At 34.9% G+C, this 72,089-nt stretch overlaps 3 protein-coding genes across 3 annotated transcripts; all 3 read left to right on the forward strand.

Annotated features, from left to right (window-relative positions):
* The first annotated feature begins 9,428 nt into the window (after positions 1 to 9,428).
* On the forward strand, positions 9,429 to 31,634 carry LOC141724378 (uncharacterized). The gene is made up of 14 exons (XM_074526503.1): positions 9,429 to 9,788; positions 12,169 to 12,330; positions 12,597 to 12,662; positions 12,757 to 12,900; positions 13,076 to 13,189; positions 23,983 to 24,084; positions 24,182 to 24,367; positions 26,037 to 26,126; positions 26,203 to 26,337; positions 27,197 to 27,319; positions 27,607 to 27,692; positions 28,870 to 29,482; positions 29,587 to 29,664; positions 30,213 to 31,634. Exons 1-14 carry the CDS (start codon positions 9,522 to 9,524, stop codon positions 31,251 to 31,253), a joined length of 3,207 nt encoding a protein of 1,068 aa, XP_074382604.1. The 5' UTR covers positions 9,429 to 9,521; the 3' UTR covers positions 31,254 to 31,634.
* A 1,480-nt stretch (positions 31,635 to 33,114) lies between these two features.
* Positions 33,115 to 35,063, forward strand: LOC141724380 (uncharacterized). Its single transcript, XM_074526504.1, has 3 exons — positions 33,115 to 33,368; positions 33,694 to 34,109; positions 34,450 to 35,063. The coding sequence occupies exons 1-3, from the start codon at positions 33,204 to 33,206 to the stop codon at positions 34,883 to 34,885; spliced, it is 1,017 nt and encodes a 338-aa protein (XP_074382605.1). The 5' UTR covers positions 33,115 to 33,203; the 3' UTR covers positions 34,886 to 35,063.
* A 10,140-nt stretch (positions 35,064 to 45,203) lies between these two features.
* On the forward strand, positions 45,204 to 50,744 carry LOC141724381 (uncharacterized). Its single transcript, XM_074526505.1, has 8 exons — positions 45,204 to 45,359; positions 45,571 to 45,594; positions 46,678 to 46,783; positions 46,952 to 47,020; positions 47,195 to 47,688; positions 48,163 to 48,424; positions 49,304 to 49,512; positions 50,402 to 50,744. The coding sequence occupies exons 1-8, from the start codon at positions 45,355 to 45,357 to the stop codon at positions 50,466 to 50,468; spliced, it is 1,236 nt and encodes a 411-aa protein (XP_074382606.1). The 5' UTR covers positions 45,204 to 45,354; the 3' UTR covers positions 50,469 to 50,744.
* The last annotated feature ends 21,345 nt before the right edge of the window (positions 50,745 to 72,089 follow it).

The raw sequence follows: 72,089 nt of genomic DNA on the forward strand, positions 1-72,089 counted from the left end.
AAGTAATGGTTGGAAAGCTAATTTCGAGATTCACATTTTAAAATTATCATTTGTATCAAATTCATCTTTTCCGAGAGAGATATTTGCAAATCGAAATTGTCTCATTTTAAGAATAAAGAGTGAATTGGAAATAAGATAACCTAATTACTATACTACCCCTCCCTTGGTAGTATATAACCTCACCTCACCCCCTCTTTCTTTATTTTCACCCGAGCATCTCTCTTCTCTTTCATTTTCTCTCATTTTCTTTCTCCCTCTCGGGACTTCTCTCTCTCTCTCACTCTCGAGGTACTCTCTTTCTTCAAACTCTCTCTTGTTCTTCATCCTCTTTCGAGTATAAGACTATGATTGTGTGAGATTTTGTTTTATCTATCCATATATATACATGCATGTCACTATCTTCAAGGTTTTTGAGAAAAATCCAAAGTTGAATTTGGTGGTTTGATTCAGTTTTCATGAAAACAAAGATTGTAGATTCGGAACGTGAGGGCATTCAGGCTAGGAAAGGGAAAGGTATACTAGGTGGCAGTAGTTCAACCTTCGTGAAACAGGAAAGCGAATTCAGGCAAGTAACTCTAATTAATTGTGTAAATGGTTATAGAGAGGATATTGTTCATGCCATGTAGAGTATTGAACTGTTAAAGTAATGAACCCCTGTTATTGATTTGAGATACCCTGTCTTTGATTTTGTGAAATTGTTACTGATAAGCCTATTGATTCAACCCTTTGGTAACCCATTTTCCCTATTCTAATTGTTTATTATACCATGAACTGCTATAAACCCTATAAGTACCTTTACGAACCCCTTGTAATGATGTTTCAATCCTTGATTGCTTATTTCCCTATTGATCCTTGAAACATTTATGATTCTTCTAACTTGAGTACCTTGTTATCATTAATTCAAAATCCTTATAATTGAGCCTTGCATATCCTTGAATTCATTTCCTTAACTTTGGCTTCTTGAAATTGAATTTAAGAATGAGTTTCGACTTGAAAGAGTCCGAATGATTTCATATTCTTGGTAATGATAAAATGAATTTAGAAAACCTACTTTTTCCAACTCAAGGTTTTCCAAACGAATTCCTGATGGATTAGATTGGGACGTAAGAGGCTAGTGGGACTAGTCCAGTCATAGTAAGAGGCTAGCGGGGCTAGTCCAGTTTAAGGCTGAAATTATGCCATTTGGTACCTTAAAGACCGGATGGAGGTCGGTACGGGCTGATCACCCGTATTATAATAAAATGAAAGATAAAGTGGTCCAATCAAGGGTTCCATATCGATTTTTAAAAAGGGAATTGAAATTTCCTACTTAGTAATTGATTCTTTGAAAATGAATATGGTATATCTTGCTTTGAAAAGAGTTGATTGTGATATGGTGCAGCTTATAACTCGTGAACCCTGATTTTTATTCTGTTGATCATATAATTGATTCCATATAATAAAAAGATTTTCGCTTTCCATTCGAAAGATCATTTGCGATCCTTTAATGATTTGTGATGAATGTCGGCTTTCACCCTGCTTTGAGCCTTGTTCCTTAAAAGCCCCAAATTTTTCCTTCATAACCCTTTCATAACCCGAAAGATAAAAATCTGCCACCTAGAACTGATAAAGTAGAATGCCCTGAGATTGGTAAAGTATATTGTGGATTTTATATCGTAGAACTGTTTTATAGTTACTTGCTGAGTTTTATACTCATATGTTTTATTTTAATCTAACCATGGCAGTTAAGCAAGAAGATGGTCAGGCTTAGGCGCACTGCTCGTAAGAGCGTACCTGGTGGTCCCTATCGTGTTGAGGGCTTCCGGTTGCCAGAGCAGGTAGTGATGTTTTTGAGTGAGCAAGCGCTTATCCAGAGAGTTGTAAAGATACAATGGGTTATCTCTCGGTTCCAAGCCGGGATCGACTATGTATATTTAATATTATTTTGGGGTTGTAAGTTATATTTTATGATTGGTAGTTTTAATCTTGTCTCATACTTTATCCTGTTTGATCCTGTTAGTAGTTAATCGGGGTTTATGCTTATTTAATTATTAGATTAAAGGTGTGTGGATCCTCATTTCCTAACCCCGAGATTGAGGGCGTCACAAGTTGGTATCAGAGCTACAAGATCTAGTCCCTGAGACAAGTTAGGATTAAAAAGGGTATTTTGGGTATATATTTATATCACGAGAGAGTTCGACTCATATAGAGTTGAGTTAGACTATTAGGTATAGTCTAAGGAAAAGTGTGTATTAGCTAAGGTGGAAACTAGAGTTAGGGTGTGAGTTAGCTGGAAGCTTTATTTAACCCTAACGTTGTTTCTTGGTTGCTGTTTTGTGTTTTCTCTCAGGATCCCAGTAGTGGTAGTGATTCAGATTCCGAGATTAGTTTGACCGGTACCCCAGTGGACCCCATTCCACCCTCTCCGGAGGAGCCTGTGTATGTTAGTTCAGATCTGGAGGAGGATCATTCTGAGAGTAGTGAGATCCCTATGCAGATTTCACCCTTGAGGCCAAATTCAGAGACCCCTGCCCCTGAGCCAGAGTCTGAGATGCCTAAGACTTTACATGTCAGTGTTGGTGGCAAGTTAGCCCAGGACCGAGACTTTGTTTACTCCCGTATTCCTGAGTTGGGAGCTTTGGTGGATAGGCTAGCTCGAGAGTCTAGGCAGACACTTCAGTTATGGATGATGAGTGGCGAGTTCGGGTTAAGATGGTGGAGCAGGTTGCCTGGAGGAGATTAGATGAGGGACCATCCACTAGTGATGCTGATGCTGAGGCCCGGAGGCTACATAAGATCATTCACTGGATGTTGGTTGTGTTGAGAGAGATTCTAGATGATTAGTTGTTAGGCGGGACTGTTGGTTGAGCCCGTAGTTGTTTTCAGCGCCGGTAGGCTTTGGGATACTTGGTCAGATATCAGGATCCATTTTTCATTTGTTGTATTGTATTTCGGAACTTTGTAGTAGTTATTAGAAGTTAGGGGTAGATAGGGGGATATTTTCCAGTTTTTCCTCTATTTAACCCTGTTATCGTACCTAATTCCTGAACTTGTGATAACCATACTTTTATTTATGTACCCCTTTGTTTGATAAATCCATTATATATCTTGTTTTCTATCGTGCACCCTAAAGATTTGCATAAACTGTTCTGAATACCATGTTTTCATACAACCATGTTTAAAATTTCGTAATACCCTATCCTGTGCCATGAGAAAAATACTGATATGAGAATTATGTAGTAATAGGATTGCATGTGCAAAATTGGGTATAGCTTAAAACCCGCAAAAGAGATTCCATAATAAAATGTTGTTATATATGCCATGCTATCGTATTGCTAAATAATTGCTCAATCAGGTTTGTAAGAAATGGCCAACTCATCAGATCACCAAGAAGAAGAAATTCCAACCTAAGACCCAGAAGTAAACCCAGAAACCACTATGATGAGAAGACTTGCTCAGCTTTTGCAACAACCTGTGGCCCCTAAAGTTGGAAACTTCAAACACTTTCAATCTGTTCATCCCCAGAATTTTTAGGTTTGCCAATTGTAGATTCAAGCTTCTTTTTGAATGATGCCTTAATTTGTTTTCCTTTCTGACAGGCATCACACAGTCCATCCTTTGAGAACTCAACTTGAGGAATGCCTCTTACAAGATCTTTCCTGACTAATTCATTCATACTCTTGAAGTTCAGATGAGACAATTCCTTGTGCCATAACCAACTTTCATCTTGACTTGCTTTGCTGAATATACAAGTAACAGAATTTGCACTTGATGAGTTGAAGTCAGCTAGATACACATTTCCTTTTCTCACTCCAGTGAGAACCACTTTGTTGTTCTTTTTGTTTGTAACAACACAGACTTCTGAGTTGAATGTTGCTGAGTTTCCCTTGTCACATAGCTGATTAACGCTTAAAAGATTGTGTTTGAGTCCATCCACTAGAGCAAACTTCTTTAATGATGACATTTTCTTTGGAAATCAAGCCATATCCCACAATATATCCTTTGACATCATCTCCAAAAGTAAGACTCGGTCCAGGTCCCTCCTTAAACTCAGTGAGCAGGGTAGAATCTCCATTCATGTGCCTTGAGCAACCACTATCCAAATACCAAAGATACTTTTTATTTCCCCGCACAAATCAAAATCAAATCAAGTCGATTTTGGTACCCAAATTTCCTTGGGTCCCTCCTTGTTAGCCTTCTTTTTAGGTTTCTTAGGCTTGTCCTCATTTGAGTTAGGTGATTGAGATTCAACCTTGGTCATTAGAGTAGGGCTTTGAAAACCATTCATTATTGCATGATTATCATGCACATGTTGGTTAACATGAAATGACATATTATGTGCAAACATGTTATTCTAGTATGACATGCTAAATGGCATTTGAGGCATGCTGAATGCAGCATAGTAAGGATTTTATGCAAATGACATATTAGAAAATTGTGCATTCAAATTTTGTGCAGGCATAACATTCATAGGCATTGTGGGTATGTTGGGAAATGAGGGAGGTGCATACATGGGTGCATGTATATCAGATTTGCAATTAACAGACAAATGATTAACACTACCACACTTAACATAGATTTTTCTAGTTGCATATTTATCAGGTGTGTAGTTGTTATATTTGTTAATTCCCACTTTCCCATTTCTGTTATTTTTCCTTTTGGAGTCTGCCTTAACCTCAATTTTCTCCAATCTATCATTCAGTTGCTTCATTGACAGATGTCCCACACTAACTCTTTTGTTCTTCTTGACTTGACTTGATTCTCATGTAACAAAGTTTTAGGAAACTGATCCATATTTCTCATATAGTTTAGCTAGCTTGGCTTTGCTAATTAGTTTCTTTTCAATCGACGGATGTGGTTCCTTGTCTTTCGACGGATAATTTCTTTTGTCTTTCGACGAATAATCTTCATTATTCGTTGAATTCACATCCGTTGAAAATCCTTCTACCAAAATATGATCCAGTTTCTCCTTACTCTTTTTTCCAGGCTTCTTCACAGAATGATTCTATACCTTAAACCTTAGCAATTTGGGTATGAACATCTCTTGATGACTTCCAAGCCTTGATTACCTCTTGCTCTCGTTCAAGCCGCTTTCTTAAAATCTACTTTTTCTTTAAGGATTCAGTCAGTTACTCTTTAGCATATCTACATTCTATCTTCAGTTTCTCAAACTCAACAAATTGAGTTTCTAATACAATATTCCTCTCACATAAAAATATATTATTTTCCTTAATTTTTGTGTTTTCTTTAGTGAGTGATTAAGTGTAACACACAAGTGATATAATTCTGTTGACATATCATTTATAACATCATTACACTCATCTTCAGAAAGGTGTGCTAGATTAGTAGTGATTACTTGATTGCTTGAAGAACTGACTTCTGCTTCATCTGATTTTTCCATTAGAGCTAGATTGACATAACTTGTTTCTTCATCTTCATCTACCCCATCAGTTACCCAATCATTTTCTTGAGTCAGGATAGCCCTTTCCTTTTGTTTGAGCAATTCAAAGTACTTATTTTTGTAATCCACAGACTCAAACTTCTTTTTCTCAGAATCAGGCTTTCTACATTCACTTGCAAAATGACCACTCAAGCCACATTTAAAACATTTGAATTTGGATTTATCCACCATGTTTCTATTTGGATTGGCTGCTCCAAAATTCTTTTTGAAATTGAGCTTGGCAAACCTTCTTGATAGGAAAGCTAGATGTTCATCTATGTCCTCCATTTCATCCTAATTGAGATAATCTTCATGCTCAGCTACTAGTCTTTTTCCTTTGCCTTCACAAACCCTAGAGTTTGGTGAAGATTCCACAATTTTAACCTTCATCTCTTTAACTCTCTCTTGTTCGGCTACCAGTGCTATAGATCCTCCCTTCTTCCTTCCTTTCTCTATCTGCTCATCTTGTTCCAACTCAAGCTCATAAATTTTTAGAATTCCATACAGTCTCTCCAAAGTAAACTCCTTTTAATCTTGAGAATTTCTTAGAGAGACAGACATAAGCTTCCATTTCTTTGGTAGAGATCTAAGAAATTTCAGGTTTGAATCTTTTGTCTGATAGACTCTTCCATGCATCTTCAGTACATTTAGTAGTTTTTGGAACCTACTAAAAATATCACTTAAGGATTCATTGTCATCACAATGAAAGTGTTCATACTACTGAATTAAAAGTTGCATCTTATTTTCCCTCACTTATTCAGTTCCATCACATATGATCTGAATTGTATCCCAAATATCTTTAGCAGTTTTACAGTTGATGACATTGTCAAACATATCTCCATCAGGACCATTGGACAGAATGTTCATAGCCTTTTTATCTTTGTGTACTTGCTCAATATCTTTATATGTCCATTCTGATTGTGACTTTGGAATGTTTTTCTCATTGTCTGCAGCTCCATCAACATCTGTAGCAGCTCTTCGAGGAACATGGGGATATTTCTCAATGCAATCAACATACCTTTCATCTTGAGAGAGGAGATGCAGGTGCATTATCACCTTCCAGTAGTGATAATTGTCTTTATCCAGAAAAGGGATCTTCACTCCAACATCGTTCGTACTCATGTTGTTAGTTGTTTAGATCTTTAAAATCTTAGTGTGTCAAGAGCTTGTTCTGATACCAATTGTTATTCCCAAACAATCTAACTACAGAATTACAGAAGGGGGGTTTAATGGAATTCTGGCTTCTTTTTTATTTTAAAACTTCTTAAAAATATAAATATAACAAAGTTTGAATAGGTTGCGGTTAAGAAATACCCGAGTATTCAAATATAAAGTAAAAAAACAAGGATGTTTAAGACTTCTTGGTGGATTGTTATTTCCACCAGAGATATATATAGATGTAGAAGATCTCTATGATGCAAAAGCAAACAGCTGCTTACAAGAGTTCTCACAAACTAAAACTTGAGAAATCTAAAAGATACAACTTACAAATGCTCTCTTGTTCTTGCTTCTTTTTGACTGCGTCAATTAATTATTAACTCTTTGCTACGCTTGGTTTATATATCACCAATTTACATGTGTAGTAAAATAAAATATAAGTCTATTATCTAGGTCTAGTCACATGCTCCTTCATTTCTCTGTCCAATAAAATCCAAATAGATATGACATCTTTGAACGTCCCTGTTTTGCATGAAAATGGAAATGCTTCTTGATATTCATAATCCTAATTACAGGCTGCCATATTCATTTTGTATTCAATCAACCCATGTGACTGTCAAGTCACTATCAACTCCTATTTTAATTTGTTATCCGTCGAGACTCTGTTGATTATCCGTCGAGACTCTTCTAGATCATCCTTTGATTGGAACTTGGGTCATCCGTTGAAGCCTTGTAGAAACATCCGTTGAAAGTATTTTCATATCAATTGACTTAATTTCATTTATGCAAGATTACAAGACATCTAATATTTACAATTAGCCAACCTATTTTGCATATCATTCTAGTAGCCAGCATGATTTAGAATATCCTACAACTTCTAATCCTTCAAGACATTACAGTATACAGGATTGTGCTACAAAAACTTATTTAAACATAAGCTAATCTTTCAACTGATGATAGAGTAAGATTATCCGTTGAAAGCTACAATTTCACTTAATTAAATCTACTAAGGTGTTTTGGTAGAATATCATCAAGCCTACAACATATTCCTAACATTATGTTTTAGAGGATTCATGTGTGCTCTAAATTTTTTAAAATACAATCCGTAATTTTCTCTTTTTACAAAATGAAACAAAACAATGTAATATGTATACCTAAATATAATCTAAATGTTGTTGTTACAAATGAAAATTATCTATTCAAAAATATTTTAAATCAAACTTACCCACTCCAATATTTTTAAGAAAAATGATACAACTTTAACCCGATTATAAATGATTTGTTAACTATTACTTATATTTATTTTTATTAAGATTATATATATAATATATAGAGTTAGGTTTTATGGAGTCCCCTATTTACTTGGAGTTCTTGAAGTCCATATATATGTTCTGCAAGTAAATTATAGCTTAAATTGTTGCAAAACGTATTATTTTTCGAATGATATTCTACAAATATCACAATTTTATTAGAAATCTTGCAGATTGCATAGATTTTACAAGTAGAATGTTGCAAAATATATTATTCTACAAAACATGCTTAGTTTGCAGAACATAAATGTTCATGTTACAGAACATACATATTGTACTTATAAATATATGAGATTTGCATGATTTTATTGAACTAATGATATTTGTGAAACATGTTTTGCAAGATAACACGTTTTAAAAGATATTTTATTTGCAGAACATAGATGGACTTCGAGGACTCCAATTAAAAGGTGGACTCCATAGAATTTTACTCATATAATATAATATTTTTAATATTATTTTATATCATTTAAGAATATATAATTATATTTCAATTTTTTAAATAATTGTCTATTGTATTTGTTATGCAAATTATTAGATATTATAGTAAAATAATAGAATATATGAAATAAATATAATCTATATTATAGTTTTAATTTAGCATGTGCAACCCACATGCGTGACGACCAAATCGTACCACCAAAACTCCCTTACTCCAGTTATATATAGGATATAATTCATACTTGAAAGTTTGATAAATTGGCCCACTCGCTCTTGGGGTACAGCATTTCAGTTTTTCTTTTTAAAAATATTAACGAATCGAAACTCCGATACGTGATCTGTGATCCTAACGGATCCGGATATGGACCGAACTATAAAAAATTTGACTAAAATCCGATTCGGATCCGAATCCAGTAAAATTAAATGGATCAAGATATGAATTAAGACATATTCAATCCATTTACAGCCCTGCGCTACGCGCATAACACTGCTTCCCAGCTTTGTTTTTTTTCAAAATAAATTACTACTTTACCGTGACGTCCAAATTATATCACCAAAATTCACTTACTTGAATTATATATAGAATATAATTGGTCCAACGTCATTTAACAAGGTACATGGACATTTACTATGTGCGAGGATATATTAGTAATAACTCGTTACTGCATGAAATAAAAATTTACTACATAGCAACACCCAACTTTTAAGGGGTCGTTTGATTCGCCAAATTCTGAAATCAGGTATGTATTTCAGTCATTTCAACACAGCTGGTGTTTGGTTTAGAAAAAAAATTTAATACTCATTCCTCAAATCCCAAAATATAGGTTTTTCATATGCAAGGGGAGGTGGGGAGATAGATTTGAGAGATCGATATGAGAATCAACTTTATAATTATTATTTTAATTTATATATAAGTATTTAAATATAATTATTTAATTTCAAATTAAATATATGAATAAAAAATATATTAAAATAATAATAAAATTATATATTTAATTAAATTTAAATTATTAATTTAAAATATTTTAAATTAAAGATATTCATCACACCATATACCCCTAATTTCTTTAAATTTAAACGGCTGTCCGCTCTTCTTTTTTAATCACAAACACTCCCTGCAAAAGCCAACTCGCACGTCTTTTTTCTCCTGCTTTAAACCCCTCTGAACACACACACAACATACACTAAAAAAAATGAGAAGGTTCTTTAGCAGAGGCTCAGGCGAGGAATCACCGGCGGCGACTCCTTCGCCGGAGCCAGCGCCTTACTCACCTTACACTGCCACACCGCCTGTTCCGTCGGGTCCTCCGAGAGCGATCCGTCTGGTTTACTGTGACGAGAATGGCAAGTTCAAGATGGATCCGGAGGCTGTTGCTGTGCTTCAGCTTCTCAAGGAGCCTGTTGGCGTTGTTTCTGTTTGCGGTCGGGCTCGTCAGGGCAAGAGCTTCATTCTCAATCAGGTTCATTGCCCCTTTCCATTACTCGGTTTCGTGTTTTTTATTGTTTGTTTAATCGGAATTAGGGTTTAGGTTTTGAAATTGGTCAAGCTGAGTTACAGAAATTTGAATTTTAGACTCGTGTACGCGACTTTGAGACTTGAAGTTGGTAGGATCAGTGTTTGAATTGAGGTGTGTTAGGGTAGGGTTTTGGAATTAGAATTGGTGAAGTTGAATTGCGAGCTCTCTGACTTTGTTGTTATGTACCAATATATTAACATGTAGGATCTATGTTAGGTTTGCGGTGTGTTTAAATTTTTGGTCTGGATACTGATTTAGTTTTAGGGTTTTGCGGATTACAAATTTAATTAATTAGGTTTTGAAAGTTCTGTTTTGTAAGTATTATTGATCAGCTTCTTTGAAAACAATATGTGGTGTTATGGAGACATTGTGACTTTTCTATTTATAGTTCCAGTTTTTGTTGTACTATTCTTCTCTATTAGGAACAGTTTAACTCGTTGAGAGCAAGGCGATAAAGAATACATATTTGTTATGATGATGATGCTGTATGAAGATAGGAGTAAGTCCATGTGTACACTGATTGGTTGAGAGACAAATAACCTTTAGAGGTTTTAACCGTTTTTAACTCATAAAACTTAAACTGTGATAATTATATGACAATTACATGTCTTTTTATAGTAGTAAAAGTGTAAAACCATAATTTTGATACTAAGAAAGAGGACAAATATCAAAATCATCACGCGTTTCATCCAAATGTATCAAATTTATATCAAGAAGATCATCTGCTGATGATTGAATAGATGCAATATTTCAACTTTAGTGACTAATTTGAAACAAAATTTCAATATAGTTACTAAGTTGAGTCATTTTTGGAATGAATGATGAATTTGATATATTTTGATGAAACGAGGGAACTTTGATATTTATCCCAATAAGAAAGTGACATAATTTCGATAATCACTGTGTCTTGATCATGGTTGTCAAGTCGACGACTAGTCAACGACTAGTCGACGAGTAGTCGACGAGTCGACATACAAAATGAAGTCGGGCCTCGACTTGTCCAATCTGTCGTCCATGGGTTTTACCCGGGTCCGACCCGGTACCCGGCCCAAAACCCAATTAAATACCCGACCCGAATCATAAAAATTAGGCATTTTTTTTAATAAAACTTACGTCTTTTTTAATCGAAACCTAAAGCCTCATCAATCATCTCATAACATCGCGACTTCATCTCTATTTGATTTATCTCCGGCGGCTCCGATCTATCTCCGGCGTCTCTCCGGCGGCTCTGGTTTCTCAGGTATGTTCTTTATCTCTTCTTCTTCTCTCTTCTTCTTCATCTAACCTCTCTTCTTTTTTCTCCAATCTCCTTTTTCATCTCTCACTTTTTCGTTCTCTTTTTGTTCTGTTTGTTCCCCACGTTGACTATATATACACACAATCAGTGTATATATACATACGTTACTTTTACTTTCTATTTCAAAAGTTTTATTATTTTTGTTTTAAAATTATTATTCTTATGTATTTTTACAATCAGGGTATATGGCTCTGGTTTCCCTTTTTATTTTATTCTTATTTATTTCTTTATTTTAAAATTTATTTCTTTATTTTAAAAATTTTACAGTTTCAAATTTATTTCTTCATTTTAAAATTTTACCTCAAAATCTTAAAAAAAACAACTCCCATTTGTAGCTTGAATTCATAATTGTGTTGTTTAGTTTATTTACCTCAAATTTATTTTATCTCAAATATATTTCTTTATTTCTTTCTGAGATGGATCATTATTGATGCATAATTGTCTTTGTTTAGTTTATTTCACTCTTTGATGCATTATTGTGTTTTTAGTTGTTTTGACTTTGGGTACTAAAACTTATTATCTATTAGTTTTATTTAAATTATGAAGTTGATATGTGTTTGTTTATGTCATATATTATAGTTGCTCTAAATATATGTATGTCGACTATTTATCGATTATTTATCGACTTTTTACGACTAGTCGGGCGACTTGTCGACTAGTGAGTTTGAAGGTACTCGAGCGCCTAGGCTCGACTTATCGACTTGACAAGCATGGTCTTGATGTAAAGGCGAGTTAACATAAAGGGTGCGAGTAACAGAGATGTTATCTACAGTATTCTTTTGTTTGCTTGTTATAGTTTGGGTGTTTTATGATACAATGCATGGCCACTTCAGGAGCTATTACTGTTTTATGTTTATGTATATACAGAGTTTAATGATACAGGTAATATTTTCAGATATGTCATTACTCTTAAGAACATTTAATAATGAACAACAAAAGCATATATGCATACATATTTTTTGAATCTTGGAAAATTTTAATTGTATTCCGATTACCAACGGTGCTCATGCAATTTATGTGTTGTAGCTTCTTGGAAGGAGTAGTGGGTTCCAGGTGGCGTCAACTCACCGACCATGTACGAAAGGCCTTTGGCTGTGGAGCACTCCTCTTAGAAGGACTGCTCTTGATGGCACCGTATACAACCTGATGCTTTTAGATAGTGAAGGGATTGATGCGTACGATCAAACGGTTAGCTTTTACAATATTTGGCTGTGATTACCATATTATCATTATTTTTGTTTGTTTTCGTTTCCAGGCTTTCTTTTATCCCAAATAAGTTATTTGGTTGTTGCCAGTTCTCTATTAGTATGTGGCTGTGTATTCCCATAGTGGTTGCAACTACCTAGCTTGATCTCTGTTTCACCCTGTTTAATTACTTACTGAAGTTTCCTTTTCTTTTACAATTCTTTTATATAATTGTGTTTCTTTCTTTTTTCCCTTGGATTCTGTTGCAGGGAACTTACAGCACACAAATTTTTTCACTAGCTGTCCTATTATCGAGCATGTTCATATACAACCAGGTTGGAAAAAGTTACAGGCATTTGTATTATTTGTATTCTAAATTTTGGGATCTATCTTTTGTTCATGTGCTAATACAAAGTTTATCTTTCCCAGATCGGTGGAATTGATGAAGCTTCTCTTGATCGTCTTTCCCTCGTGACTGAAATGAGTAAACGTATACGTGTTAGAGCCTCTGGGGAAAAAAGTACTGCTTCTGAGATTGGCCAGTTCTCTCCTATATTTGTCTGGCTTCTAAGGGTAATGCTGTTTGTATATATGTACATCATATACAAACACACCCATCCCCCCCAACACCACTTTTGTTAGTTTTTTTGTTTATCTAAATTGATGGTCGTCATGACTCATTTTGCATTTTAATTACTGAGTTGATCCCTCTTACTATTTTTTAATCTATTTACATATATAATTGCAGGACTTCTATCTAGATTTGGTGGAGGATAATAGGAGAATAACACCTCGTGACTATTTGGAGATTGCATTGAGGCCAGTTCAAGGTAGCAAGAGAGATGTGGCTGCTAAAAATGAGGTTGGTCATTAGGCTATATTATAGATTTAATAAACATACATGCTTGTGGTAATATGCCTGTTGTAGTGAAAGAAATAATTTTATTCAGATAAATGTCTAAGAGCAAATCTAGTGTAATGGAGTTCTAAAAGCAGTTTTGTGAACATTGGAAGTACTTGGTAAGTAATTGGAAATCACATGACAACCTAGGAAGCAGGGATACTTAGGCTACCCAACCTATCCTTGTGTCTGGGACACTTGTATATTGTATTTGATATGGAGATACTTGCACTTTTGCACATTCCAAAAGTTCAAATTTCCTTTTCACAAATTTTAACTGAAATTAGTTTTAAGTAAATACTTACAGAAAAGTAAATCCTTGATATCAGTTAGTGTTAACTAACTAATCAGTAAGAAATTCAGTTTTGCTACAAATTGGTTTTTGAAATGGTTATGTTTTTTTTAATATCTAAATGGTCTTAACAAAGCCCAAACTGAGTATAATCACGTTTATAATTTATTGCTGATTGTGATATCAAACTCCGTTACTCGAAATCTCCATTTTTGTCCTTTTACCCGTGTCCACAAGACATGACTTGGGTGGTGGGTATGGGATCTGATTGGATCCTTCTTACTAAAATTGGACACTTCACCTTGTAGCATCCTAGTTTAAAATGAAAATTAAGTCTCGTTGCAACTTATAGAGAACGGTCTATGAGTGACTTGTGACTTGTTTCCATGTTATTCTTTTGATATTATACTACAGTTTAACATACATAATTAAGTGTATATGTTTTATGTTTTATGGTAGTAACACTATTTTTAAGAATGTATGACAATCCATATAAAGTTTTACTTGTCCTAAGCTTAACAAGCCGAGTCCGCGCATCCGTGTCCAACTTTGGATCCCCATACACGAATCCTAATTATGGTGAAACTACGAATCCGACTCTTAGTTTCGCATTCGTGTCCAACATTCGTACCTGAATTGGGGTAACATACAAACCTACAAGTTAATCAGTCTTTCACTTTTCACTTGTAATGTTAACAAATAGAAAGTAGTTATACTTCAAAATTATATTACTGTTTATAAAAAAACCCAAAATAAGCATGTAATATGAACACTGTAATTATTTATTGCTGATTGTATTATCAAATTTAGAAGTTATTCAGTCTTTTAATTGCGTTAATGTGTAATGCATATAGTTAGAAGATAGTTATACTTCAAAAAGTAGGGTGCTATTCATAAACTATAATAGTTACTATGGTTTTACGGTTTGTTAATTTGTAATGTATACTAGTAGTTGATAGCCATACTTAAAAAACTAGAATATTGTTCATAAACTATACTCCCTCCGTACCACCCAATTCTTTACATTGGGGACGGGGGCTCGGCACGCACTTTAAGACTCTTATAAAATGTAATTGCTTAATTTTTTTTTTAATTTTTTCTTCTTCTAAATAAAGATATATTGTTCAATTTTTTTTACAAAAATATTTTTTTTTTTTAAAATATGAATATATACCTTATAGTAGCCTTAAAATGTTTGCCAAGTATGAGAAAAAAACTGTAAAGAAATAGGTGGGACGGAGGGAGTAATAATTACTGACTTTACAATTATAAATTGAATTTATGTGGTATGAATATATTTATTAATTATAAAAAAGAGAATAATCTTTTTGGAAAAGTTTTCTGAGGCAATTTATTAAAACAGCACTGTACGTGTTGTACCACTACAAAAATTAAGCATCTCAGCCTCTCGTTTAACTTTAAACATATTAGCTTATTATTAAAATATCTATCATTGCATTATACTTTTATTATGTTATATATATTTTCTCAATGCCTTTTTATTAATTTTTTTAAAAGAATAATCAAATTATTTCATAACTATTAAACTTACTCCGACATGAGAATTTTTTCTCTTTTTTTCCCATTTAGATATGAACCACTTTTTATATAATGGATTGACAAATATTAATAATTTCTATAAATTATTATATGATTTTTAAAGTTTAAATTTTTAATATTAAAATGACGGAAAATTAATATTAAAACGTTTTAGTTTTTTTGTAAGATTAAAACATTTTAGTTAGCATCCTACTTTTTGCGATAACATATATCCATGTTTGGTGAATATTAAAACCGATTAGTACCATAACTCATCCTTTTAATTAATAATTTGATATATAAATTAGATTTACATCAGTCGTTGGTGATATATTACTCTGGTTTCTGCTAAGATTCCACGTTAATTACGGAGAGAGAGGCTACCTAATAAGACAGTACAGTGCTGCTCCAATGCATCACCTCAGGAAATTTCCTCCGGCAATCTCAGTAACAGAATTCTCTATAAAAGATTATTTTTTTAATATATCCAATTAGTTAAATGAGTAGTGAGTACTTTTTCTGATTACTTCTAAATTACTTTAATTAATGCATTATACAGTGACTCGAACGGGCAAGGCGGATTCGATTTGTTCAGCCTTGGCGAAAACTGGTGTTATTGCTAAACTTTGAAATCAGATTTAAATATGATGAATCAAAGACACATCAAAATACAAATAGAAACCTGGTTTCATGTGTAAAGAAAAATAAAGAGTAGAGAGGTGGTTGCCATTATTGTGATGGATAATGTTAAGAAAATGGTTGCGAAACGGGGATAAAATTTCTATGTAGAGAATTGGTAGAAACATATGTTATTCCCAAGGAACTAACAATGAGATTTACAGAACGGGGGTTGAATGTAAATCTCAAAACTTTTTTAAGTTTTGAGCTGTTTCAAAGGCTAAGTGTTTTGATGAACATTTGTGTGTGAATTGCTTTGGGCAGTTGCAGACGGATATATATTCAAAACACAAATATAAAGAACACAAAGGCTTTAAAAACTTTTCTGGTGGATTTGTTGTTCTACCAGAGATGTGTATTTCAGAAAATTTGTGATTCAAAAGAATTGATCACAGCTGCGTCCTAGTACAAACTAGATGATTTTCTCTCTATGTTTTTCTAAACAGCTCTGGAAAATTCACCATCTAATTACTAGTTGCAACTTGGTTTATATATCACCAAGTTTACAAGTGAAGACAAAAGTACAAATACAATTAAAAAGATTCTTCACATGTTTCTTCTTCATTTCTCTATCCAATGCGATATAGGATAATCTGTGAATCTTTGAATACTTCCTTGTTTGCTCCAGAATGGAAATGCTGCATTTTCTTGATTCCTCCAAGAGGCTACCACATTTCAATTTGTCTCTGTCAACCCATGTGCCTCTGTCAGCTTATGAATTGTCACTATCAACTGCTATTGAACTGAGCATCCGTTGAAGCTTTCATCCGTTGATGGCTTTATCCGTTGATGCATTAGCAGTTGACGCTTTATCCGTTGATGCACTCATCCGTTGATGGATGTTATCCGTTGATGGATGTTATCCGTTGAAGCTTTAGAGACATCCGTTGAATCTTTGTTTCTCATCCGTTGAAGGCCTTTAATTCATCTGTTGATACTACTTCACTTATACAAAATTACAAGGCATGAAATATTTACAATAAGCCCTCCTATTTGCATATCCACTAGTAGTCAACATAACTTATAATTTCTCACAATCATCTAAGAATTATAACTTAAATACAGAAACTGAAATGTTCTACAATACTAAACTTATTTCTAGCACAGAGACATGTAGAAAACATTATATCAGGTCTACTAGCAGTTAAATATAGAAGTGAGCCAACCATGCCTCTATAACTTGTAATGTCCACAGACTTTTCAGCCTTGTTTAATTCAAGCTTGGTGGCAGTAGCCATGGGAGTTTTTGCAGATGAACATTATATCTAGCACAGAGACATGTAGAAAACATTATATCAGGTCTACTAGCAGTTAAATATAGAAGTGAGTCAACCATGCCTCTATAACTTGTAATGTCCACAGACTTTTCAGCCTTGTTTAATTCAAGCTTGGTGGCAGTGGGCATGGGAGTTTTTGCAGATTAACAATCCATTAAGTCAAACTTCTATAAAAGATCATAACTATATTTAGTTTGACTAATGAAAATTCCACCACTAACTTGTTTAATTTGTAAACCAAGAAAATAAGTTAGCTCTCCCATCATGCTCATTTCATATTTACTTTGCATTAACTTAGCAAACTTTTTACAAAGCTTATCATCTGTAGAACCAAATATAATATCATCTACATAAATTTGAACAAGTATTGTAGAGCCATTAACATTTCTAAAGAAAAGAGTTTTGTCAACAGTACCTCTTGTGAAGTAATTATCTAGAAGAAATTTTGACAAAGTCTCATACCAGGCTCTAGGTGCTTGCTTTAGTCCATAGAGTGCTTTCAACAGATAATACACATAGTCTGGAAAATTTGGATCTTCAAATCCTGGAGGTTGGCTTACATAAACTTCTTCCTCCAATTCTCCATTCAGAAATGCACTCTTGACATCCATTTGATAGACTTTGAAATTGGCATGGGCTGCATAGGCTAGAAAGATTCTGATGGCTTCAAGTCTTGCAACTGGAGCAAATGTCTCATCAAAATCTATTCCCTCTTGTTGAGAATAGCCCTTGGCAACCAATCTGGCTTTATTCCTTATGACAATGCCATTTTCATCCATCTTGTTCCTGAATACCCATTTTGTGTCAATAGAGCTCTTGTTCTTTGGCTTGGGTACCAGCTTCCATACCTTGTTCCTCTCAAATTGGTTTAGCTCCTCTTGCATTGCTAAAATCTAATCTGGATCCAATAGAGCTTCTTCCACTCTCTTAGGTTCCTCCTGTGATAGAATACTACTGTATAGACATTCGTCTTGAGTAGCCCTTCTAGTCTGCACCTTAGATGTTGCATCACCAATGATCAATTCAAAAGGATGATTCTTGGTTCATTTTCTTTGAGGTGGTAGATTAGCTCTAGATGAGGTTGCCTCAGTATTATCATGATGTGAGATAGAATGTTGATTGGTTGAAACTCCCCCTGAGTTACTGATCCTTTGAAAGGAACTGGGAGTTCTATCAACTGATGAAGTGAATTGATTATCCGTTGATAGACTATGATCAACGGATGCTTCATTATGTACTTCAACGGATGATGCACTTTGTCTTTCAACGGATACTGCATTACTTCTATCAACGGATGCTGGATTATGACTTTCAACTGATGCAGCATTTTGTGCATTATCCAAAGGCAGATTTTGAATTCTTTTCGAGGTGTCTTCTCCATCATTCTCATCTTCACTATCATCACAATATATCTCAATGTTGTCAAATTTGAGTCCTTCATGATGTCCCTCATCTGTTAGTCCATCAATCTTTTTATCATCAAACACAACATGCACAAATTCCATAACAATGTTGGTTCTTAGATTGTAGACCCTATATGATTTTCCAGCAGAATAACCAACAAATATTCCTTCATCAGCCTTTGCATCAAACTTCCCTTTGTGATCAGGTTGATTCCTTAGAATGTAGCATTTGCAACCAAAGACGTGAAGAAAGTTTAAAGTTGGTTTTCTTCTCTTGAACAATTGATAGGGAGTCATGCCTTTTGCCTGATTGATTAGAGAAATATTCTGAGTGTAACATGCACAGTTAACAGCCTCAGTCCAAAAATATGTTGGGAGTTTTGACTCTTCAAGCATTGTTCTTGCAGCTTCAATTAGTGATCTGTTCTTTCTTTCCACCACACCATTTTGTTGTGGAGTCCTTGGAGCTGAGAACTCATGCATGATCCCATTTTCTTCACAGAACAACCTCATGGTAGAATTCCTGAACTCAGTTCCATTGTCACTCCTGATATTCCTTACTTTGAAATCTGTAAGATTGTTGACTTGCTTGATGTGATTGATAATGATTTCACTAGCTTCATCCTTTGATCCAAGAAAGTAGGTCCATGAAAACTTAGAGAAGTCATCTACAATCACTAGACAATATCTTTTCCTTGAAATTGACAATACATTGACTGGTCCAAAAAGATCCATGTGTAGCAGTTGTAATGATTCATCAATTGCTGATTCAAGCTTTTTACTGAATGATGCTCTCTTTTGCTTTCCTTTCTGACAAGCATCACACAGTCCATCCCTTGAGAATTCCACTAGAGGCATTCCTCTAACTAAGTCCTTTTTGACTAGATCATTCATTGTCTTGAAATTCAAATGGGACAGCTTCTTGTGCCATAGCCAACTTTCATCTGGACTTGCTTTGTTGAAAAGACAAGTAATTGATTCTGCATCTGTAGAGTTGAAGTCAGCCAAGTACACATTCCCTTTTCTAACTCCAGTTAGAACCACTTTGTTGTCCTTCTTACTTGTGACAACACAGGCTTCAGAATTGAAGGAAACAGTATTCCCTCTGTCACATAGTTGACTGATGCTCAATAGATGGTGTTTGAGACCATCAACTAATGCAACTTCATCAATGATGATATTTTCTTTTGAGATTAAGCCATATCCCATAGTGAACCCTTTGCCGTCATCTCCAAAGGTTATGCTAGGGTCAGCTCTCTCCTTGAACTCTGTGAGCAGGGTGAAATCTCCTGTCATGTGCCTTGAACAACCATTGTCCAAGTACCATAGATTCCTTCTTTTTCCCTGCATACAACAAAATCAAATCAAGTTGATTTTGGTACCCAAGTTTCCTTGGGTCCAGCCTAGTTAGTCTTTTTCCTAGACTTCATACCTCCTGCATCTTTTGACTTAGGTAACTTTGGATCAACCTTGGTCTCAGATGTAGTTGGTTGAAGTGTAGAGTTAGTCACAGAATCATTTAGCACATTTGGTTGAATTTGATAAGGCATTGATTGTGCAAACATATTATTCCACATAGGCATGTTGTATGGCATTTGAGGTATACTGAATGCAACAAAATAAGGATTATTAACATATGGCATGTTTGCAAAATGTGCATGAGGATTCTGTTGAGACATAACAGGCATAGTATGCAGAGGTGATATAGACATGTTAGGCATGGAAGGAGTTAAAGGCATGGGAGCATTCTTAACAGACTTGCAGTTAGCAGATAGATGATTAACACTTTTACAATGCACACAACTTTTTCTAGGAGCATACTTATCAGGTGTGTAATTGTTGTGTTTGTTAATCCCTACCTTCCCATTTCTGTTAGATTTCCTTTTAGTTTCCTCTTTATCCTCAACCATCTTAAGCATATTTTTCAACTGATCTAAAGTCATGTGTCCTATATTCACCTTACTGGCATCTTTGGATGTGCTAGCTTCTTCTTTGACAAAATTCTTGGAATTTGGCATCTTTGGATGTGCTAGCTTCTTCTTTGACAAAGTTCTTGGAATTTGAACCAAACTTCTTATTGAGATTTTTCAAATTGTTCTTTTTAGAATCACTTGCCTGTTTTGATTGATGAGTCTTCAACGGATACTCCTTTTCTTCCTTCAACGGATAACCTTCATCATCCGTTGATTCCACATCCGTTGACAATCCATCAATTAATTCTACTTCCTTTTTGTTTTTCTTCACATAGTGATTCGATTCCCTGAACCTTGACAATCTGAGCACTAACATCCCTAGATGTTTTCCAGGCCTTGATTACATCTTGTTCACGTTCTAATTGTTTAGAAAGAATTTCTACTTTCTTAACAGATTCTTCTAGTTCACTCTCAACAGATAAGCATTTGATTTTAATCTTTTCAAGCTCAATTACCTTACCCTCTAACACCGCATTCCTATCACTTAAAAACAAATTATTCTCTTTAATTCTTGTGTTTTCTTTAGCTAGTGATTTAAGAGAAACACGCAAATGATATAATTCATTGGACATGTCATTTATAGCTTCATTGCATTCAATCTTAGAAAGTTGAGAGAGGGCAGTAGTAATTACCTGGTTGCTTGATGAACTAGTTTCATTTTCATCAGAATTAGCCATCAGGGCTAGGTTGACATATTCCATATCATCATCTTCATTGGCTCCATCCGCTGCCCAGTCATCCTGAGTCAGAAAAGCTCCTTCCTTTTGTTTGAGCAAATCGAAATATTTCTTTTTGTAATCCACTTGCTCAAATTTTTTCTTATCAGAGGTTGGCTTTCTGCACTCGTTTGCAAAGTGTCCACTTATGCCGCAGTTATAACATTTGAACTTAGATTTGTCCACCATGTTCTTGTTTGACTTAGTGAATTTAGCATTTTTCTTGAATTTCATCTTTGCAAACCTCCTGGACAGAAAAGTCAGATGTTCATCAACATCATCAGAGTCATCTTGACTGGAACTATCTTCAACCTCAGCTACTTGCTCCTTTCCCTTGCTTGATTCTGATTTGCCTGTGCCAATTTTGAGACTTGGCATTGTCTTATCTTCATTCTTGGCTTCAGTCTTTTCATTGTCAGCTACAAGTGCAACTGATCCACCTTTTCTCTTTCCCTTTTCCAACAGCTCATTTTGCTCCATCTCAAGTTCATAGGTCTTCAAAATTCCATATAATCTTTCAAGTGTGAAGTCCTTATAATCTTGAGAATTCCTTAATGAAACAGTCATAGGCTTCCATTCCTTTGGTAAAGACCTCAAAAATTTTAAGTTGGAATCCTTGACTTGGTTCACTCTGCCATACAGCTTTAATCCATTCAACAGTTTATGAAATCTATTGAAGGTATCATTCAGTGATTCTCCTTCTTCCTGTTGAATGAGAAGCTGCATTTTGTTTTCTCTGACTTGTTCAGTACCTTCACAGATGAGTTGCACATTATCCCAAATTTCCTTAGCAGTTTGGCTGTTAATGACATTATCAAACATATCTTGATCTAAGTCATTAAACAAAATGTTCATGGCTTTCTTGTCCTTGTGAACTTCTTCAATATCTTCATCAGTCCATTCTGCTTTTGGCTTGGGAATAGACTGTCCAATAGCAACTGTGGCAGTTGCAGCTGTGGCTACCTTGTGAGGGATGTGAGGACCATTTTCAATGCAGTTGATGTAGCTTTCATCTTGAGAGAGAAGATGTAGATGCATCTTCACTTTCAAGTGATGATAATTATCTCTTTCCAGGATTGGAATTTTTACACCAATATCCTTCTTACTCATGATGTTAGTAGAATAGATTTTTAAACTCTTTGTAAGTTAAGAGCTTGCTCTGATACCAATTGTTATTCCCAAGGAACTAACAATGAGATTTACAGAAGGGGGGTTGAATGTAAATCTCAAAACTTTTTCAAGTTTTGAGCAGTTTCAAAGGCTAAGTGTTTTGATGAACATTTGTGTGTGAATTGCTTTGGGCAGGTGCAGACAGATATATATTCAAAACACAAATGTAAAGAACACAAAGGCTTTAAAAACTTTTGTGGTGGATTTGTTGTTCCACCAGAGATGTGTATTTCAGAAAATCTGTGATTCAAAAGAATTGATCACAGCTGCGTCCTAGTACAAACTAGATGATTTTCTCTCTATGTTTTTCTAAACAGCCCTGGAAAATTCACCATCTAATTACTAGCTGCAACTTGGTTTATATATCACCAAGTTTATAAGTGAAGACAAAAGTACAAATACAATTAAAAAGTTTCTTCACATGTTTCTTCTTCATTTTTCTATCCAATGCGATCTAGGATAATCTGTGAATCTTTGAATACTTCCTTGTTTGCACCAGAATGGAAATGCTGCATTTTCTTGATTCCTCCAAGAGGCTACCACATTCCAATTTGTCTCTGTCAACCCATGTGCCTCTGTCAGCTTATGAATTGTCACTGTCAACTGCTATTGAACTGAGCATCCGTTGAAGCTTTCATCCGTTGATGCATTAGCAGTTGATGCACTCATCCGTTGATGGATGTTATCCGTTGAAGCTTTAGAGACATCCGTTGAAGGCCTTTAATGCATCAGTTGATACTACTTCACTTATACAAAATTACAAGGCATGAAATATTTACAATTAGCCCTCCTATTTGCATATCCACTAGTAGTCAACATGACTTATAATTTCCCACAATCATCTAAGAATTATAACTTAAATACAGAAACTGAAATGTGCTACAATACTAAACTTATTTCTAAGTAAAGCTATTCCATCAACGGATAGCCAGAATGGTCTTATCCGTTGAGGCTACAAACACTAGATTTATTACTTAAGTGTTTTGTTTAACTTATCATCAAACTAATACACATATTCCTAACAACATAATTTAAGCCATAGGTTTATTAAATGCCCCAAAATTCATAATCTTCTTGATAATGATGATTGCAAGACTTTATATGAAAACTTATGACTTTTAAAGCAAAGTAATTTCCTTATATTCCTTTACGGTTCCGTTACCCGAAATCTAGAATATTTCTAATTTACTTACCTAGTGAATTACAATTAATTATATCCTGAACAATAGATTATTATATACACAAATTAATTTCTTAAATAAATACTTGGTCTGTCAGTATCACCATGCCAAGGAGAAAACTGGAGTCGTACTTTTGCAGCATGACTTACTTTTGGGCGCCAAAATTTAGCACCTGTTATAGTTAGAATTACCGTCGATTTGCGTGAATTGTCAAAACAGTCTTTCTAATATGTGCCCAAGGGCATAAGCACAAATTTTGATGAGCTTGGGCATTTTTATTGGTGGAATTGTTGTGAATGCAGGGGTCCATTAATATTTATGATTAGAGGACCAATCAAAATGCACCAACTCATGGGAGTTGGTGCTTATTGTGTGCCCTTGGGCACACATTAGGAAAACCGTTGTAAAAAATATTGCAACTTTCAACCCTTCATACGAAATTTCACAGTTATGCTTACGTTTTTGCATTTACTTGAGCTTTCTGTTTTCTGTGCTACTTTTAATTCCGAACTTCATGATTATTAGATCAGAGAATCCATTCGAACCCTTTTTCCCGACAGAGAATGTTTCACCCTTGTAAGACCTTCAAACAACGAGAATGATCTCCAGAAACTTGATCAACTTCCTGTGAGTATCTCCCCCTGTACTAAATCATGAACTGTATTCTGGTCAGTAACATTGAATGCAAATGTTTAACCTATATGAAATTTCTTCTACTATGCAGTTGCACAAATTAAGGCCAGAATTTCGATCTGGTTTAGATGCTTTCACCACGTTCATTTTTGAGAGAGCTAGGCCAAAACAAATAGGAGGTACAGTAATGACAGGGCCTATTTTTGCCCGGATCACCCAGTCCTACCTAGATGCACTTAACAAAGGTGTGGTGCCAACAATAACATCTTCGTGGCAGGTTCGATTTATTCTTGGGCTCCACGATTTTTTATGCTTAGTTTCTTTTTGTTATACTCTTTCACGTAAGTTGCTTCTTCCGATACATGGCGTTGTTTGATTTTTTGGTGTTGAATTGATAGTCGATATGCTGTACAACATTTCTAGTACAAGTACATCATATAATTCAAAAACGAAACTGAACATTGCTGTCACTTTAATGTTGCAAATAGAATTTTATGAACAGGGTAACTTAATCATAAAAGGAACGGAACATTCTTTTGTGTCATATTTGTCGAGTACTACTGAAAGTATTACCTGTGACTGGTTGATGACGAGGAACGTAAATAAAGAATTAATTTATATATTATTAATTAGTTTATATTTAGTTAGTGTAGAGATGCATGATGTATTTATCTATATGTTTAATATGTGGGGCTAGGAGTTTATTAAATATGTAGTTTATCTATAATAAAGCTCAATTGTTTATGAGAATTATTCCATCAAGTTATTTTATTAGGGTTTCTAATTCCTTTATAAACATTGTAATCCCCACATTATTACGTACATTTGATTTTATACTTTTCTTGGGAATGATATTGATTTTTATTCTTGGGATTCATATAATTCATTGCTTATTATTGCTTTAAACTTTTTTTTTCATATTCTCTCCTGCATTATTGGAAGATACATTTTGTTATCAAGCTAAATTCTTAGAGACTTGGAGGAAATTAAAATTTAGTTGTAGAATTTAAAACCCTTTTATGGTTGTAGGACTGTTGGTAAATGATTTGGCCTGGTTTATTTGCAAAATCTAGCGGTTACACGCAAAATATGAAAAAATAAGGTTAGCAATGCAAGCTGCGGTAAGTTTTCGATGTGATTCTTAATATTATTCTATAAAATTAATGCTTTATTCGAAAATATTATAACAACTAACAAGTAATAAGATCAAATCAGTGTCAGTAACTAATGTCTAGAGTCTAAAATGCGAGTTCAAGACTTCAATTTCATCAGTGCAGGAAACAACCAAATTTTGTATTTTTTAGCTAATTAACTGTATTTTATTTGCTATTTTCACCCGGTCAGTGTTGGTAGATATTTTATAGCTCAACTAAGACCAGCAGAAATGGAGATCTACGTAATGACCTAAAGCAGAAGTATAAACCTGCTTGACCACTAAACCAATTTATGGAACTAAAATGGTAAAATACATGGTTGTAATGCATCTGATTTTCAATCCCCCACTAAACACTTATTTTTGAACATTGATGAAATTCCTACTATTAGAATGGTGGCTGTGTTTCTGATATATTTGAGACTTGATGAAGTGAAAAGAAATGAAGCATGTACGAGGTTTTGAGATCTTTTTTTTCCTCTATTTACTTTTTCATTCTTTTAAGTATCTCTTGCATATCCTTATTTTGGGTTCAGGAGCCAAAAAAATATTTGCTACAACAGAGTAGGAGCGATAAAGTCAAAGCATCTTTTCACAAAATTTTAATGTTATATTTGAGTTGAATGTACGATAATCCTGTTTGAGCCTTATAAGTTCAAGAAAGTGTCAGAGAGCAATGATATAAGCTGCTGAAGTATAATAAGTTTTTTTATGTTATATTTTAGATGACTGTAAAATTTTGACACTGCTAGTAAATTCAAAAATCCTTGTTGAAATCTTTCAACTTGCACAGAGTGTAGAGGAAGCAGAATGTCAGAGAGCATATGATATAGCTGCTGAAGTATATGTGTCAACTTTTGACCGCTCTAAACCTCCCGAGGAAGTAAGTTCTTGGTTTTCTTTTCATTAATTTGCATATAGTGTACAATTTAGTGCATTTATCTTCTAAATGGCTATAGGCTTCAATGAGAGAAGCACATGAAGAGGCAGTCCAAAAATCAATGGCTGCATTTGATGCAACTGCTGTAGGGTCCGGTTCTACCAGACAGAAACATGAACTACGTCTCAAGCACTTCTTGAGGAAGGCATTCGAGGTAAAAACTATGCTCCTAGAGCTTGTCAGGCACTCTAGAGAAATATTATTTGGAAAATGTTTTAAAACTATGAAACCATATTTTTACATTTCATTTGGTTCATTAGCTCTTAATAATCTTTGGCAAACTATGCAAAAGGAAAGGCGTGGATTACCTTTGAGATATAGTATCCACATTTTTTATTTATTTTTCCATCTACAATATAACCTCTTTAAATTTATACTAAAAAAAATAATTCAAAATCATCACATGCATTGTTTAATAATTCTCAGTACTAATAAGATACTACATTTATAGAGAAGTATGCTATTGCAAGTCTCATATATATATATTGTAAGTTTATAATCTCAAAATATAATATAAATAATATATACATATAGAGTTAAGTTCTATGGAGTCCTTTATTTCTTTGGAGTCCTGGAGTTCATATATATTCTGCAAGTAAAGTATTGCATATATATAGATTATATATACATAATTATATTCATTTGACTCGACTAAGATTTTTTTAGCACAATATGACCTATTAATGTGTGTATACACACATACCAACACACACACACACACACATATATATATTATATATTCATTTGACGTGAACAAGCTTTTATAAGCACAATATGACCTATTAATTTACTTGTATTATCTTAAATTTGATTTTTACAGTTACCATTATTGCTGACACCACCAGATACTTTATATTATAAAACAATAATTTACACATAAGCTTTGTCTAGGTTTTCTCTTCCTTGTCTTATCAGAAGCTTTTACGGGTACTTGTGATTGGTTGATTACAACACAGTACTCACAGACGTTTAACACTGATGCATGCCACTAATGATGGTTGCTAATGATGCAGGATTACAAAAAGGACGCTTTCAGGGAGGCATCACTACAATGTTCAAATGCGATACAGAGCATGGAAAAAGATCTGAGAGCAGCTTGTAATGCTCCCAATGCCAGAGTAGATAATGTCATTAAGGTAGTAATTATATTTAGATCCACCTTATATTTCAATTAATATTCATTACAGTTTTTATGAATTAATTATCACTCATGTCTCAATATTTGGTTTCCTTTTCTTTCGTCCTGATTTAAATATGTTTCTTGTCTTAATGGACTCTACATATATGAATAACTTGAAAAACATTCTCAACACACCTTACCACAAACTACGCATGTCCAGATTGCAACTTGCATATTCATTGAAATTATGAACTGTGCTATCTGTTGGTGTATAATATATTTCCCATTAAAATTTCCATACAGGTTCTAGATGGGCTTTTATCAAAATATGACGTCTCCTTTCACGGTCCAGAAAAATGGAGGAAGTGTACTATATTCTTGCAGCAAAGGTTTGTATTTATTTTCTTTTTTCTTCAAGGATTTTAAAAGCTCGATTAAGGTTCCAGATTTAGCTATTTATCTTCGCTACTGTTGTCTGAACATTCATATAATGTGCTCTGAGAACCAACCTACCGTAGATCTTCAGATCTAGACACATAACGAGTGGACAAAAATGAAATTCTTTATCAGTGTTGCATGGTTCGTGGGTCGGCCTATGGATCCGTGAACTGGTTCGTTCGTACCGGAACATGGGTCGACTTCGATCCAGGTCGCCATGGTTCACGCACCAGTTTGTCATCTTCGACGAACCCCTCCTGGTCTATTCACGATATCGGGATGAGATAGACTATAGCTATCTTATTCTATATATATATGTATATATATTGATATTTTGTACTCTGTTGACTATCTCCCTAAGGTGTCTATTTTTATAATTTAAATTGATTATTTATACTTTTATTATATTATATTTTTAAAAGAAAAATATTGTATTTCCTTATAACTAATATAAATATAAACCAAATCACATAAATAAAAAAGGATCGTTATATCAACCCGCGAACCCGATTCACGACTCATTGTACCCGATTCAAACAAACTAAAGTTTCACGTACCCGTGCTCGTACCACGTGCCGGATCGACCTGCTATCCGTGCAACACTGTTCTTTATTTAATTTAGCTATTAGCAATTATTTGATTCCCCAATCAGTTACTAAGGGCAGAATCATCACGATTAGCAGAATCTGTACAAACATAACACATTACCTATTCCTGATATCACAATTTTACAGATTTAAAGCTAAATCAAATTAACATATATATTTAGCAAAAAAACAATTAATGTTCATAATATCACTCAGTGAACGGTACAATGAGCATTACTAGAAAAATACTGACCTCCTTTTTAAGTTTTTTTAACAGACCCTAGATCTCCTGCAATTTAGAATATGAAGGGGAAGCTCTCATACAATGCTGACAGTTGATGAATAAAATGATAAGTTTTGGTGGACTTGACACAAAAAATTCACTTAAATATTTTTGTTTCTCTTAAAATGCATTTGTAAGCTTTTTCGTTAATGATCGCCCTCCATAATTAAGGTTTGGTGCAATACTTTTTTCCTCATACTTGTATTGTTTCTTTGGTTTCCCTAATATGCTATAATCAATTTTTTTTCCCCTCTTTAGTTTGGAAGGTCCAGTTTCTGACCTTATTAAGAAGCAAATGGATCAAATTGGATCTGAGAAGAGTTCCATCGTGTTGAAGTGCCGCTCAATTGAAGATAAGATGGGATTACTGAACAGGCAACTAGAAGCAAGTGAAAAGTATAAATCTGAATACCTTAAACGGTACGAGGATGCTATAAATGACAAGAAGAAGATCTCGGAAGACTATATGAACCGTATATCCAATCTGCAGAGCAAATGTAGCTCATTGGAAGAGAGATGTTCTAGCTTATCGAAGGCTGTCGATTCAGCTAGACATGAAGGGATGGAGTGGAAAAGAAAGTATGAAAACCTTTTATCGAAGCAGAAAGCAGAAGAAGATCAGGCCAGTTCTGAACTTGCGATTCTTAGGTCCAGGAGCAGCGCTGCTGAGGCAAGGTTGGCTGCTGCTCAGGAACAAAATAAATCTGCTCAAGATGAGGCAGGGGAGTGGAAAAGGAAGTACGACATTGCTGTGAGGGAAGCGAAAAATGCTCTAGAGAAGGCAGCAGCTGTACAAGAACGCTCAAACAAACAAACACAACTGAGGGAAGATGCTTTAAGAGATGAATTTTCTGTTGTACTTGCTGATAAGGTAAATTTTCTTTTTTCCAACTAGACCTGTACTATAAACATATCAGGTTGTATATTGCAAGGACTAAGTGTTTCTGTTATTGTTGTCTATTAATGAAAATGCAGGAAATGGAATTGAAAGATAAGACAGCTAAGATTGAACATGCTGAACAGAGATTGACAACTTTAAGTTTGGAGATGAAGGTATGTTTTCGGTCCTCTTGTTTCAAACATAAGCCACAAATTTACGTTTCCGTTATTTTGTTATAACAGTCTTTTACTCCTTTTTTTGGTGAAACAGTAATAACATTCTGATTTTAATTAGAAAGAAGGCCTTGTAATTTGATTAATCTTTTGGGCCTACACAGAGAACAACAGGTTATGTCTCAAATGCTGACCCGTAAGTTGTAGTATGCTGTCAGTTATACAGCAGCAACATGTTTAGTCTGAACATGTGGTTCACTATCTATTTATAAATTGTGGTACTCTTAAATAAGATAGTGCAACTATAACCTCGAGTTTAAAACTTTGATTTTCTTCAAGGAAATTATACCCCGAACCTATTAATAGATGATATTCTGTTTAACAAGTAGTATGTAAAGTACTTATACAGATGTGGACTACATTAATATATATTGGATAGGAATTTTTTTTCCCCCAGTAATTTGGCCAATTGAAAAAATGTGAATAATTTCAATTGCCGGCATCAATATATGTGCTCATGTAGGCATCTCTTCTGCGTTTTTTTGCAGACTGCAGAATCGAAGATCAAAAGCTATGATATGGAGATAGCAAGCCTAAAGAATCAAATTAAGGACTTAGGGGTCAAATTAGAAACTGTAAAAGCCACTGCACAGTCTTTTGAAAGAGAGGCTAGAACTATGGAACAGGAGAAAGTTCATCTAGAGGAGAAGTATCACTCCGAGTTCAATCGGTTTGAGGAAGTCCAGAAAAGGTGCAAAAATGCCGAGGGGGAAGCTAAACGAGCGACAGAGCTGGCGGATAATGCCCGAGCTGAAGCTGTCACTGCCCAGAAAGAGAAGAGTGATGCTCAAAGGATATCAATGGAAAGACAAAATCAAATTGAGAAGGCTAAGAGGCATCTTGAAAGTTTGAATAGGCAAAAAACAGACCTTGCTACTGAATTAGAGAGGTACAAAATTTCCGAGATGGATGCACGATCTAAAGTTGCAATGCTGGAAGCAAGGGTTGAAGAGAGGGAAAAAGAAATAGAGTCATTATTGCTATCAAACAATGAACAGAGGGCAAATACTGTTCAAGTCCTTGAGAGTCTTTTGGAGACTGAACGTGCAGCACGTACAGAGGCAACAAATAGGGCAGAATCACTTTCTGTTCAGCTACAAGCTACACAAGGAAAATTGGATTTACTTCAGCAGCAAATGACTACAGTTCGCCTTAATGAAACAGCACTGGACAGCAAGCTCAAAACTGCTTCCTGCAGTAAGCGGGTGAGAGTTGATGACTATGATGGGGGTATGGATTCTGTCCATGATATGGAACTCAACGACAGACCATTGAGAGGAAGTAAAAGGACGAGAAGTTCAACCAGCCCTCTACAGTTTACAAGAGAAGGTGGTGGTTCCGTATTTATGGGTGAAGAACAGAACAATAGCCAACAAACTAGTTCTGAAGACTACACAAAGTTCACGGTGCAGAAACTTAAGCAAGAGCTCACAAAACATAATTACGGTGCTGAAGTACTTGAACTTAAGAATCCAACCAAGAAGGATTTTGTTGCTCTCTATGAGAAATGTGTGCTACAGAAGTTGTAGATTTTATGTTATGGACTTGTTTAGGAAGGCAGGCTGTAGTGTACTGAGTGGTTAAGAAATAGGAATGACCAAATTGATGTAAATTTTGGGATCATTTTATCACCCAAGAATTTGTTGGTCTTGGTAAAATTTAGAAGCGGTTTTTTTTTAGTATGCAGTCTTCCAAACTTGTTTGCCAGTTGGCCTTGTCTCTGAGAGTTTCTTTGTGTTTTCTTTTTTTGTTTTCTTGGTTTTTTTCCTTTTTGCATGCGGTATGCGTTTGTGTGGAGTTGCTTCCGGTTGTAAGATATGATCCCAATTGTAGTTTTGTACTATTTGTGAAGCTCGGGATTTAACTTGTGTGGTGATTTTATAAATGACTTCATATGTGTTTGTATTATACATTTGTACTTTCAAATATATCGCCAGTGAATTTGTGGTCAGTTTTACATCACCTTCCCTTGTGATGACGCCTCTTGTAGTTCTACCAGTGAAACATGGCTCGTCAAAAGACTGTATGTGGTACTTTAATACCCAGACCCTGATCGTGTACCATGGGTTTCTCTACTTCGAAGCTACAAAAAACTGAAATTGTTTGAAATATGACCAAAATTCGGTGGTTGCAAATGTTAGGAATCGGACATAATCTGTTTAGAAAGAATATTAAAACATAACAAATTTTTTTGATAAAAGTTAATGAAAGTAACATTTTTTAGAAGAGATGACTAAATCTATCACTTGGATTCCCAGCTGACAAATAGCTACTCCCTCTGGCATGTTGATTTCTATACGTTACTTTTCGGCAGCCTTTTCAATACTCATTTAAAACATAATTTCATAATATTTTTTTAAAAAAAAAATTTTCTGAATAAAAGTTTCATGTTTAAACTTCTATTCAAAAAAAAATTTGAAAAAAATATTACGGAACTATATTTTATAAAGGTCTCGAAATGCGTGCAAATAGTAAACGTATAATAATCAATGGGACGGAGGGAGTATTTTATTTGACAAATGAGTATTGTAAAAAAATATTATATTAAATTTTGACTTATAAATGGGTATTTCAAAATAAAAAAATTGGAATATCCAATTGACAAATGCTCATTTTGTATAAAATTATATACTCAATTATCAAATGGGTATCTATTAGGTAAAATCAACCATCCATTCTAAAAATGGGTATTTTTGCTAATGATTCTAAAAAAAATGGGTAAAATTCGACATAGCCACTCATTAAGAATTAATTGGAAATCGGATATTTATTGGAATAAGAATCAAATATATTTTAATATTAAACTATATTATGATTATATTCTTTATTAATTAATAAATATATATTTATTATATCATAAATTCCCTAATTATTTATATTTAAATGAATATAATATTATTTTATTAAATTATTATATATGCTCTCATAAAGAAAATCTTATAAGGATATATCGAATTCCAAAAATCGAATCAGTCGATTATTTTATAGAGAATTAATCGATTAAATCTGAAATTTTTAGAACACACCGCATTTACGTGTTAATGAAGTATAACAAAGAAATAACAGAAGTCGGTTATGAACTTTTAGGCTTATATTATTAGATTAGTGTTCTTCTTCTTCTTCTTCTTTGTAAATTCCTTAAAATAAAGCGAACAAATAATTTTTGTCATCAACAATTTTAACAAAATAAAAACGAAAAGATCTATAATATGTTGTTAACTTAAAATATAAAAAAGAAAAAGAAAAAGAAAAGTAGGAGTTGGGAATATTAGAAAAATTAAAAACTCCCTCATAATTGGAGAGAGTAAGTTTAGCGCGGGAGAAATCTAGAAAGTTCCACGGCCTTCCAGAGCTGACAATATCCAAGGCATTCATATATACATAGACATCTACCGTAACATTACTCTGTCTCAAATTCACACATCACAACATAATTCTTCAACCCCTTTACATTACATACACACAACAGGCAAACAAACATGGGTGTTGATTATTACAAGATATTAGAGGTGGATAAGAATGCAACAGATGATGATCTTAAGAAAGCTTATAGAAAACTTGCTATGAAGTGGCATCCTGATAAGAATCCCACCAGTAAGAAGCAAGCCGAAGCCAAGTTCAAAGAGATCTCCGAAGCTTATGAGGTACTATCTTTTCTCTTTTATACTATATTCATCATCTTTATACTTTATTTGCATTGATTGTTTGAGTTGTTGAATATATCCATTTTTCGAGAATTTGGATAGGGAATGAATTGAGAATTCGTCAGGTGTGTCATTTGTTGAGATTGGTTGTTTATGTAAGTATGATTTTTTATATGGTTTTTGGTAGATTTTGATTATTATGTTGTGTATTTGTGTTGATTTTTTTGAGTTATGGAGTATATCGAATTTTCGGAAACTAGTATAGGGAATGAATTGAATATTTGTTATTTGGCGGGTTTAAGTATGTGTTTGATATGATTTGTAGGTTTTGAGTGATACTCAAAAGAGGGCAGTATATGATCAATATGGTGAAGAAGGGCTTAAAGGGCAAGTGCCACCACCTGGTGCTGGAGGGCCTGGCCCTGGTGGGGCAACTTATTTCCAGACTGGGGATGGGCCTAATGTGTTTCGATTTAATCCCAGAAATGCTAATGACATTTTTGCTGAGTTTTTTGGTGGGTCAAGTCCATTTGGTGGTATGGGTGGTGGTGGTGGTGGCATGTTTTCGAGTGGTATGTTTGGAGATGGTATGTTTAGTTCTTTTGGAGAAGGTAGGGCTATGAGCTCGGGGCCTCGAAAAGCTCCTTTGATTGAAAATAGGTTGCCTTGTAAATTAGAAGAACTTTATAAGGGAGCTACTAAGAAGATGAAGATTTCAAGGGAGATTGCTGATGCCAGTGGGTAAGTTTCATGTACCTGCTCTTGTTTAACGATTTTATAAATTTCTTATATGGTACTTGTCATGCGGTGCCTTGTAACAAATTGTTTCATTTACTTAAGTTGGATGCTATATAATATAATATATGTGGTATGTCCCTATTTGATAACCCGTGTTTTTCTACTTGTGTAGTTGTGATTGAGATGTGTTAGCATAACTCAAACTCATTGATTCATACCGGGCTTTAGAGAAAAGAAAAGTGAAATTAATGTGAAGTAATTTCACATGAAACTAAACGTACTTGACATGGCTGATGATCTATCATTATACATTTACCGACACGATTATCTTATTGTTGGACAGGAAGACAATGCCGGTTGAGGAGATTTTGACTATTAACATTAAACCTGGGTGGAAAAAGGGTACGAAAATAACATTTCCAGAAAAAGGCAATGAGCAACCAAACGTTATTCCTGCTGATCTTGTGTTTGTGATAGACGAGAAACCCCATACTGTATTCACCAGAGATGGTAATGATCTGGTTGTCACGCAGAGAATATCACTTGCTGAAGCTTTGTCCGGCTACACTGCTTGCATCACAACACTTGATGGAAGAAAACTGACAATTCCGATCAATAATGTGATTCATCCTACATATGAAGAGGTAGTTCCAAATGAAGGAATGCCTATACCAAAAGATCCTTCCAAGAAAGGAAATTTGCGGATCAAGTTCAACATCAAGTTCCCGGCTAGGCTAACTGTTGAACAGAAGAGTGGGATTAAGAAGCTGCTTGGCTAATCAGCTAAATTTTCTGCTTGTTTCATCCATCCCTGTGTATTTTAGCTATGTTGTATACAGTTTTCAGCTGTTGTTCTGATTTTAGTTTTTCTTTTATCTGTAATCTGGTTAAAGGAACGTTGGAACTATGCTTGTGAATAATAATAGTGATTGATTCATGTTTGAATTTTTGTTAAAACCGTGGGCATGTTCTGATTTAAGTTTTTAGTTTTTCCGGCTGGAGCAGTGTGTTCCTCCCAGTTGAAGCTTGGATCTGCTATGTGGACTTGCTATGGAGGCCAAATAATAGAATTTTCATAACAAGTCAAATACAAGCCATCTGGATTGTTTGTTCGAATTGTAATTCACTCACTACTATTTTGCGTGAGTTGTTTGTACTACAGAGTACAGACTAATCTATGCTTATTTTCATTTAGTTTAAAATTTCGATGCAAGTTGTTCGACTCGTCATTTTGCTTAGGCCACCAAAAATGGAAGACACACAGTTGTTGGTGAGCTATCAATCATTACAGGTCTGGTGGTGCTGCATGTTTTTGAGAGGAAATATTTGAAATATATGCCAAGTAAATTATGTTAGAGGTTAGCAGAGATTTAAATAAATACTTAAAATACATGCGAAATGACAATTGATATAATTGTTTGGTTACACAAAATATGGGTATTAGAATTATCCGGGAATTTCAAATGTCTATATAACCCAGAAAGTTGGTCACTTTCCATGTGATAGGGATAAAAAGTAATTCTTAATTATATAATTAATGTTGAGTTGTAAAATTGACGGGTCAAACACTTATGTCATGGCCCAAAATAGGTCGTCATAGTCACGACCCAATAAGGTTCGTGATAACACCAACATCAAATCCAACATGTAAACGGACTTCTTAGTAGAAGGATCCGGAATCCACTCTCTAGGAGAGTCATGCTTACTATCTAAGTAGGATATTTGTCCACCAAGTCTACCCACCCTAGTCTAGCCCTAGACTCAACATCTATATAAAAGGCTCTACCCCTCAACCTAGAACTACGTTTTTGGCTTGATTCTCTACAGCACAGACATACGTAGGCATCTTGGAAGTACATTTATTCCCCACCGTGAGAACATCCATTAAACCTCGAAGCTCAACAACCCTATAATTAATTGTAATGACGACCCTAGTTTCTATTAATCCACAATATTTGGCATCGTCTGTGGAAAGACAACAATCATGGTACTTACACGGAGCAGAAACAATGATGAAACCGGCAATCCCATCCCATCACAAACAATCTCATCAATAGTGGAGATACCCCACACTCGACCTATGCCACCACCCAAGGAGAAACCCCTGTAGGGGCATCTGAGTCTCAACCTCAAAGGACGAATCCCACGATCCAAGATCCGCCACTAGGGACAAATACCCTGGCTGTTCAAGGGACGAATCCCTAATTTCAAGAACTACAAGCAACAATAAACCCTCAACCTGTTGGGTCTGAGTACTCAACGATCGTGAACCAACCCCCTTACGGGATCTATCTATACCCCGAGGTCAGAGGAAGTGGACACCCTAATCGAAGCGAAGGACAAGGGCGGATGCCCTAATACGTTCGTGGCTTGGCTCACATCCCTGAGAACCGAGAATTCTTTGAACCCTACTCCGCTAGAGACTTCGACTCATCGGACGATGAAGTTGTTAGGTCCCGAATTATCGTAGAAGGGGGGGGTTGAATACGATAATCAGTAAATTAAAAATTCTTTCGAATCTTTAGCGGATAAAATATTTAGTGCTCGGTTAGTGATTTCGTGTTCTTGAGAGGAATAGTGTTTGGAACGATAAAAACGAGGAACACAAGATATTCGGGGAAATATATATTCGTATATAAATCCTCGAGGGTGTTGCTACACTCCGGTAAATAAATTAACCGGCTACAATCTAAGAACAATAAAGTTCTTAGCTACTACAAAGATTTACAAATCAAATCCTATACAATAATCTAGCTTTTGTTTGTCTAATGATTTAATTACCGGGTAACGATTATAATGCCCCTATGAATATACAAGAGTCAAATTGGGCATTATAATGTTACTCCGGTGAGAAGTTAAACGGATATCAATGTGCTGAGTTTCTCTGTATTCTCTTTGTTTCTTGTTTTCATCAGCTCTCGTGAGAGAGAAGATGAACAGAACTAAAAATGACAATAATAATACTTCTTGTTATATATTCTGCTTCTCTGTGTAGACTTTCAAATTCATTGGACAGATGGCAGCCTTGTGTCCACAAAATCCTTTTCATTTGCTGCAATGAAATCAATAAATAACATTTATATGGCGACTGAGCTCTGTGGCGACTAACATCCCCTGTGCTTTCTCTGTGGCGACAGCTCTGTGGCGACAAAGTTTCCCTTGTGCCTTCTCTGTGGCGATAGCTCTGTGGCGATAGAGTCACTTGTGCCTTCTTTGTGGCGACACCTCTGTGGCGACAGAGTTACTTGTGCCTTCTCTGTGGCGACAAAACTCTGTGGCGACTAGGGCTTCTATTGCGACCAGGCTCTATGGCGACCATTGTGTTGTCTTAGAGAAATTCTCTATGGCGACCAGTTTTGTGGCAACCATAGATTGTCCTTGTATATAGCTCTATGGCGACCATGTAGAAGACTGTTATGACTTAGAATATTCTTGCTCTTGTCAACCCATTCTTCAATGTATCAACACCTTCTTCTGTAATTAAATTAAAATCCCTTCTTGTATACTGATGTTTGGTGCACTGGTCTGGTTCACAAACAACTAGCATTGAGAGAACCTAATTCAATTTAACTTGTGTTTCTGAGTTGATACAGATTGGTTGAATATCCATTGTTTCTAACACTGACTGTCAACAAACAAATGTACTTTCACTGGAATCCTTTCACGTACTTTAGACAACGTCTTCATTGCTACTACAATCTTGAATACTTTATTCACCGTTCTTCACTGACGCTTGAACATATAACTGAACTCCTGTCAGTGAGTATGACTTCAAGACTGCAGTTGTCTTCTTTAACCTCTGTCTATACCCTGTCTTCAATTCTTCAGATTCCTATGCTTCATACACTGTCTATCTTCAATCAATGTCAATACACTGAAATCTTCTAGAAGCACTTTATACATTGAATCTTCATCATTTCTGAAACCCTGAAAGTCTTTAACCTTTATTCTTCACTGAGGCATGAACATATTAATGAACTTCTTTCAGTGACCTGTAGACAGACTTCAGGATTTCTTCTAATCTTTTGATTCTTTGTATTTGCCTTGTCTTCATTCTTCCTGATTTCTTGTGTAGACGTAATATTATTAACCTGTCTTGTTCTAGTATTGTTATTGTGTTGAGTTATCACGTAACTGTTCATACAGCTACGTAGTCTTACCAACAGAAGTCGCTCCAAGGAGGAGACGTGCTGGTAAGGAGTCAATGCCTCATGGTTATCAACAGCCCAGAAGCATTCAAGGGATGATTCCCCAAGATGTATAAGAGAGGATCAGGGCTCATGAAGCTGAGATCCAAAGGCTGAAATATAATTTAGAGATGCACCAGGCACCGAGGCCCCCCCCTGCGGCGAGGCAAAGGGATTTTCCTCCTATCATAGAGCCGAATGTCCAACACCAAGACAAGGTTGCGAGCCCAATGGCTGATCCAAGTGATTTGATGCCCCTAGGAGATCCTGATGATCCAAATCCACCGTTCACTGAAGAGATAATAAATGCCCACATATCAAGGAAGTTTAAAATGCCCACCATCAAAGCATATGATGGCACTTTCAATCCATCTAATCATGTCCCGAATGTTCTACAACGCCCTATTACTACAACCCGTGAACGACGCTATTAAGTGTCGGGCCTTTCCCCGGACTCTATCTGGTATGGCACAAAGGTGGTACAACCATCTACCCCTAACTCAATTGGGTCTTTCAGAGAACTAAGCCAAACCATTATTAAGCAATTCATTAGTGGCAGAGTGCATGAGAAAAGTTCAGCCTCTCTCATGGGCATTGTGCAAGAAGCGAAGAAGTCCCTTAGAGACTACCTGAATCGATTCACTGAGGAAGCCTTGAAGGTCCCAGATCTTGATGGCAAGGTAGTTATTATAGCAATGTAACAAGGGACTAAAGACAAGTTCTTCAAGATGTCCCTAACTAAGTGCCCACTGAAAGCATGTTACAGCTCCAAGATAGGGCACATTAAGATGAAGGAGAGCATGAGGAAGATGTTTGTAAATGATGAACTCACTGGCAACAAGCGGAAGACGGACCAAGAGTATGACGCCAAGGACAAATATCCTCGAAATGGAAATAACTCTGATCCCCCTTCCAAAAAGAATCAATCAGCAAGGTTCACTGAATATGCAAGGTTGAACGTGCCTAGAAGCCAAATATTGATGAAATTTGAGAAATATAAGGATTTCAGATGGACGAAGCCAATAAGGGAAGAACTCGAGAAGAGACAAGAACCAATTTTGTAGGTTCAATAAGAATGTTGGTCATGATACAAGCGAATTCAGATAACTCAATAATGAGATCAAGTATCTCATCCGATGAGGAAAATGTGGAAGATTCGTCAAGGGCGATGATGACAGAGGCCATAAAAGAGATAATGACCAGGAGGTAACAACAAAGGTCGAAACCCGCAGCCCAGAGGGCCAGTGATCAACATGATCTCCTCAGGACCAACGACCGCTGGGACAACAAATAACTCTCGAAAGGCTTATACTAGAGAGGTGATGAGTATAGACGGAGACACACCCAAATGTGCCAAGACTGAGATGAAACTTGAATTCGGAGACCCCAACCTTGACGGTTTGAAATTCCCTCAGGATGATTCCCTAGTTATCACCCCGATAATTAGGAATTGTCTTGTCAAAAAGGTCCTAGTCGACAACGGAGCTTCTGTAGACATTATGTTGCATCATATATTTTTAAGAATGGGGTACACTGACTCCCAACTGACACCCTCTGATGCACCCATCTACGAGTTTAACCAAGTGAAATGTCAAGTAGAAGAAGCAATCCGACTCCCGTGACTATTGGAGAAGATCACTGAGAGGCCACAAAAATGCTAAACTTCCAGGTTGTCAAAGCAGTCTCTACCTACAACGTAATCATGGGGAGAACATGGATCCACGTGTTTAAGGTCGTGCCCTCAACCTACCATATGGAACTCAAGTTCTCAACCCGAAATGGTGTCGGAGAAGAGAAAGGAGATCAGAAAATGGCCCAAAGTTGTTATGTAGCAGCGGTTAGGCCCGATTGAACTGGGGGACGGGTCCTCCCAATAGAAGACATGGATGCCCGAAAGAACGATGAGCATTGAGGGAAGCCAGCTGTGGACTTGGCCCCAACTCCCTTAGACCCGCTAGACATTGATAAGTTCACCTACATCGGAGCGTCCTTGGGGAAACCCCTGAAGGACAAATTGACAAAGTTCCGACAAGAGAACAATGATGTATTTTCTTGGACATCGGCCGACATGCCCGGGATAGAACCCAACCTTATAACTCATAATCTAAACGCCGATCCAACTCAGAAGGCCGTGCAGCAGAAGAAGAGAACCTATGCACCAGATAGGCTGGAAGCCATTAAGCAGGAGGCTGAGAAGCTCCTTGAAGCTCGATTTATCGAGGAAGTACAATTCCTAGAATGGTTGGTTGTTAGTCGCTAAACACGCGCTAATATTAAATACAAGTATACGAGTTCGCAAGTAGTATAAGATATAAATCAGATTCGATCCCACAGAGACTGTATTGGTTAACTAGTTAATTCATGCACCTAATCAACAATGTATGGTTATTTTTCAATGCTAAGACGATGACAATTTGAGAATGTTGATAACTAAGAATAACGCTAACTATTATAACTACGAGAATAAGATAGACTGAGTTAATATATATGACAGACATGTGATTATAACTTCATTAAATACTTCATTCAATAGCCTTATTATTCTCAACCTTAGCATGCAATGGTGATGATACTAATCAGACAACACAAAACTGATAAACGCCAACTTTCATTACACGAGTACCATTCTACCAGACATCCACAAAAGAGATGAAAGCTGAATAGGCACCAATTATATTGAGACCCTATATGTCTATAGAATTTGACAACATAACGGTTTAAGCACAAGTTATCTATCTTGATTACACAGGACAAGTAAGATGGTTAAAATTACCTACGAATCATGCATAACAATGCATGAACCTATGCTAGCATGACAAGTTCTAAAACCTTAAATTCACTTTTGCTTCATTAAGAATTAACACGCTATCTTATAAGTTCGCGACACTCATAAGACGAATATGCACAACCAATACTAGGATATCATACAATCACCACATACTAAGACTTCAAACAATTTAACTAAAGAAATCCATAAATAAATCCGCTAGAACCCCATGATAACGATTAGCTCATAATCGAACTCATCGCCAATGTGGGTTGCAATGAAAACATGATATAACAAACGTAGTCTTTATACTAATAAATAAACCAAAGTACAAACAAGTGTAAGGTTCAGCAAAACAAGAAACAAGCATCCAAATTACAACTCAAAACAAAGATTCAAAAGAATAAACTAGATCATTTTCGCCTTTATTGAATTGTGCCAAAAGGTCTCTTGCCGTCTTATCCTTCCTTGATGTCTTCACTCTGAATATATCTTTAAAAATGACCTAAATTATGTTTATATAACAGTTTATGCATCCGAGGAGTCCAGAATTCGAATTGCAAAAGAATCAGGATTTGTTTATCCCGACCCAGCGCGACCACGCGCTTCACCAGCGCGGGAGCGCTGCTTGCTTCTTGGATAATTGTTGATTTATTTGGTGTATAGCTATATTTCAACCAACTAGTTTTAAATGCACAAATTTAACTATATTTTTTTTATACATAATGTCACCATTATGCCTATGTGACAATAACATCATCACTGTACTTGACTATATATTTAAAACTAAATATAACATTTTTCTGTTTTTAGAACCAGCATTGTAATGTAGGGTGTGTTCTATAATAGATATTATAATATAAAAATAACACATCTTTTTAATATTGCATTGTACTTGTTCTAAACACGAAACTAAGTATAAATGTTATTATTATCGTCGCATAAGCATGCAAGTGATAAAACAAAAAAATACACACACACGCATATATATAAAGTAGTAATATTTTATATAATTGTTTATTTAAATATGACATTTGGTCCTTATCAAGTTGTTACTAACCATTTGTTCGCTATAACTTTTCGAGAATTGAGATAAATCTTAGAAGGGGGTCATTTCAACCCAGAGAGGCGACATGATCTTCTGTAGATTCCCAAAAAAAATCATGTTAAAACTATCAACGAAAATTTTCAACGGATAGATGGTTAGTGAAAAGTAATTTGATACTATTATATATTTCTCCTAATTATTATAAGTGCCATCTGACAAGGTCAGTTATAACTTATAAGTAATAAGTAATATTTTTTAAAAAATTCATAATTTTACATAAATTTTATTAAAAGAGAAAAAGGTAATTAAGTTCTAAGTACACGAGAAAAATGGGTAACAACATGCGCTGTCATACCTTGTTAAATTGCAAATCCTATACGTATAAATACAAATTCAACTGAGTGAAAGTCATAACATTATTATTTATGATTTTTGTACTCTTTTAATAAACTCAACGGTGTCAGAAGCCAAGAACGTGAACGTATCAAAAGTAAATGACATAAAATTATGTTGGTTATCTTTACATGCATGATCATATTTATGCACCTTTGTTTCTGTTGCTTTAGCTGTTTCCTGACCAACACCCCTTACCAAATCCGCCTAAAGAATAAGCTTCGATAATATTAACCAAGTATATTTCCCCCAATCTCAACTATAAACCAATATATCAGCATGTCTAAAAGTTGATCTTACTTCATCAGGAGGAGTAAAAAAGTTAACCGGTGCCTCCTTTTTTGTTATAATTTTCTCATGCTAGAGTTTAAACAACACATTTATAATCATACTATGTCGATATTTAAACTTTGAGTATATTCGACAATACACAAAATTCTCTCTCTGTATATTCATATAAGTGAGGCATAATGGGTAAAGTGCACCCTCAAAATAAAAAAAAATCATGAACGTATAACGTAAAATCATTTGATAATACGATAGTATCATGCATAACCCCAACCTCTCCATAGGAGTAACCAAAAGAAAATTATAAGCATGGTCGAATCCCAGACAACGGAAAACTCTGCCTTTATCTCGGAAAAGTTAACTTAATTGTTAGAGTTTTGCAAAACACGGGTAAAGTACAAATCTGTAAAGTAGTACATTGATTTTAAAGGACAGACCCGTTAGTGGTGAATAACTCCAAATTCATGTATGAAATGATCCTTTGCAGATATTTTTGTGCTGAAATAAATTGTTTCTCGTTAAAATTGTGACAATCCCGCAAATATGTGATTTCACAGATCAATTGAATGAATCTGTGAAGCTAGAAAAACAAATACATAAAATCTACATTATACTAAAACAAAATACAACTGACATCATCCAATCTTATGTGTCAAACTCTCCTTTAAGAGTTTACATCATCAAATCCCATGTGTCGAACTCTCATCAATTTGATGATGTCATCTTCTAGTAAAATTCATCTCCTCATTTAATTTATTTTCATTCAAATCTCTCTATCTCTTTTCATTTATTACCTCCGCTAATTGTCTCTCTTACCCATCTCACCCATTTATCATTCCCTTTCTTTCTCATTTTTATATTCTTAAATTAATGATTTTCAATAATACCCTTTCTTCACTAATTTTATCTTATTCAAAATTAAATTTATTTATAAAAATATTCATTATTATAATTTTATATTTAATAAAAAATCGATAATCAATATTTGTAGTTCGTGGTAATATTATTATTTAAGTTTGTATAATTATAATTTTATTCTATTCTCAATATTATGTATTAAGAATATTGTAATACTATATATGTAAATTAAGTTATTTTAAAATATTTTTTAAGAAAATAATTATAATATAACCGAGCATTTACCCGGGAACTAATCTAGTTAACCGTAAAATATACACCCAACCCACCTCCGCGTATATAAGATCGCTCTCCACTAAAAATCTAAATTCAAGTTATTCCCAGAAATTCATATTGAATGTATTTTAAATATAAGTATCTATTATAGAAATTTAAGATCAAATTTTATTTTGATATAAAATTAGTTATTTAAAAAATTATTTATACTTTTTTTTTTCTGAAAATAAGTTTTTTCTGTAAATAAATAACTTATTTTCATAAATAAAATTTCCTAAAATGGCACCTAAGGGGTCATTTGTTAACTCCTAAACCAAACTAAAAGTACTGGACGAGTGGCTATTGACTGATTAAAATTGTTTGTATGTTTAGTTATTTTTCTGGACGAGGCAAATTTTCGTCAGGATGACAGAGGTTTAAATTTTACTCTAAATCACACCACACCTGTGTTGTGGTTTGCTGTGTCCGTGTATGTTGGGAAAAAAATGATTGATATGTGTTTTATATTAATTTTATATTTTATTATCATTATCCTTTTATATTCATTTGACATAATTATATTTTATAAATCTCATATGAAAAATAATTTATTGTAATTAAATAAATACTCCCCCGACCCTAAATATATGTCCATTTGGTCAACTTGACCAATTTTTAACTGAATTTACACCTATTATATAATTGACAAAAATAATTAAAATAATATCATTGGAAAGTACATTTAGTCTATTTTAAAATGTAACTTGCATATTTGAAAAATAATTAATCAATAATTTTTTATATTAATTCAAAAATTGGTCAATTAGACTTCTAGAAAAATAAAATGGACATGTAAATAGAGACGGAGGGGGTAACAAAAACTATTGATTTTATAGTATAAACTTGATAAAAAATATTTTTTGCTTCTTCTAGAAAATATGAAAAAATTTGACATGACATTTTATTAATAACTTAAAAAAATATATTGTTCAGAAAAAAATATTTTTTTATCAAACGACATTACTCATCCAATATTCAGATAATCAATCATCCAGCAATTTTATTCATCCAGAAAAGATAATTCAGATTTAACAAATGACGTTAAGAGTCGTTGTTGGGGCATGTTTTCCCCTCTTTCCAAAATAAATTGTAGAATATTTTTCTAAAAAAGAAAAGGAAATAATTACTACTGACACCTGACAGTACAGGTGCACGGGGAAACTCCCACGCGCTCTAAAGCGACAGTGAGATAACGGCATACAAACCCTCCACTATCTCTGTGCTCTTTTTTTCCTGACCTATACTCACACAAACTTATAACACAAATATCTCCTTCATCTTTTTCTCTATCTCTCTCCTTTTTTACATCTCTCTCTCTCCCCCCAAATCTCTCTCTCTCTTGATTTTGCTTAATCGCTTCTCGCCCTCTTTGAATTCTTCACGTCTCGGTTTATGAGGTATGCATATACATATAATACACATATATCGCTTTCAATTGATTCATCGTTTTCAGATCTATAGGTTCAATTTGTTGCGAATGTTTTGTTTTTTAAGGATAACAGTCTGTTATTAATTATTATTTTCACCGGTTCATATATTTATATCGATGTATGTATATTTTGATTGATTTAGGTCTAATTACGTTTTGTTTATTTTTTGGTTTTGTAGCTCGAAGGAGAAACCAACGCTCGGGTAAGATTCATTGTTTTTATTATAATTCACTTATTTTATGGCCAGATCTATTTTTAATTTGATGTGTATGATAGTTTCGAAAGGTTGTTACAGTTTTTGCTCTGGTTATATGATGTGTTTCAATTTATTGATAATATATGTAAATATGCATTTCTTGAATTATCTTGAATGAAGTCTTATATGCATATATTAAAGTTTTACAATTGGTCTGGGTCTTTCATTGCAATTTACTTGAAGAACGGTGTTTCGGTTATAGTGTGGATGTTTGTGTTTTGTCTGTTTTTTTTTATTATCTTTAGGACTTTGTTAATTACATTTTTTTAAAGAATTATTAATACTTCAGATACCAATGAATTTTTAGTATTTTATCCTCTATATAAGATGTGATCTTTCAGTGTTGAAATTGTTGTCGAAATGATTGAATGCTGAGGTTTGTAGTCTAGTTATATGTACCTGTTAACCCTTTAACCCCAGTGGCCCAGTTCGATTATGAGTGCACCTTATGAAATCTGAGAGATATGTTTGAAAACCAAGAATTCTGATCAGATGAGCAAATTATTGAAATTGTTCCTGTAAAAAAATAACCTGTTTCCTGGTTATATTATTTCTTGGTGGCGTTACATGCTGGGAATTTGGAAACGCGATTACATATATAAGGAAAAGTACGTGTTATGTTAGTTACTAAAACTGTTATCTACTTGACACTGGACGATGCTAAATCTTGTTATTATTAGTAACTACGAGAATTTAGGAAGATTGATACTGCAGGAATCTGTACGACTAGATTTTGTGAAGTTTTAATAATTCGTATTGGCTTAGTTTTCAAATACGAGTAAGGATAACTATTAAGCAACTGCATGGCCCATGTAATCCCACATATGAAATATATATATATATATATATATATATATATATATATATAAACTTGGATCAGCATCGAATTTGAAATCGATACTTGTGCTAGTTGTGTATTTTCAAGAATATACAGGTATAAAATAAATGCTAGGAATTGTTAGGTATGCTGCTTTTACATGATATTTGATTTCTGATCAAACAACTTTGGCTCATTGTCTGCTGTTATAGTGGTACGCGGATTAAGACCCGCAAACGGAATATTGCTGCTCCTCTGGACCCTGCAGCTTTTGCTGATGCAGTGGTCCAGATTTATCTGGATAATGCTGGTGATCTGGTAAGATTTGTATACAGATGTACCTCTGTATTGTATATGACTCATGTTGTTTCAGCTGTGCACGTTGCAGTTTATGTATTTCTTTATTGATTCACGCAAGTGTGCCTGTACACAATCTTTCAGTTTCCTTGTCAAAATGAGGATTAATATTGGTTATTGATTGTATAGGAACTTATTGCCAGGAGCCTTGAATCGTCAGACCTTAACTTCTCTAGATACGGTGACACCTTTTTTGAGGCAAGTTACTTTTCCTCAAATTCTTAAGCACTTGACTTTACCCAAAACCATGCTAATTGAAATTTATTAATAGTTTTTTGTTGCCTTTTATTCAATTTGAGAGTGCATCTAATTTTTTTTTACTTTCTCATAACTGAGTTGTACAGTGTATTTAATATTTTCGGGTGCCAACAGGTTGTCTTCACAGGAGGGCGTACACAGCCTGGCACAACAAAATCTGATGAGGGGGAGCGCCATCCTTACTCTGTAATAGACTGCGAGCCTAAGCGTGAACTCATTTTGCCATCTGTGATTTACATACAGAAGATATTGCGACGGCGGCCATTCCTTATAAAAAATCTCGAAAATGTTACAAGAAGGTTTTTGCAGTCCCTTGAGCTTTTTGAGGAAAACGAAAGGAAGAAGCTGGCAATTTTCACAGCACTTGCATTTTCTCAGAAGCTGTCAGGACTTCCACCAGAGACTGTATTTCAGCCTCTACTCAAGGATAACCTTGTTGGAAAAGGGCTAGTACTATCTTTTATAACAGATTTCTTTAAGGAATATCTAATTGACAATAGCCTTGATGATTTGATTGCGATTCTAAAGAGGGGGAAGATGGAGGATAATCTTCTTGAGTTCTTCCCTTCTGCAAAGCGTTCTCCTGAAGCCTTCTCTGAGCATTTCACGTAAGTATATATTGTCGGTCAATATTATTTTGTGACCAATTTGTTCAATACACCTGCAAACAATATTGATTAGGATGTAGAACTGCTTCAGTCATTTAGTCCTTTTATTTATCTTTGCCATATTTTTTTTTAACCTACAAGCTTGTATTTCTCCTACTATTAGTAATATTAGAATCACTGTTGTAGGAAACCATTTTGCATTTATTCAATGTTGTATGGTTCCCTTTATATCAGTTGCTTTTGTAACCGAAGTGCTCAAGTTTTCTCTTTCTTTCCGTCTATGTCTCTCCCTTCTAGTTCTACATTGAGTTAAAATATATTGTTACATCATTTACTTTTCCTTTTTTTCCTAATTTGCACTGAGGTCTCCTCAAGGCCTCTTCCCAAATTCTATGCATATATTTTGTTTTACAATGTCATTTAAGTTTAGAGGATGGGGATATAGCATATTGTGTAACAATTTTTGCCTAACAGGAAAGCTGGAATTGCTCCCTTGGTTGAGTACAATGAGAAGAAAATATTTGAGGTGAAGCTGAAGGAAATGAAATCTGCACTAACAACTCAGATAGCCGAGGAAGCTGATATATCTGAAGTAATAGAATCTGTGAAGCAACATGTTAAAGACGCTAAATTGCCAGATATTGAAGTTGTACGGATCTTGTGGGATGTAATGATGGATGCTGTTCAGTGGTCTGGAAAGAATCAACAGCAGAATGCTAACTTGGCTCTTCGCCAGGTACAACATATGTGCTTATATAACATTAGGAACCTTTTTTTTTGCACTTCGGGTTACACTATAGTTTTGTATTTAATTCCTTTAATTGATTATTGACCAAAATTGTGAGGTGTTTTCCATCATTTAAAAAAAGCACACGCTTCACCCCCTCCCCGTCCATCAGTCCATCACACAAGACACTAAATTGGCTCCAGTTACTCCATGTTGTACTTCGTCTTACCATGCCTTCTGCTGTGACCTTCCAGCTTAATGTCAAAAAACCATCCCCGAGGGTGGACAGCTTGAACAATTAAAAAAAAACTCAGGCGGTAGAATTTGAAATTGGTTCTAGAGTATTAGTTGCAGGAGAAGGGGGCATAATCTGTCTGATATCTTATAAATGCCAAAGTTTGAATATTGCTTGTTGGCGTGCTGATCTTGTGGTACATGCAGTTTCTGGTTGCATCATTCTTTAAAAATATATCTAGGATGACTGGAAGCCTGTCTTATGCATCTTTTTGAATTCGTAAATCCCATAATCGTTCTTTTCCCAGTGAAAATATACTCTTTCATTTCGTAATGTTGCAAACCAGCGAGGCTTTACGTGGCCTTTGTGAACTTAATCTACTTCATATTACAGAGCAATACACATACATCTCTAATTATTTCTTGACAGTTTTTAGTGTAAATTTATTATCAACACGACCTATATTGTTGAATTTCTGACAATTTATTATGCTTTGGAAAATCCTTTGAGTTGTTACCATGTTGATCGAGAGAAATAAGAATAATGAATTGGATGTGGACATCTGTGTTCTTGCAACTGCCTGCCATGTTACGGATATAAACAATTCCCATAACAGTGTTTTTTGTGCACTAATTTGAATTGGTTGTATCTAGGTGAAAACATGGGCAGAATTATTGAACACCTTCTGCACCAGTGGCAAGCTCGAATTGGAACTCCTGTATAAAGTCCAGGTTCAGTGCTACGAGGATACAAAGTTGATGAAGATATTTCCAGAAATTGTGAGGTCTTTGTACGACTTGGACGTGCTTGCAGAAGATACCATTCTTCACTGGTTTCGCAAGGGAACAAATCCCAAGGGCAGGTAATTTTAGAACCATTTTATTTCACTTTATAATTTTATGTCTAATAAATTGTAAATTTTTTATATTTATGTCTTATTTTTTTCCGTAGGCATTATTTCTTTATATAATTGCTATAAGAATATGAGACTATTTTGTTTAGAAATTTAAAATGGAATTTGTGCAAGTTGATGAATAGTTGTTAAATCTCGTACCAAAATACGGGGACACAGTTGACGGGGATACACTTGGCAGTTCTGTTCATCATAGTCTATGTTGCTTTGTTACAGGTGCAATTATAGCCAGGATTAAAGAATAAACAGTTTAAAAAGATTTAGAATAAGAGAGAGTGATAATTTAGCTTCGAATGGCATAAAAAATTGTCTAATGCCTTCCAGAGATACTGCATTGGGGCTAATAGTGCATTGACCTAATTAGTTTTTGTCGACTTGCAAGATTATTTAAATCACTTGCTGGCGGGATCCTGACATGTATATCAAAATGCATTCTTGATAATTAGATTTGGACTCATCTAGGAAAAGACTGCTGCTTTTATTATTTATACAGTTAAGTTTGTTCATTTTTTGGCCAGGGTGGGGACTGGAGCAAGCAACCTGATTTATTTTAACTCTAGTCTAGTTTTCATTAGCAATCAGAGATATTAAATTTACTATTCATTTTACAATCTTCTCCTAAAAGCCTTGGGTGCTCTATAGTATAGTTCACCAATGGCTGGTAAGTTTTCCTGTAGGAAAATTAAATTTAACAATTCGAATGGGGGAAGTCATGGAACCAACTTAGACAGTCTTTTATACTCCTTTTTATGCAATTGCAAAATATGACATGACTTGTAAACACTGCTTATTCTAGGTAGCTTTAGATATCTTATCCAATTTCTAAATTTGTACATAGGCAAAGCTTTGTGAAGGCAATGGAGCCGTTTGCAAAATGGCTGGAGGAGGCCGAAGAGGAGGAATAAATGGCCTTTAATCCTACCACAAGGCTAGAGGTGACGGAAGAGGAGGATAAAACTGTCCGACCTTTGCCCTGCTGAGATCCTTCTTCCTGTTTGAGATCCCAAAGTACTAGGATCTCCTCTATTAAATGTATTTCTGAGAAGTTCTGTTTGTTTCAATGTGACTGAGCCACTATGTTTTTTTAGTATGGACAAATAATTTGTTAAAATTTTTTATTTTCATTTTTAAATTTCCCATACAATTGACTTGGTTTTATTATATATTCTGCAGTTTTATTATGGTGTGTATAGTGGGATTTTTCATGCACGTCAGAATATTTTTTTTTTCTGGTGAATGTCGGAATGAATTAAGGATGCACAGTCCGGTAATTTCATGCTATACCTGAATGTGAAGCTGCATGGTATTGTGTCCAAGTGACTTGAGCCATGTTTTAGACAATCATGATTATTTTACTGACTTGATCGGGTAACCTTACAAAGAGCAGGAAAGATGATTTACATCCTTTTTGGGACACTCATACAACCCGTGATTTATCTTAAAATCAATATAATTACTTGTTATTCTTATCTTAAGAAAATATAAACAAGAATTTATGAATTGATTCAGATAATATATATATATATATATATATATATCACAATGTAAATGAACCTTTTTTTGACAGAACGTAAATAAAATTTAAATTTCCAGGCGGAATAAAATTGTCATATACTTTGCTCATATGGAGTAAAGTATATTACAAAATTGAGTGGGACTATTTGAAAGCCATGCTTAGGAATATGGGTTTCAATGATTGGTGGGTACATTCGATTTTTTAATGGGTCACCACGATCTCTTACCAAATACTCCCTCTATCCCATTAAATTTTATACATTTCTTTTTGACACGCTTTTCAATATTTTTTTAAAGTATAATGACACAATATTTTTAGATTTTTTTTTTCTGAATAAAAGTTTCATGTTTAAATTTTTATTAAATTTTTTTTTTTAAAAAAATATAATAAAACTATACTTTATAGAAGTCTCGAAATACGTGCAAACAAGGCACGTATAAGAATCAACGGGACGTACGGAGCAGTTGATAGCAGAAATGAGATGGGTCCAATTATTCCAAGCCGGGGTATTGGTCAAGATGACCTACTACCTCCCTACTTGTTCTTTATTCGCTCAAAAGGGTTATCAGCTTTAATTCGTTATTATGAAATCCAAAAATGGATCCATTAAGTCAAATTTATAGAAACGCGCCAAGTATAACTTATTTGTTGTTTGGCGACGATAATTACTTATATTATTGGGCTAATGATAGGAAATTCTAAAGGTAAGGGAGATGATGCACTGTTTTGAATAAGCATGGGGTCAAAAGGTTAATCTGCTGAAATCATGGGTATTTTTTAGCAAGAATGTCTTAAATTCAACTCGAGCATAGTTGTGTCAGCTACTCCAAATCATGGTTGTAAAAATCGGTAACATGTATTAATCGGTTTAGTTACCGACTATGAATTAATCGTCAAATTGGGGATTAATTGGAGTGATTAGTCGGAACAAAAATTGGATATATTTAAATATTTTAATAATATTTAATATATTTACCTTATTTATTATGAAATATATAATTCAAAAATAATTTATAAATATTAATCGGATTTCAAAAAATAAATCAGCCAAATATATATATTTTTATCGTAGGTAACCCGCGGCCGCTACCTTTGAAGTGCGCACTAAGTAAATCCTACGGCTCACATAATAGTCTGTCAAGATAAATCACATTTAAGGACATGCTCTAACTGATTAGGCATAAATAAGGGATCTTTAGAACAATGCTCCAAATTGTGCAAGCAGATGCTGAAAGTATTTACTTGGGTTTCCCAAACATGATGAGCCGTACAAAACAGAGACGTTGGGTTTTGTGAAGGATAAGAAGACTGCAACATTGGGATGGTAGGTGCTTTTCTCAAGCACGCAAGGAGATCTTAGTGAAGACAGTGGTTGAAGCTGTACCAACGTACACAATGACTGTTTTATAGATGTCGCTCAAAATTATTCATGACTTACAGAAAATGTTCTCTAAATTCCGGTGGGGATCGAGTACGAATGGGAATAAACGTATACACTGGCTGAGTTGGTCTAGAATGTGCAGACATAAAAACAAACTGAAGGGATGGGTTTTCATGATCCGAGGGACTTTAATATAGCTATGTTGGATAAACAAGCGTGGAGATTCATTACTAAACCAATAGCATTGTTAGCCATTTATATAAAGCTAAAGCTAGATACTCGAAAACAATTCCAGTTTTATTTGGCGGAGTGTTTGGAAGGCATAAAGATGTGATTGTGGCAAGGTCAAGGTGGAAATTGGGGGTTAGGGACTAATATCAAAATTGTTGGACAGTCATGACTCCTTTAATGGGATACCTGCCACGAGATTCTCAGAAAACATGTTTATAAACATGTTTTTTGTCAAAAGTTATGCCCAAATGACATGCTATTTATCAATTAAATATAATAAAATTTAAAACATAAATTTTATGCTTATATATAGTCAACTTAAATATAAAATTAAAGTTAGTATAGTAACAACTGAATACCATCGTAATACTCAATTATATTAGTAACTTATTAGATATTTAAATATATATAAATATTTTAGAATTGTATTTATTATTTATGGATATTTCTAATATTAAAATAATTATTAAAAAATAAAAAAAATTAATAAAAAAACATGCCAAATGTTCTTGGTATGCCGGTCCCATTGTGACTGCACCCTACTCTCCAACGAGCACAATCATTACATTACCTCAAAGTCACCAACTTGCTTATCAACTTTGTCAATGTTGTGGAATAGGTTTTTCGGAGTTAAAAACTGCAGTAGCAGATAATTTTCAGCAATGGTTGTGACAGAGTTTTAGTATAGTCAACAATAATTGTCTGAGCAAAGATAGCCACTTTATGCTAGGCTATTTGGAAAGCTCAAAATGAGTTGGTTGTAACCAAAAGAATACTCATGTCAGTGATGTTGTTAGCTCGACAAAATAATACCCTGTGCAATGAAGAAATGCCCAGAGTTGTCCGTTTTGGAGGATTACGGTATTTTGGTTTTGGTATGTTGGGTCAAATACCAGAGTGGTGACTTAACTACACCCCATATATTAGTTTAATTATTAGATTTAACGGGATATTATTTAAATTATTAAACTCATAATAAATATCAAACGAATAATTCAAAATATGTGTTCGAGAATGAAAATTTATTTTTATAAAGTTTTATATATTTTTCTTGAATCCTATTACAATCAAATGAAATATTATGAATTTCTAGTATTTTAAATGATATAGTAAAATTTTTAAAAATTAATTTACTAATTATTTTTATTTAAATTAAAAAAACAACTACAAAATTAAATAAATAGTAGATAAAATTGTAAAAATCTCATTATATTATCTAAAATATCAGAATTCATAACTTTTTATTTGGTTGTAAAACGCTTTAAAAAAGTGGATAGAAATTAATAATAATAATTTTTAGTTCTCGACCACGTATTCAGATGTACTTGTTTGATATTTATTATGATTTTAGTGATTTAAATGATACCCTGTTAAATTTGATGATTAAACTGATATATGACTTTTCACCACTGCGATATTTAACCCGATACCATAGTGGTAAATTAATACAAGTTAGAACTAGCAGGAAATAAGGAGTTGTCGCGGTATAAATGGTAGAAATCATGGTCATTAAGGAAGCTCTCAGCTGGATTAAGGGGGAACATGAGAGAGGGTGGAGTTGGTGTAACAACCCCAAAATTTTGAACTTTTTGTAACCCTTATGAATAGTGTTTTAGCTGAATGAGAAAACTTTTCATGTCACACTATGTAGGGGTTCTGTTATGGATATTCTGAGATTTTATTAGTACTCTATATGGTATATAAGTGTATGTAAAGATCGTCAGAATCCAATTCCGAACACTTTGGTTTTTCCCGGAAATCCACTAGATACGGAAAGAATTGAGTAAAAGGTAACAGGATAAAAATGATTTAAATTAAAGGATTATAAGAGAGGATCATAAAAGGAATATAATATATTGAGAAAGGTTAAGAGAACCTAAGTAATAAGATCCCGGGTATGATCCCTCAAACGATAAACGAAAATGAAAGTTAAGCGAACCGTATAACAGATCAGCGGTCATTAGGCAAACAATTAGGAAGTTAATCAAAGGGATAAGAGAGGATGGTGTCATCCAACCAATAGAAAGAGGACAAAGGAGGGGTGATGACATCACAAAGTGATGCAAGCATGACATAAGAGGGAAGGAAATGTGGTGGAATATTAACCACACAAAATCAAGGGTAAATGGGTAATTGACCTAAAACAAAACAAAACTAATTCAACCAACCAAGCAAATATTCATTTTCATCAAAACAAAAACACAAAATTCTCCTTCATCCTCCCTTTGCTCTCGGCTTTTGCCATTTTCAAAGAAAACAATTTTCAAAATTCAAGTTCAAGGCTTCCTAAATTGGTAAGATAATTCCCTAGTATTCCTTATGCATAGTTATGGCTATTCTATGAGTTTAAGCCTCCAAATCATTCACAATCTTCTTCAAGAAATCAATGAAGAAGACAATGAATAGTGACTTCAAGAATTTTAACTTGATTTTCTTGTTTTTCCTTTAAGATCCAAGCATCCCTAAGTCATCTCAAGACTTCTTAAGGCTTCCTAGCTACTCACACCACTTCAAGGAAGGTATATCATCTCCAAACCCTAGCTTTACTTTGTTAAATAGGATGATTCTAGTTGTTATGGTGATATAGTAGCTTAATGCTTGTTGTAAGTCATATGTCATAGCCTATTTGTATATTCGATGATTCAACTCAACTCAAATAAGAATGTAATAAGTAAATAGTGGATCTACCGTCAAAAGAGATCTCACAGAGTAATATCTGTCAAAGGATTCAGAAACAAGGTTCATCTACATACTTGAGGAATTAATTCACTGGAAGAAGTTCAAGAAATTGATCATGCCTCAGTGATATAAATCAAGAGTGTGGATTTAATCAAGTGACAGAGATCTCGTCAGGGTATCAGATAATTACAAGGATTTAATCTGAAGAAAATCAATTATCAAAGTCAAGATATGAAGAAACGTCACGGAAGTTAGTCACTCATGAATCAGACAGTACATCGAGTGTCAATGTTGAAGTGGTGGAATTGATTCATAATTCTCAGTGATTTTCAGAAGATATTCTGAAGATTGGTTGCTGCTCAGGGTTAGTATTAATTCTCTATTAATTAATTAAGTCATATAATTTAATTAAGAAAATAAATTATATCTGCAAAGATTAATTTATTTGATTAATTAAATTAATTGATTAATTAATTCAGAATTAATATTAAGGTTTTTCAGAATTTTTAATTAGTTAAAATCTGTTTTAATTCCAAAAAGACAACTGATTGTATTAGTATGACAATCGGTATGACAATCAACAGTCATACCGAAAGTCATGCTAATTCAGTTGATTGTCTTACCAGAATTATTATTAGAATAAAATCACTTATTAATTCAACAAAAACAATCTGTTTGAACTACTATGACAATCGGTATGACAATTGATTGTCATACCGAAAGTCTTGCTAGTTCATTCTGATTGTCTTGCTAGTTCTAAAATATAGTCCTACCGAAAGTCTTGCTGAGCCAAAGAGATTGTCATGCCAGTTCAATTCTATTCGGTTGGTTGTTAAAAGAAGCAGCCATTCAACTTAATCATCCAATATAGAACACAAAACAATAACACAGAAAGCAAAAGCAGCCGCCTCTGAAATATTCCATTTTTCATCTGCTTAATTCAAGATCACATTTCTAGTTTGTAAAGTTAAATCCAAACCACTAGAATTATTTATCTTGTTCTTGTGTAACAATCTAGCGGATCAAAATCCCTAGAACTTAATTTCAAATTGCGTTTAGCATTTGAATCTTTTTATTACAAAAATAGAAAAAGTTCATGTCGAATTTATTCTAGATTTGTGATAATTAATTTGAGATTAATTCCTTGTAATCGATACAGTTGTTGTAACACCTTTCAAGTTTAATAATATTTTTATTTAACTTGAATTTTATTTTACATTTTTTATTCCGCATTTAATTCGATTATTCGGTACTGTTTGTATTCAACCCCCCTTCTACAAACACATTGGGACCTAACAATTGGTATCAGAGCCTTCTGATTAACGAACAAATCAAGATCCTAGACTTTTGTGATTTTTCAACTCTTTGAATTTTTATTCATTCAAAAATTCAGAATGACTTCACAAAAAGTTGGAACCGTTAAAATTCCACAATTTGATAAAGAGAATTATATTATGTGGAAAAAGAAGATGCTCTTGTTTTTTCAAGTTGCAAATCCAAAATATTCAAACTTGTTAAAGAAGGGTATAAAAACTCCGATGGTTATTGAACCGGAGGTGATAGTAGATGATGTGGTGACTACTAAAGTTAGAACCTATCCAAAAGAGCCCGAAGATTTTACTCTTGCTGAGAAGGAAGAAGCCTCCTTGGATGCCAATCTTCAATTAATATTAATTGATTCCCTTGATCCTTTGATGAACAGACATGTTATGAATTGTAAAAATTCTAAACACATGTGGGAAACTATTGAGGTAATTAATGAAGGCACAGAGGAAGTTAGGGAGAACAAGTTGGAGATCCTAACCTCTGAGTATGAATATTTTAAATCAAATCCAGGAGAAGGAATTACTGAAGTGTTTGAGAGGTACAATGCGTTGATCAACAACCTGAATATAAATGGGAAATATTATTCAATCAGGGAGGTCAACAAAAAGTTCCTTTTAACACTACCAACTCATCTTGAACATAGAATCACTGCCATTAGAGAAGCTAGAGATCTGAGTGAGATTTCTTTGGATAGACTCTATGGTGTGTTAAAAACCTATGAGTTGGAGCAGATTCAACAAAAGGAAGTCTACGGGAAAGATAGGATGATTAGCACATCTACTGCACTTGTAGCTGAAGGTCAACAACAACAACAATCTCAACAGTTAGAAAGAATGGTACAGTTTTCCAAGGGTGAGGAAAATGAGTTAGTAGCAGAATATGATCCTCCTACTACAAATCAATAAAGTGATGATTTTTATTCCTTGGAAGAGCTGGAGCAATTGGAAGATGAATCAATGGCCCAAATTGTCAAGAGATTCTCTAATGTCAGATTCAGGAGGAATCCCAAGCTTAAGTACAAGTCCAACTACAACAAATTCCAGAAAGGTGGATCTTCATCCTCTAACACCAGTAGTGGTGAATACAAAACAGGGATGGTTGATCGGAGCACCATTAGATGCCATAACTGTAATGAGTTGGGACACTTTGCCACAGAATGTAGGAAGCCAAAGCAAGTAAGAAAGAACTCTAAAAGGGCTTATCTGGCAAAGGGAAGAAGCTGGGATGATACTGACAGTGAAGATGAAGAAGAAGGAAATCTTGCTCTTATGGCTATTGATGGAAAAGCTTCATCGTCAAGAATAAAGGTAAAACTTTTTGATACTGAAATGGTTTATCATCTAAGAGGTAACTTAGATTGTGCAAGTCGTGATAATGAACTGTTAAGTTTACAGATCACAGACCTTGAGAAAGAGGTCAATGAATTAAGACTTGTACACATTAATCAAGATAAATTGAAAGAACAAATATCTTTTCTAGAGAATAGAGTTGACTGTTATAGAAAACTCGAAACTATTCTCAAAGACAAGATCACCGGTCTTGAGACTAAGGTTAGAGCCTACTTCAATTCTTGCTCGAAGGCTAAAGAGTTCTACAGTAAGCAAGCTGTTAATCAAACATCTGGAATAGGTTATGATTACAATGTTGCTATTGGAGAATTAAGCATAAACTCCCCTCCTCATGTCTGTGCTAAAGGGAGGGAAGTACCACATGTGCTTAAGGGTGTTGATGAACCCCTCTATAAAGCATCAATTGCTGAACCATTTGATGCGACCTCTTCTGTTATTCAAGAAGAAATACGTGCCGAGGATCATGCTAATGAGAAGATTGTTTCCAAGTTAAGTGAGTCGAAAGTTCCAGTCAAAGTTGTGAAAACAACTGAGACTAACTCAGACACACATGAGTTGGATAACAAAAATGCCATGTCTACCATGCATAAATTGCCTGCTGTTAATCACTCTCATAAAGCATGTGGTGTTGCTAATTGTATGTCTTGTGCTTTTAATATGATGTATGCTTATTTTAATGGTAAGCATGTGTCTAATGATAAGACTACTCCTCGTCAGCATGTGAATAACAAGAAGCATGATAGGTCTAAGACTGCTAGTCCTTCTAAGGCTAGAAAGGAGACATTTGTGCCTAAGCCTAACCAGAAATTTGTTAAAGCTATTTACAAGGTCAAATGTTCAGTCATTGAGGATGTTGAGATCGTTAAAATTAAAAATGTTGTTTTGCCTGACAAAGGACAATTCTACAAGTATGCCGGGCCCAACCAAGTTTGGGTTCCGAAGAAGGTCTAATCCATTTGTAGTGCAGGGCATTAAACAAGTGTAACCGGTAGTGTGGATTCTTGATAATGGATCATCAAAACATATGACCGGAGATAGAGCCCTGCTATCAAATGTGGATTGAGAAAGCTGGCCCCCTGGTTACCTTTGGAGATAACAACAAAGGTTTATCCGAGAGATATGGCTGTTTGCAAGCTGGTAATGTTATCTTGAACTTGTAAATAGTTTCTATATTTTTGCAATATTTATATAAATTTTTATTTGTATTTTCTGTAATTGTAAATATTGTATGATATATGAAATTAAATGCTGATATCTTGTTGATAGATATTTAGTATTTAATTCATTAATATTTGTTTTTATTATTATTATCTGTATTGTATTATTTTATTTTATTTTATTTTAAATATTATGCAACATAATAATTAGTATCTAAAGTACTTGACAAGTATCGGTCAATGACATCTTGTTAACATTATGTTGCAGATATTTGTAAGCTTTTGACATGAATGAGAATTACTTAGACTTTACCCTAAGTGATCAATGTTTTATCAAAAACTCATTCATATTGAAAAACAAAATCAAACTTCTTTCTACATTAGTGATTTCTTATTTCATGTAAAATCTTTTGAAATCACTATTGTAAATCATTTTCTCTCTATTACCATATGTTCTGTGTTACAGGTTCAGTCTCCAATGACTTTCTTTCATTGACAGTCATGAGGTTGAAAACCCACAACGTCTATCCCAGACTGTAAAGACAAACACAAAAACAGAACCAACCAACACTCTCTTACCACAAAATATAGTATGAATGAGCGTGAGGAAGATAGTGCCTTAGTGCACCACATAAGGAAGGTTCTGAAGTCAACCCAGTAGCTCTGTCTCCTACAAAGATGAGTAGTATTTAAAACCGAGACAACTGCTAGCCCCCATACATCTTCTCAAAAAGATGTAATGGCTAAAAAGGCACAAAAACAGTTACTAGATTCATTCTCTCAACAGGGTGCGTCTATTGAAATTTGTCTGTCGGCCAAGGTATCCTATGTAGTGTCACCACCTCAAATATAAACAATTCTTAATGCACAAGGAAAGGTTACACACACAAAGGATGAGTTGACGGAAACAAGAGTTTCGACCATTTTAAGGTCAGATTCGATTGTTCAAGGTTCGTTAATGGACCAATTGCCTTTACAGGTGTTAGGAGAGGATACTGATCCAAAAGCCATATGTCAGTGGTCAGTGTCTACCTCCCCAGGCTTAAATCCCCTGGATGCATCTGCGGATAGTGGATCTGACATAGGCGCAGATCGGCAACTTGTTGACAATGATTCAGATATTGCCTGATGAGTCACAAGGAAATGTCTTCACAGACATTAGAAGGGAACTTTGATCTTTATGCTAAATTCTTTGGATCATTGTTTACCTTCCCAGAATTCAAATCTGGAACCCTAAAAGGGAAACTAGCAACTTGTAGATTATGACTCAGATTCATCTGACGAGTTTAACAAGGATGGGGATTTGCGAACTCCCATTGCACCACCTGTGACCTCCTTAAGGATGGCTAAGGTGATTTTCCTTGCAGGTACAGCTGGATTATGGAGCTATGAGAGAAGAGTGATACACTTGTGAGAATGAGTGTAAACACGAGTGGAGAGAAGAGTGAAACACATGTGAGGTACACTAAACAGAATCACACACTCACAGTGAGGAAGAAAGAGAAACTTCTTGTTATTTCTTTTCCAACCAAGTGAAATATGAGAACTCCTTCAGACGACGGCATACATTCCTTCTTTAAGGGGGAGATAAAAGCTTAAGTAATAGTTTGGAGGATTCCTCAAATAAGGGGGAGAAATAGCAGGGAGGAAGAAAAAGATCATATGTACACTACACCACACCATTGTTGTTTGTAACTACGGATCCTATTGTACGGGAGAGGTGGTAAATACAAGGTGATTTTCTAGTAAGGGAAGAAGCTGTTTTCAAAAGGGGAGTACCATTGGCTTTTATCTGCAGATCCTATTGTACGGGAGAGGTGGTAAACGAAGGTGTATCTTCTTTAATCAGTTGATTCTCATAGGGGGAGAAGCAAGAGAGATATGGGATTCTCAATAGGAAATGTGGTTGTACAAGTGAAGATGGAACTACTTGAAGATATGTTCAGTCTAGAGGAACATCTACTTGGAATCTGGAAAATGTTAAATCTAGTCTAGAACTTTTCTACTATTTACTTTGCATTTCTTTTTATATCTTTTTCTTATTTGTTAGTTGAGTTATCCTCTAGGTATTTGTGTGTTATTGTCTAACAAACAAATAGGGGGAGATTGTAAGTCATATGTCATAGCCTATTTGTATATTCGAGGATTCAACTCAACTCAAATAAGAATGTAATAAGTAAATAGTAGATCTACCGTCAAAAGCGATCTCACAGAGTAATATCTGTCAAAGGATTCAGAAACAAGGTTCATCTACAGACTTGAGGAATTAATTCACTGGAAGAATTTCAAGAAATTGATCATGCCTCAGTGATATAAATCAAGAGTGTGGATTTAATCAAGTGATAGAGATCTCGTCAGGGTATCAGATAATTACAAGGATTTAATCTGAAGAAAATCAATTATCAAAGTCAAGACATGAAAAAACGTCACGGAAGTTAGTCACTCATGAACCAGACAGTACATCGAGTGTCAACGTTGAAGTGGTGGAATTGATTCATAATTCTCAGTGATTTTCAGAAGATATTCAGAAGATTGGTTGCTGCTCAGGGTTAGTATTAATTCTCTATTAATTAATTAAGTCATATAATTTAATTAAGAAAATAAATTATATCTGCAAAGATTAATTTATTTGATTAATTAAATTAATTGATTAATTAATTCAGAATTAATATTAAGGTTTTTCAGAATTTTTAATTGGTTAAAATCTGTTTTAATTCCAAAAAGATAACTGATTGTATTAGTATGACAATCGGTATGACAATCAATAGTCATACCGGAAGTCATGCTAATTCAGTTGATTGTCTTACCAGAATTATTATTAAAATAAAATCACTTATTAATTCAGCAAAAACAATCTGTTTGAACTACTATGACAATCGGTATGACAATTGATTGTCATACCGAAAGTCTTGCTAGTTCATTCTGATTGTCTTGCTAGTTCTAAAATATAGTCCTACCGAAAGTCTTGCTGAGCCAAAGAGATTGTCATGTCAGTTCAATTCTATTCGGTTGGTTGTTAAAAGAAGCAGCCATTCAACTTAATCATCCAATACAGAACACAAAATAATAACACAGAAAGCAAAAGCAGCCGCCTTTGAAATATTCCATTTTTCATCTGCTTAATTCAAGATCACATTTCTAGTTTGTAAAGTTAAATCCAAACCACTAGAATTATTTATCTTATTCTTGTGTAACAATCTAGCGGATCAAAATCCCTAGAACTTAATCTCAAATTGCGTTTAGCATTTGAATCTTTTTATTACAAAAATAGAAAAAGTTCATGTCAAATTTATTCTAGATTTGTGATAATTAATTTGAGATTAATTCCTTGTAATCGATACAGTTGTTGTAACACCTTTCAAGTTTAATAATATTTTTATTTAACTTGAATTTTGTTTCACATTTTTTATTCCGCATTTAATTCGATTATTCGGTACTGTTTGTATTCAACCCCCCCTTCTACAAACACATTGGGACCTAACACTTGTTGGTTTAGAATTTGGGTTGGAGTGGTAGTGAAATGGATGGTGAATCTTGTTGTTTTGGTTAAAAGAACTTAAGTATAGTTAAATTCAAGCTTAAGCATAAGTATAAATGTTAATATTGAATTGATTGGGGCTGTTTGGATGTGGTATGGATGGAGTTTGGATTGGGATGTGATTGTGGCTTGATTATGGGTTGAATTGGAAGGGTATAAAATTGGGAAATCGCGTAAACATAGCCGTCGTAATGTCCGATTTACTTTAGACTGCTTTTGTTCATAACATTAGGACCCGAGAACCCCCTGCTAGATTTTGACCATTGCCATGTTTAGATAGTTCGTTTGGTTCCGATGTACGGTTTAGGAGAAACGACCGTTTTAAGTAACGGCTTTTCGCGAACAAAACATTTCCCCTCGCCTTACTTTGAAACATAGGTGTTAGGAATGTATGTGCATTAGTTTGATGATATGTTTAACAAAATACTTAAGTAGAAATTTAGTGTCTGTAGCCTCAACGGATAAGACCACTTTGGCTATCCGTTGATGGTGTAGCTTTACTTAGAAATAAGTCTAGTGTTGTAGCATATTTCAGTCTCTGTATTTAAAATGTAATTCTTGGAAGTTGAGAGAAACTATGAGTCATGTTGACTACTAGATGATATGCAGATAGGAAGGCCAATTGTAAATACTTCATGCCTTGTAATTTTGTATAAGTGAAGTGGTATCAACAGATGACTTAAAGACCTTCAACGGATGAGAAGCTAAGCTTCAACGGATGTCTCTAAAGCTTCAACGGATAAAGTCATCAACGGATAACATCCTTCAACGGATGAGTGCATCAACGGATGAAAGCTTCAACGGATAACATCCTTCAACGGATGAGTGCATCAACGGATGAAAGCTTCAACAGATGTTCTGATGATTAGCCGTTGATAAGAGGTAGTTGTACCTACAGACAGAGGCACATGGGTTGATAGAGACAACTGAGATGTGGTAGCCGAATTTCAGGAACAACAGAAAAAGCAGCCGTTCTTCTCTAGTACAAAGATGCAATAGTCAACAAAGTACTGGAGTGAACAGGAAAAGAAGCAAGTGAAGATCTTATTTTATTACTGTATTTTATATTGTTTTTCACTTGTACACTTGGTAATATATAAACCAAGTAGAAGCTAGTAATTAGAAGAGAGATTTTCCAGAGCTGTTTAGAAAAATATTGAGAGAAAATTCATCTAGTTTGTACTAGGATGCAGCTGTGATCAACATTGTTTAATCACAGATTTTCTAAAATACCATCTCTGGTGGAACAACAAATCCACCAGAAAAGTTTTTAAGGTCTGTTGTGTTCTTTACATTTGTGCTTGAATATATATCTGTCTGTATTAGCTTAAAGCAATTCACACACTTGTTCTTCTTGAACACACAACTTTCATAAACTGCTCAAAACTTGAAAAAGTTTTGAGATTTACATTCAACCCCCCTTCTGTAAATCTCATTGTTAGTCCACTAGGAATAACAATTGGTATCAGAGCAGGCTCTTGACAAACAAAGAGTTTAAAGATCTTGGAATCTAACAAAGATGAGTAAGAAGGATATTGGAGTAAAGATCCCAGTTCTTGACAAAGACAGTTATCACCATTGGAAGGTGAAAATGCACCTTCATCTACTCTCCCAAGATGAAGGTTATGTAAACTGCATTGAGAATGGTCCTCACATTCCCCACAAAGTAGCAACAGTTGCTACAGCCACAGTTGCTGTTGGTCAATCCATTCCAAAACCTAGAGCAGAATGGACAATGGAAGACACAGAAGAAGTCCACAAGGATAAGAAGGCTATGAACATTTTGTTTAATGGTCTTAACATGGATATGTTTGATAATGTGATAAATTGCACAACTGCCAAAGAGGTTTGGGACACAGTTCAACTACTGTGTGAAGGTACAGAACAAGTGAAAGAAAACAAAATGCAGCTTCTCATTCAACAGTATGAATACTTTCATTTTGAAGAAAATGAATCTTTAAATGAAACATTCAATAGGTTCCAAAAGCTGTTGAATGGACTGAAGCTGTATGGAAGAGTGTACCAGGTGAAGGATTCAAATCTTAAATTTTTAAGATCCTTGCCAAAGGAATGGAAACCCATGACTGTCTCCTTAAGAAACTCTCAAGATTATAAGGACTTCACTCTTGAAAGATTGTATGGAATCTTGAAGACTTATGAACTAGAGCTGGAACAGGATGAGGTATTGGAGAAGGGGAGAAAGAAAGGAAGTTCAGTTGCATTGGTAGCTGAAGATGAGAGGAAATGCAGACAAGAAACTGCGAGATCTACATCAAACTCCAAAGATGGTATAAGAAATCAGGAATCAAGCAAGGGGAAAGAGCAAGTTGCTGAAAATGAAGACAACTCCAGCCAAGATGACTCAGATGGAATTGATGAGCATCTTGCATTTCTGTCCAGAAGATTTGCAAAGATGAAATTCAAGAAAAACACTAGAGCCACTAAACCTCACAAAAACACTGTGGACAAATCCAAGTTCAAGTGTTTCAATTGTGGTATAAGTGGACACTTTGCAGGTGAGTGCAGAAAGCCAACTTCTGAAAAGAAGAAATTTGAACAAGTAGATTACAAAAAGAAATATTTTGATCTACTCAAGCAAAAGGAGAGGGCTTTCATTACTCAAGAAAGGGACTGGGCAGCTAATGGAGATGAAGAGGATGAAGATGTGGAGTATGTCAACCTTGCTCTCATGGCTGATTCTGAAGAAAATGAAGTTAGTTCATCAAGCAATCAGGTAATCACTACTGACTTAACACAGCTTACTAAAGAAGAGTGCAATGATGCTTTTAATGACATGTCTACCGAATTGTATCATTTGCGTGTGTCTCTTAAATCTCTTGCTAAAGAAAATAGTAGGATTAGAGAGAACAATCTGTTTTTAAGTAATAGAAATGCTTTGTTAGAAGATAAGATGATTGACCTAGAGAAAACAAAGTTGCATTGTATATCTGTTGAAAATGAACTAGCTGAATCTGTTAAGAAAGTAGAAATACTTTCCAATCAATTAGAGAAAGAGCAAGAGGTGATTAAAGCCTGGAAGACATCTAGGGATGTAAGTGCTCAAATTGCTAAGGTCCAAGGAATTGAATCATTCTGTGAAACTGCCTGGGATAAAAATAAAAAGAAACTGGAATTAATTGATGGGCTGTCAACGGATGTGGAATCAACGGATGATGAAAGTTATCCGTTGAAGGAAGAAAAGGAGCATCCGTTGAAGGTTCCTCAATCAAAACAGGCAGATGTTTCTAAAAGAGAGAATCTAAAGAAACTCAACAAAAAGTTTGGTTCAACTTCAAAGAACTTTGTCAAAGAAGAAGCAAGCACATCCAAAGATGTCAGTAAGGTGAATGTAGGGCACATGACCTTAGAACAGTTAAATAATAGGCTCAAGATGGTTGAGGATAAAAAGGAATCTAAAAGAAAATCCAACAGAAATGGGAAGGTAGGAGTTAATAAACACAACAATTACACACCTGATAGGTATGCTCCTAGAAAAAGCTGTGTGCATTGTAGTAGTGTTAATCATCTATCTGCTAGTTGTAAATCCATTAAGAAGACTCCCATAAATGTACCCTCTTCTATGCCTAATATGTCTGCATCACCTCTGCATGCTATGCCTGTTATGTCTCAACAAAATCCTTATGCACATTTTGTAAACATGCCATATTTTAACAATCATTATCTTTCTGCATTTAGTATGCCTCAAATGCCATACAATATGCCCATATGGAATAACATGTTTGCACAATCAATGCCTAATAATTTTACAAATGTGCTAAATGATTCTGTGACTAACCCTACACCTCAACCAACTACATCTAAGACCAAGGTTGACTCAAACTTACCTAAGTCTAAAGATGCAGGAGGAATGAAGTCTAGGAGAAAGGCTAACAAGAATGGACCCAAGGAAACTTGGGTACCAAAATCAAATTGATTGATTTTATGGTGTGCAGGGAAATGGAAGAAATCTATGGTACTTGGACAGTGGTTGTTCAAGACACATGACAGGAGATTTCTCCCTGCTCACAGAGTTCAAGGAGAGAGCTGGCCCTAGCATAACCTTTGGAGATGACAGCAAAGGGTTTACTATGGGATATGGCTTGATTTCAACAAGGAATGTCATCATTAATGAAGTTGCATTAGTTGATGGTCTCAAGCACAATTTACTGAGCATCAGTCAACTATGTGATAGAGGGAATGCAGTTTCCTTCAATTCTGAAGCCTGTGTTGTCACTAGTAAGAAAGACAACAAAGTGGTTCTAACTGGAGTTAGAAAAGGAAATGTGTACATAGCTGACTTCAACTCTACAGATGCAGAATCCATTACTTGTCTCTTCAGCAAAGCAAGCACAGTTGAAAGTTGGCTATGGCACAAGAAGCTATCTCACTTGAATTTCAAGACAATGAATGATCTAGTCAAAAAGGACTTAGTTAGAGGAATCCCTCTAGTTGAATTCTCAAGGGATGGTTTGTGTGATGCTTGTCAGAAAGGCAAACAAAGGAAAGCATCATTCAAAAAGAAGCTTGAAACAACAATTGATGAACCATTACAGCTGCTACATATGGATTTGTTTGGACCAGTCAATGTATTGTCTATTGCAAGAAAAAGATATTGCTTAGTGATTGTAGATGATTTCTCAAAGTTCTCATGGGTCTATTTTCTTGGATCAAAGGATGAAGCAAGTGAAATCATTATCAATCACATCAGGCAAGTCAACAATCATCCTGACTTGAAGGTTAGAAATATCAGGAGTGACAATGGAACTGAATTCAAGAATTTGACATTAAGGCTGTTCTGTGAAGAAAATGGAATCATGCATGAGTTCTCAGCTCCAAGAACACCTCAGCAAAATGGGGTTGTTGAAAGAAAGAACAGATCTTTAATTGAAGCTGCCAGAACAATGCTTGAAGAATCAAAGTTACCAACATATTTCTGGGCTAAAGCTGTTAATTGTGCCTGCTTCACTCAGAATATTTCTTTGATCAATCAAGCTAAAGGCATGACTCCTTATCAGTTGTTCAAGAGAAGAAAACCAACTCTAAACTTTCTTCATGTCTTTGGATGTAAATGCTTTATACTGAGGAATCAATCTGACCATAAAGGGAAGTTTGATGCAAAGGCTGATGAAGGGATATTTGTTGGTTACTCAGCTGGAAAATCTTATAGGGTCTACAATCTAAGAACCAACATTGTTATGGAATCTGTGCATGTTGTGTTTGATGATAAAAAGATTGATGGACTAACAGATGAGGGACATAATGAGAGACTCAAATTTGACAACATTGAGATATATTGTGATGATAGTGAAGAGGAGACTGAGGGAGATGACACTTCAAAAGGGATTCAAAACATGCCCTTGGATAATGCACAAAATACTGCATCCGTTGATAGAGGCAATGCAGTATCCGTTGAAAGACATAGTGCATCATCCGTTGAAGTACAAAATGAAGCATCCGTTGATCATAGTTCATCAACGGATAATCGATTTACATCATCAGTTGATAGAACTCCAAGTTCCCTGCAAAGGACCAACAACTCAGGGGGAGTTTCAACTAGTCAACACTCTGTCTCACATCATGACAATACTGAGGCCACCTCATCTAGAGCACATCTTCCACCACAAAGGAAATGGACCAAGAATCATCCCTTTGAACTGATCATTGGTGATGCATCATCTAAAGTGCAAACAAGAAAAGCCACTCAAGATGAATGTCTGTATAGTAGTTTTCTGTCTCAGGAGGAACCTAAGAAAGTGGAAGAAGCTCTATTGGATCCAGATTGGATATTAGCTATGCAGGAAGAGCTGAACCAATTTGAGAGAAACCAAGTATGGAAGCTGGTACCCAAACCAAAGAACAAGAGTCCTATTGACACAAAGTGGGTATTCAGAAACAAGATGGATGAAAATGGCATTATCATAAGGAATAAAGCCAGACTGGTTGCTAAAGGCTATTCTCAGCAAGAGGGAATAGATTTTGATGAAACATATGCTCCTGTTGCAAGACTTGAAGCCATCAGAATTTTTCTAGCCCATGCAGCCCATGCCAATTTCAAAGTCTATCAAATGGATGTCAAGAGTGCATTTCTAAATGGGAAATTAGAGGAAGAAGTCTATGTAAGTCAACCTCCAGGATTTGAAGATCCAAATTTTCCAGACTATGTGTATTATCTGTTGAAAGCACTCTATGGACTGAAGCAAGCACCTAGAGCCTGGTATGAAACCTTATCAAAATTTCTTTTGGAGAATCACTTCACTAGAGGTACTGTTGATAAAACTCTCTTCTTTAGGGATGTTAATGGCTCTAGTATACTTGTTCAAATTTATGTAGATGACATAATATTTGGCTCTATAGATGATAAACTTTGCAAAAAGTTTGCTAAGCTAATGCAAAGTAATTATGAAATGAGCCTAATGGGAGAACTAACCTATTTTCTTGGTTTACAAGTTAAACAAGTTAGTGATGGAATTTTCATTAGTCAAACTAAATATATTTATGATCTTTTAAAGAAGTTTGACTTAATGGAATGTTCATCTGCAAAAACTCCCATGGCCACTGCCACCAAACTTGAATTAAATAAGACTGAAAGGTCTGTGGATATTACAAGTTATAGAGGCATGGTTGGTTCACTTTTATACTTAACTGCTAGCAGACCAGATATAATGTTTGCTACATGTCTTTGTGCTAGATTCCAAGCTGATCCTAGGGAGTCTCACTTAATTGCTATCAAAAGGATTTTCAGATATCTCAAGGGTACACCAAATTTAGGTATTTGGTATCCTAGAGAATCTGGCTTTGATCTAATTGGTTATTCAGATGCAGACTATGCAGGTTGCAAAATAGATAGGAAAAGTACAACAGGCTCCTGCCAATTCCTGGGAAACAAGCTTGTATCATGGTTTAGCAAAAAGCAAAATTCAGTCTCTACTTCTACAGCTGAGGCTGAATACATTGCTGCTGGAAGTTGCTGTTCTCAAGTGTTATGGATGAGGAACCAACTCCTTGACTATGGACTTCATGTTAATAGAATTCCTATCTTTTGTGACAACACAAGTGCCATAGCCATAACAGAGAATCCTGTGCAGCACTCAAGGACCAAGCACATTGATATCAAGTACCACTTCATTAGGGAGCATGTCATGAATGGTACAGTGGAACTACATTTTGTTCCAAGTGAACAACAAATTGCTGACATATTTACCAAGCCACTTGATGAATCAACATTCACAAGATTGGTAAGTGAGCTAGGTATGCTTAATTACTCTTAAAATTCATGTCTTTATTGCAATTTGAATTGAAGCCTGAAATATATTAGTTGCTAAGAACAAATTTGACTTTTAACATAGTTTATTCCATCAACGGATGTTCCCTATCCGTTGAAAGTCAAAATTGCTCTATCAACGGATAATCATTATCCGTTGAAAGACAAATACATTTCTGGAATTTTTATCCGTCAACGGATAAAACTGAAGTACCTTTCAACGGATGACAATTTGCCTTATCCGTTGAAATGTCACATCAATCGATTCAGGTGTTTAACAGCCGTTGATTCTATTCTCTTAACCGTTGATACTCATACATACATCTGTATGTATTGGTTTTAAAGGTAGTTTTTAGAATACTTACAGTTTATTCTTAAAACGGCTGAAAATCACTAACGCATATTTAGTGATAAATCTTTATTTTATATTTTTGTTTATTAATTTGAGAAAGCATATAAGTCCTTCTGATTGTTCATTTTTACTTTACGCTTTCTTAAAATTTCAAGCATTTACCATTTTCTCTCTGCAAAAACTTCAAGTTATTCTCTGCAATTTCTACTCACAACAATGGCACCAGTCGTGAAGATTATGTCTCAATCTGGGTTCATCTATGAAAAGAACAATTTCATAGCTTTGGTAGAAAAGAATGAAGCCCACTCAGACTATCACAAAATGATGGACTTCATCAAAAACTGTAAACTTAGCTATGCAATGCTGGAAGCCCCAACAATTTTCTGTGAAGTAGTTGAGGAGATTTGGACAACTGCTGAGTTCAACTCCCTGGATATGACTATCTCCTTCACTCTCAAAGGTAAAACTCACTGTATTAACTGTGATGATTTACAAGCATGTTTTAAATTGCCTGAGAACAATGCCATGACACCACACACTGATAGTGATGTATCCAGCATGTTAGATTCCATAGGTTATTCTCTTAACTCTGCTAATTTAGGGAGTATTAGAAGAAAAGGCCTTAGGAAAGAATGGAGTTTCCTTGGGGATGCCTTTATAAAGGTTTTCTCTGGGAAAATTAGTAATTTTGATGCCATAACTTCATCTCTGGTTAATATGCTCTATATGCTTGTTTCTGATAGGTATTTTAACTTTAGCAACTATGTGATGCTAGAATTAGGTACTAGATTAGGTAACAAAGCTAATAGACCTAATAACATCTATTATGCTAGATTCTTTATGTTATTGGCTAACCATGTTGCTGAAGGTTTAGTCATAATCAATGAGAATAATAAACTCAAGTGCTGGGCACAAGAGAAAAGAGTTCTTGCAGACTTGAAGAGAATGGATCTTAACAGCAGTGTGTCACTGGTATATTTACCAATCATGAATGCACCTCAGGTAGGTGAGGTAATTGCTTCTACAACTCCTACTTCTTCCAACCCCTCTATTTCTTTATCTTCTAGTGTGGCCATGAAATCTGTGATGCCCCAACAGATTTCTACCAAGGTCACCAAAACTAAACTTTCAAAATCAAAGACAAAGAAATCCACCTCTGTTGTTTCTCAAAAGACAACAGTTGTAACACCAACTATTAACCCTGAGGTGAGTGAACAGGGTGTGAGTGGTGAGGGGAGGGGTGAACATCAAAGAAACCCCCAGGATAAGGAAGGAAAGTTGAGTGCTTCCCAAGCTAGCCAAGCCACAGTTTCTCAAAAAGCTGTGGTGGTTGAAAAGGTATCTAGCACATCCCTAGTAGCATCCTCCCAAAAGGATGTTACTATTGAAAATAGTTCCAAACCAGGAACACAGAACAAACGAGGGAGGGACACTAAAGCCAAACACTCACCAACAAAAGCCTTTATTAGAAGAAAGAAGGCTAGAACCCAATCTTCTACACAGGGTGCACACACTGCACAGATACATCCATCTGTATCTATGCCTTCTCAAACTCAGTTTGATGTGACTCCAATAAATGTGGAGTCACAGCCCCATTCTCTCACAATAATCACACATCAATCACCAAACACTTCATCACCATCTCTGGATGTGGATATGTTATTCCCATCAATTCCTGATTCTCCCTCTTTACAACTCAGGGAGAAGCCCCACTCAAATACAGGTGATCATCATCT

This window comes from Apium graveolens, chromosome 5, assembly GCF_009905375.1.
Source record: "Apium graveolens cultivar Ventura chromosome 5, ASM990537v1, whole genome shotgun sequence".
NCBI classification, from domain to species: Eukaryota; Viridiplantae; Streptophyta; class Magnoliopsida; order Apiales; family Apiaceae; genus Apium; species Apium graveolens.

Bases quoted from the DNA above. Each gene is read 5' to 3' on its own strand.
- LOC141724378 (XM_074526503.1), top strand. From the start codon at position 9,522: ATGAGAAGGTTCTTTAGCAGAGGCTCAGGCGAGGAATCACCGGCGGCG. The intron at 13,190-23,982 runs GTTGGTCATTAG...CATGATTATTAG, and splicing joins ATGTGGCTGCTAAAAATGAG to ATCAGAGAATCCATTCGAAC. The intron at 27,320-27,606 runs GTAGTAATTATA...ATTTCCATACAG, and splicing joins GAGTAGATAATGTCATTAAG to GTTCTAGATGGGCTTTTATC.
- LOC141724381 (XM_074526505.1), top strand. The intron at 46,784-46,951 runs GTAAGATTTGTA...TTGATTGTATAG, and splicing joins TGGATAATGCTGGTGATCTG to GAACTTATTGCCAGGAGCCT. The intron at 47,689-48,162 runs GTAAGTATATAT...TTTGCCTAACAG, and splicing joins GCCTTCTCTGAGCATTTCAC to GAAAGCTGGAATTGCTCCCT.
- LOC141724380 (XM_074526504.1), top strand. From the start codon at position 33,204: ATGGGTGTTGATTATTACAAGATATTAGAGGTGGATAAGAATGCAACA. The intron at 33,369-33,693 runs GTACTATCTTTT...TATGATTTGTAG, and splicing joins AGATCTCCGAAGCTTATGAG to GTTTTGAGTGATACTCAAAA. The intron at 34,110-34,449 runs GTAAGTTTCATG...ATTGTTGGACAG, and splicing joins GAGATTGCTGATGCCAGTGG to GAAGACAATGCCGGTTGAGG.